Below are 60948 nucleotides of genomic sequence, written 5' to 3'. Positions count from 1 at the left end.
CATCTTTTTAAGTGAGAGAACTTGCACAATTGGTGGCTGACTAAATACTTTTTTGCCCCACACACACACACACATATATATATATATATATATAGTATATATAGTTTTTTGCAAATGTATTAAAAACAATCTGAAATATCACATATACATAAGTATTCAGACCCTTTACTCAGTAACTTATTGAAGTGTAAAAAAAGGAGGGGGTGGTCAATACAAAATAGTCTGGGTAGCCATTTGATGAACTGTTCAACAGTTTTATGGATTGGGGTAGAAGCTGTTAAGGAGTCTTTTGGACCTATACTTGTGGTCTGGTACAGCTTGCCGTGTGGTAGCAGAGAGAACAGACTATGTCTGGGATGGATGGAGTCTTAGAATTTTTAGGGCCTTCCTCTGACACCGTCTGGTATATCAGTCCTGGATGGGAGAAAGCTTGGGCCCAGTGATGTATTGGTCCGTATCCTCTGAAGCGCCTTGCGGTCGTATGCTGAGCAGTAGTCATACCAGTAGGTGATGCTAACATGGAGATGCCTTGAAGCCTAGGAAATGAGAATTGATCATACAACCTTCCCTCATCAACAGGATAAGAGAGAACATTTATAACATCTGAAGGTGTAACCTTGTCAACCCAAAACCACCGACCAATCAAACAATACCAAGTTTACAGTGTAACCTGACCACCAGTGACCAATCTCAACAGGGTGTCACAGCATCGAAGACCAATCTAAGACCAATGTAAATAAGACAGAATTTCTGAGAAGACCACACAACTCTATGCATGGGGGCGGCAGGGTAGCCTAGTGGTTAGAGCGTTGGACTAGTAACCAGAAGGTTTGAAGTTCAAATCCCCGAGCTGACAAGGTACAAATCTGTCATTCTGCCCCCTTTAACAAGGCAAGTCAGTTAAGAACAAATTCTTATTTTCAATGACGGCCTAGGAACAGTGGGTTCACTGTACCAGACCACTGTTCCTAGGCCGTCATTGTAAATAAGAATTTGTTCTTAACCCTGTACAGATACAAGTTACCACAGAGAACATACAGCCACATAGATAACATGAAAGTTATCCTCAGTGAAGAAGTTTTAGATAGATACTATGGAATTATTCTAATCACACATTCAATAGTCAGTCCTCTGGATACTGTAACAGAGATACATGTTGGACCCTCAAAGGGGGAAGGGCTGACGAGTCCTTGGAAATGGTCCTTTCCTTGTGTTCATGGACCATTTGCAATGCAGCTCCAAGTGACAGAGAACACATAAATTAGGGCCGAGCCTACACGTCTAAGACTGGCATTTGCTCTCAGCCTGTCTGGCGACTTCTTCAAGCTAACACAATAGACCTATACATTTTTTTAGGGGAATAATATTTCAAATGTGTTTTCAAAAAGAAAGAATAAAAGGATATGTACCCTACCTTATGATACTTCTTCCTTATCTGCCCTCTTGGTTTACATCTCAGCTTCCTCTTCCTCAACCTTGTCATTAGACATTTTAACAGAATTGTTACAGAGCAAAAAGTGGCTGAGAAAGGTTAGTCACACAACAATGGTGGCCTGTAACATAGTCACATACCTGTGATTGTGCCTCGAACTGGTGATCGCCCATGACTGAACTCCTGGGATATTATCCAGAAAAAGAGAACATGGATTTGAAAGCAAAATCAATGTATGATAATTCAATATAAATACATTTTTCACAAAATTTAGTGCTTGATTTTGAGAAGCTGATATTACCAAAGACATTTTCCATTTTTCCACCGGTACCATACGAGTCCAGCAGCAGCAGCAGCAACAATCAGAAATATAATGACAAGTAGAACCCAACAGGCAGCAGAGGTATCTGTGAGGAGAGGGGGGGGGGGGATACAGTTAATACAAACAGCCTGCATTTACAACTACAATACATGCCCTAGCAATCATCGTAGCGCTAATGCAAACACTTTCCAGTAAGCAAAGAGATAATGCTAGAAGGTTATATGTGTACATATGCAATAAGCTAAAAGTGTGTACCATGACTAGGGCTGTGGCGGTCATGAAATTTCTTTAGCCTGTGATTGTCAAGCAAATAACTGCCGGTCTCATGATAATTGACGTTAATTGGCATTAACACATTTAGCATCTCCTGGCTTCCACGCATAGCCTACAAGCCACTGATGCAGACCTTTGGAACATCTACCTTTTAAGAAGTCTAATAAATCCATGTAATATAGCCTATACCGTCACAACAATCAAATCAAATGTTATTGGTCACACACACATTGTTAGCAGATTTTAATGTGAGTGTAGTGAAATGCTTGCGCATCTAGTTCCGATTGTGCAGTAATATCTAACAAGTAATCTAACAATTCCCCAACAACTACCTAATACACACAAATCTAAAGGGGTGAATGAGAATATGTACATATAAGTATAGGGATGAGCGATGGCCGAGAGGCATAGGCAAGGTGCAATAGATGGTATAAAATACAATATATTCACTACCATTCAAAAGTTTGGAGTCACTTAGAAGTGTCCTTATTTTTTATCCATTAAAATAACATAAAATTGATCAGAAATACAGTATAGACATTGTTAATGTTGTAAATGACTATTGTAGCTGGAAACGGCCCATTATTAGCAACCCTCACTCCTGTGTTCCAATGGCACGTTGTGTTGGCTAATCCAAGTTTATCATTTTAAAAAGCTAATTGATAATTAGAAAACCCTTTTCCTATTATGTTAGCACAGCTGAAAACGGTTGTTCTGATTGAAGAAGCAATAAAACTGTCGTTCTCTAAACTAGCTGAGTATCTGGAGCATCAGCATTTGTGGGTTTGATCAAATCAAATCACATTTATTTGTCACATACACATGGTTAGCAGATGTTAATGCGAGTGTAGCGAAATGCTTGTGCTTCTAGTTCCGACAATGCAATAATAACCAATGAGTAATCTAACTTAACAATTCCAAAACTACTACCTTATACACACAAGTGTAATGGGATAAAGAATATGTATATACAGATATATGAATGAGTGATGGTACAACACGGCATAGGCAAGATGCAGTAGATGGTATCGAGTACAATATATACACATATGAGATGAGTAATGTAGGGTATGTAAACAAAGTGGCATAGTTTAAAGTGGCTAGTGAAACATGTATTACATAAAGATGCAGTAGATGATATAGGGTACAGTATATACATATACATATGAGATGAGTAATGTAGGGTATGTAAACATTATATTAAGTAGCATTGTTTAAAATGGCTAGTGATATATTTTTACATCAATTTCCATCAATTCCCATTATTAAAGTGGCTCGTGTTGAGTCAGTGTGTTGGCAGCAGCCACTCAATGTTAGTGGTGGCTGTTTAACAGTCTGCTGGCCTTGAGATAGAAGCTGTTTTTCAGTCTCTCGGTCCCTACTTTGATGCACCTGTACTGACCTCGCCTTCTGGATGATAGCGGAGTGAACAGGCAGTGGCTCTGGTGGTTGTTGTCCTTGATGATCTTATTCCTGTGACATCGGGTGGTGTAGGTGTCCTGGAGGGCAGGTAGTTTGGTGTTGCGTTGTGCAGAATTCACTACCCTCTGGAGAGTCTTACGGTTGTGGGCGGAGCAGTTGCCGTACCAGGCGGTGATACAGCCCGACAGGATGCTCTCAATTGTGCATCTGTAGAAGTTTGTGAGTGCTTTTGGTGACAAGCCAAATTTCTTCAGCCTCCTGAGGTTGAAGAGGCGCTGCTGCACCTTATTCACGACGCTGTCTGTGTGGGTGGAACAATTCAGTTTGTCCGTGATGTGTACGCCAAGGAACTTAAAGCTTACTATCCTCTCCACTACTGTCCCGTCGATGTGGATAGGGGGGTGCTCCCTCTGCTGTTTCCTGAAGTCCACAATCATCTCCTTTGTTTTGTTGACATTGAGTGTGAGGTTATTTTCCTGACACCACACTCCGAGGGCCCTCAGCTCCTCCCTGTAGGCCGCATCATTGTTGTTGGTAATCAAGCCTACCACTGTAGTGTCGTCTGCAAACTTGATGATTGAGTTGGAGGCGTGCATGGCCACGCAGTCATGGGTGAACAGGGAGTACAGGAGAGAGCTCAGAACGCACCCTTGTGGGGCCCCAGTGTTGAGGATCAGCGGGGTGGAGATGTTGTTACCTACCCTCACCACCTGGGGGCGGCCCGTCAGGAAGTCCAGTACCCAGTTGCACAGGGCGGGGTCGAGACCCAGGGTCTCGAGCTTGATGACGAGTTTGGAGGGTACTATGGTGTTAAATGCTGAGCTGTAGTCGATGAACAGCATTCTCACATAGGTATTCCTCTTGTCCAGATAGGTTATGGCAGTGTGCAGTGTGGTTGAGATTGCATCGTCTGTGGACTTATTTGGGCGCTAAGCAAATTGGAGTGGGTCTAGGGTGTCAGGTAGGGTGGAGGTGATATGGTCCTTGACTAGTCTCTCAAAGCACTTCATGATGACGGAAGTGAGTGCTACCGGGCGGTAGACGTTTAGCTCAGTTACCTTAGCTCTCTTGGGAACAGGGACAATGGTGGCCCTCTTGAAGCATGTGGGAACAGCAGACTGGGATAAGGATTGATTGAATATGTCCGTAAACACACCAGCCAGCTGGTCTGCGCATGCTCTGAGGACGCGGCTGGGGATGCCGTCTGGGCCTGCAGTTTTGCGAGGGTTAACACGTTTAAATGTTTTCCTCACGTCGGCTGCAGTGAAGGAGAGTCCGCAGGTTTTGGTTGCGGGCCGTGTCAGTGGCACTGTATTGTCCTCAAAGCGGGCAAAAAAGTTATTTAGTCTGCCTAGGAGCAAGACATTATGGTCCGTGACGGGGCTGGTTTTCTTTTTGTAATCCGTGATTGACTGTAGACCCTGCCACATACCTTTCGTGTCTGAGCCGTTGAATTGTGACTCTACTTTGTCTCCATACTGACGCTTAGCTTGTTTGATTGCCTTGCGGAGGGAATAGCTACACTGTTTGTATTCTGTCATGTTTCCGGTCACCTTTCCCTGGTTAAAAGCAGTGGTTCGCGCTTTCGGTTTCATGCGAATGCTGCTATCAATCCGCGGTTTCTGGTTTGGGAATGTTTTAATCGTTGCTATGGGAACGACATCATCAATGCACTTTCTATTGAACTCGCTCGCCGAATCAGCGTATTCGTCAATGTTGTTGTTGGACGCAATGCAGAACATATCCCAGTCCGCGTGATCGAAGCAGTCTTGAAGCGTGGAATCAGATTGGTCGGACCAGCTTTGAACAGACCTGAGCGCGGGAGCTTCTTGTTTTAGTTTCTGTCTGTAGGCAGGAAGCAACAAAATGGAGTCGTGGTCAGCTTTTCCGAAAGGAGGGCGGGGGAGGGCCTTATATTCGTCACGGAAGTTAGAATAGCAATGATCCAGGGTTTTACCAGCCCTGGTAGCACAATCGATATGCTGATACAATTTAGGGAGTCTTGTTTTCAGATTAGCCTTGTTAAAATCCTCAGCTACAATGAATGCAGCCTCAGGATATGTGGTTTCCAGTTTGCAAAGAGTCAAAAAAAGTTCGTTCAGGGCCATCAATGTGTCTGCTTGGGGGGGAATATATACGGCTGTGATTATAATCGAAGAGAATTCCCTTGGTAGATAATGCGGACGACATTTGATTGTGAGGAATTCTAAGTCAGGTGAACAGAGGGACTTGAGTTCCTGTATGTTGTTGTGGTCACACCACATCTTGTTAATCATAAGGCACACCCCTCTTCTTGCCAGAAAGATGTTTGTTTCTGTCGGTGCGATGCGTGAAGAAACCAGCTGGCTGCACCGATTCCGTTAGCGTCTGTCGAGTGAGCCATGTTTCCGTGAAGCATAGAACGTTACAGTCTCTGATGTCCCTCTGGAATGCTACCCTTGCTCAGATTTCATCAACCTTGTTGTCAAGAGACTGGACATTGGTGAGTAGTATGCTAGGGAGTGGTGTGCGATGTGCCCGTCTCCGGAGCCTGACCAGAAGACCGCTACGTTTCCCTCTTTTACGACGTCTTTGTTTTGAGTCGCAGGCTGGGATCCATTCCGTTGTCCTGGGTGGAAGGCAGAACACAGGATCCGCTTCGGGAAAGTCATTGTCCTGGTCGTACTGATGGTGAGTTGAAGTTGCTCTTATATTCAGTAGTTCTTCCCGACTGTACGTAATGAAACCTAAGATTACCTGGGATACCAATGTAAGGAATAACATGTAAAAAAACTGCATAGTTTCCCAGTAACGCGAAGCGAGGTGGCCATCTCTTTGAAAGGCTGGTAATGGCTCACATCAACACCATTATCCCAGAAACCCTAGACCCACTCCAATTTGCATACCACCCAAACAGATCCACAGATGATGCAATCTCTATTGTACTCCACACTGCCCTTTCCCACCTGGACAAAAGGAACACCTACGTGAGAATGCTATTCATTGATTACAGTTCACCGTTCAAAACCATAGTACTCTCAAAGCTCATCACTAAGCTAAGGATCCTGGGACTAAACACCTCCCTCTGCAACTGGATCCTGCACTTCTTGACGGGCCGCCCCCAGGTGGTGAGGGTAGGTATCAACACATCCGCCACGCTGATCCTCAACACTGGAGCACCTCAGGGGTGCGTGCTCAGTCCCCTCCTGTACTCCCTGTTCAACTGTGACTGCCTGGCCAGGCACGACTCCAACACCATCATTACGTTTGCTGACGACACAACAGTGTTAGGCCTGATCTCCGACAATGAAGAGACAGCCTACAGGGAGGTCAGAGACCTCGCCGGGTGGTGCCAGAATAACAACCTCTCCCTCAATGTAACTAAGACTAAGGAGATGATTATGGACTACAGGAAAAGGAGGACCGAGCACGCCCCCATTCTCATTGACAGGGCTGTAGTGGAGCAAGTTGAGAGCTTCAAGTTCTTTGGTGTCCACATCACCAACAAACTAGAATGGTCCAAACACACCAAGACAGTCGTGAAAAGGGCACGACAAAGCCACCCCAGTCATAGACTGTTCTCTCTACTACCACATGGCAAGCGGTACCAAAAGGCTTCTTAACAGCTTTTACCCCCACGCCATAAGACTCCTGAAAAGGTAATCAAATGGCTACCTGCACTATTTGCATTGTGTTCACCCCCAACAACCTCTCTTTTTACACTGCTGCTGTCTGTTTATCATATATGCATAGTCACTTTTACTATACATTAATGTACATACTACCTTAATTAGCCTGACTAACCGGTGCCTGTATATAGCCTCACTACTGTTAAAGCCTCGCTAATGTATATAGCCTCGCTACTGTTATTTTTCACTGTCGTTTTTTATTTCTTTACTTACTGTTCAACTAATACCTATTTTTTTACTTAAAAATTGCACTGTTGGTTAGGGCCTGTAAGTAAGCATTTCACTGTAAGTTCTACACCTGTTGTATTCGGCGCACGTGACAAATAAACTTTGATTTGATTACAGGCTCAAAACAGCCAGAAACTAAGTGCTTTCTTCTGAAACTCGTCAGTCTATTCTTGTTCTGAGAAATGAAGGCTATTCCATGAAAGGAATTGCCAAGAAACTGAAGATCTCTTACAATGCTGTGTACTACTTACTTCACAGAACAGGGCAAACTGGCTATAACCAGTATAGAAAGAGGAGCGGGAGGCCCCGGTGAAGAACTGAGCAAGAGGACAAATACATTAGAGTGTCTAGTTTGAGAAACAGACGCCTCACAAGTCCTCAACTGGCAGCTTCATTAAATAGTACCCACAAAACACCAGTCTCAATGTCAACAGTGAAGAGGAGACTCTGGGATGCTGGCCCTCTAGGCAGAGTTCCTCTGTCCAGTGTCTGTGTTCCTTTGCACATCTTAATCTTTAATTGTCAGTCTGAGATATGGCTTTTTCTTTGCAACTTTGCCTAGAAGGCCAGCATCCCGGAGTCGCCTCTTCACTGTTGACGTTGAGACTGGTGTTTTGTGGGTACTATTTAATGAAGCTGCCAGTTGATGACTTGTAAGTTGACCTATTCTGTGCAATAAATAAATATTCCAAAACATAGTCTAGGACAGTTGTGGGATGGGATGAATACAACCACTAGCATCAAAAAAACTTTTTTAAGCAATGAGGCTGACACAACAGATCTGAACATTTAGCTTAAAATGTTGATAAACTATTAGGCTATTTCTTCACATTATAAGCGGCGCAATGCGCACATGGCAGTAGGCTATAAGCGTGAATGTTCCATTAGCGGGAAAACACCATTCTTAAGTGACCACAAATGCGATTTATGCATGTAATGCTACTATAATTATTAGGGCGGCAGGTAGTCTAGTGGTTAGAGTGTTGGAATAGTAACCGAAAAGTTGCAAGATCCAATCCCTGAGCTGACAAGGTAAAAATCTGTCGTTCTGCCCCTGAACATGGCAGTTAACCCACTGTTCCTAGGCCGTCATTGAAAATAAGAATTTGTTCTTTAACTGACTTGCCTATTTAAATGTAGGTGAAATAAAAAAATAAAACAAATTATAAGGTGCATTTTTATGGTGAAAATCTGTATGCCAGTTAGGTTCTACACCAGTTGTAAAGCAGATTAATGTGCTTAATTTTACGAAGTTATTTTGCCACTTTGTGATACAAACCTTATCAAAACATATAGGCCTATGGGCTAGGCTACATGAGGTGTGCAACTATGATTTGATAGGCTAATATTGTCACCCATCAGACAATTCTTGATTTAATCTCATCTTTACATATACTAAATCATCTATGAAATTTGTTTTGATTTAGAATGGACCATTATCATGCACCTGTATCGAAACAGGGGCAGGGGGAAAAAAACAGGAAATCTATGCACTTAAATAGTGAATGCGAATGGAGGGCGCTTTTCCCGTGATTCATTTTCATGCCAGCCAGGTAGGCTATACTCCTGTAGTAAAGATACGCAATGTGCTTAATATTAGGAAAGTTGATACATAAAGAAATATAGTAGGCCTAGCCTATAGAAAGCTGATGGGATCCTCTTTTTAATACAGGCCATCACTGTTTTCTCACGCAATCGCATAGCCAATAGAAATATCTTGCAACATGAGCTCAAGGGCTCTCATGAAGTGTTTGATTCGATTTTTAATTACAATTGCATTGATGTTTGAGTGATTAGAGGGACAATAGTGCTGAGTACCAGGCAGTTAGCAAGTTTGGTAGGCTAAGAATGTCCATCAGCAGCATCAGAGCTTGGAGAAGCCTAACAACCGTGACTAAACGGTCACATGGAATTTGACTGCCATCATGACTCGTGACCGCCGTTGTGCCGGTAATACGGTCACCATAACAGTCTTAGTTTTTAAATCTCCCGGTAGAAAAAGATTTGAGGCCATACGTCTGATACTAACACACGCAGTGAAATATAAGTGAGCATCTTGCTCAACTTTGGTATACATACATGCTACATCACATTTCACATAATTGTCCCTAATATAACAATTCAAGTATAAGCAGCCAGTAAAGCAACCATCATGAATTGTGTGTGTGTGCCTGCATGTGTGTGTGTATATTTGTATTTTTTCTCTCTCAGGTATTCTTACAGGAGGCGACATGCACATATTGAGAGCCAGTCGCTCTTCCGTAAGGATTGGAGACCTCACAGCTGTAGAGGCCATTCAGCTCAGAGCTGAGGCTGATGAGGTGCAGTGTGTTTCCCTCTGCTCTCACTGCAGACTGAGGCCATGGCTGGCCCACTCTGAGGGAGAGAGAGAGAGAGAGGGTGAGGAGAAGGCCTGACCCTGCTGAAAAAGACAAGCATAGGCTGGTGAGCAGCCTTCGTTGTGTTTTAGCTAGTAAAAAGCCTTTGTTTTCACTGGTGACATTCACATTTTAGCCATTTAGCAGACGCTCTTATCCAGAGCAACTTAGTGTATTTATCCTAAAATAGCTAGGTGGGACAACCACATATCACAGTGAAAGTAAGCACATTTTTCCTCAATAAAGTAGCTATCAGTAAACACAGAGCTAGTAAGGGGGTGCTGTGTCTTTGGCATCATTAAACTGAAGATTAATCTTTATCAAATACAGTGCCTTGCGAAAGTATTCGGCCCCCTTGAACTTTGCGACCTTTTGCCACATTTCAGGCTTCAAACATAAAGATATACATCTGTATTTTTTTGTGAAGAATCAACAACAAGTGGGACACAATCATGAAGTGGAACGACATTTATTGGATATTTCTAACTTTTTTAACAAATCAAAAACTGAAAAATTGGGCGTGCAAAATTATTCAGCCCCCTTAAGTTAATACTTTGTAGCGCCACCTTTTGCTGCGATTACAGCTGTAAGTCGCTTGGGGTATGTCTCTATCAGTTTTGCACATCGAGAGACTGAAATTTTTTCCCATTCCTCCTTGCAAAACAGCTCGAGCTCAGTGAGGTTGGATGGAGAGCATTTGTGAACAGCAGTTTTCAGTTCTTTCCACAGATTCTCGATTGGATTCAGGTCTGGACATTGACTTGGCCATTCTAACACCTGGATATGTTTATTTTTGAACCATTCCATTGTAGATTTTGCTTTATGTTTTGGATCATTGTCTTGTTGAAAGACAAATCTCCGTCCCAGTCTCAGGTCTTTTGCAGACTCCATCAGGTTTTCTTCCAGAATGGTCCTGTATTTGGCTCCATCCATCTTCCCATCAATTTTAACGATCTTCCCTGTCCCTGCTGAAGAAAAGCAGGCCCAAACCATGATGCTGCCACCACCATGTTTGACAGTGGGGATGGTGTGTTGCTTTTACGCCAAACATAACGTTTTGCATTGTTGCCAAAAAGTTCAATTTTGGTTTCATCTGACCAGAGCACCTTCTTCCACATGTTTGGTGTGTCTCCCAGGTGGCTTGTGGCAAACTTTAAACAACACTTTTTATGGATATCTTTAAGAAATGGCTTTCTTCTTGCCACTCTTCCATAAAGGCCAGATTTGTGCAATATACGACTGATTGTTGTCCTATGGACAGAGTCTCCCACCTCAGCTGTAGATCTCTGCAGTTCATCCAGAGTGATCATGGGCCTCTTGGCTGCATATCTGATCAGTCTTCTCCTTGTATGAGCTGAAAGTTTAGAGGGACGGCCAGGTCTTGGTAGATTTGCAGTGGTCTGATACTCCTTCCATTTCAATATTATCGCTTGCACAGTGCTCCTTGGGATGTTTAAAGCTTGGGAAATCTTTTTGTATCCAAATCCGGCTTTAAACTTCTTCACAACAGTATCTCGGACCTGCCTGGTGTGTTCCTTGTTCTTCATGATGCTCTCTGCGCTTTTAACGGACCTCTGAGACTATCACAGTGCAGGTGCATTTATACGGAGACTTGATTTAGTTAAACTCCAAAGGGAATTGGAGTTTCCTTCATTAAACAGTCCAAATACACATTACACAATTTCACAAACAGTATCATCCTCACTCATTCATCTTATACAACAATTAGATGTAAAGCCTCATAACTGAGGCTATTATATAAACAGCGTTATGGTAAGGGGGCCGTATTGTTTTCCATGAGTTTCACAAAATTGTACCAAACGGACCAGTTCGTAGCTGGATTCTTCACTAATCTTTTATATCTTCTCCAGAACATAAATGTTGTTCGGACCTCAAGTTCTGTGAGGTGGAAGAAATTCCTTTGTTCTCTCTATGAAAACTCACTCTCTCTCTATACTGTGGCCACGAGGAGATAATCTCCTCCAGGAATTTACAACCTTTCTGACCAGCAGCCTGGTTGTAGGAGACAGAGAGAGGGGGAAAGTGCTCGCTGTACACAAAGAGGGCAATGTCATGATAGGGGGAAAAGAAAGTCAAGTGCAAGTGTTAGTTCACCAAACACATTTTTTGGAAGAAATGGGAGGTGGGGTGGGGGTGCTGTGGGATTATTTAGAATACTTTTTGAAGAGGTAGGGCTTCAGATGTTTTTGGAAGATGGGCTTCAGAGGGAAGCTGGTTCCATCACTGGGGTGCCATGACAGAGAAGAGCTTGGACTGGGATGAACGGGAGCTGCCCTCATGTAGGGGTGCGAGGGCCAAAATAACAGATGTGGAAGAATGGAGTAGTATGGTTGGGGTATAGGGTTTGAAGGTAGGGAGGGGCAGTTCCTGTTGCTGCTCCATAGACAAGTACCATGGTCTTGTAGTGGATGCGAACTTGGACTGGAAGCCAGTGAAGTGTGCGGAGGAGCGGGTTGAACACCAGGTGGGTTGCAGCCTTCTGGATAAATTGCAGGGGTTTGATGGCACAAGCAGGGAGGCCAGCCAACAGCGAGTTGCTGTAGTCCAGACGGGCGATGACAAGTGCCTGGATTAGGATGTTCTACGGACGTTGTAGAGCATGAACCTGCAGGTGCGAGTCACTGCTTTGATATTCGCAGAGAACGATGTTGTGTTTGTGTTCTCCAGGATCATGCCAATGTTCTTGGTACTCTGTGATTGGGACACCGTGGAGTTGTCAATCGTGATGGAGAGGTCCTGGAGCGGGCAGGCCTTTCCCTGGAGGAAGATCAGCTCTGTCTTGTCGAGGCGGTGGGACGAAATTCCAAGCTGAGATATCTGCCAAATGCGTGTTGCCACCTGGGTGTCAGAAGGGGAAGGGGAAAAGTATGTGTCATGTCATCCGCATAGCAATGACAGGAGAGACCATGTTAGGATATGACGGAGATGAGTGATTTGGTGTATAGAGAGAAGAGGGCTTAGAACCGAGCCCTGGGGGACACTAGTAGTGAGAGTATGTGGTGCAGACACAGATCATCTCTACGCCACCTGGTAGAAGCGGCCAGCCAGGTAGGATGCAATCCAAATGTATGCAGAGCCCTATAGTAACCCAGCCCTAAGAGGGTGTCAAAGGCAGTCGAAAGATCAATGAGGATGAGAACAGAGGAGAGAGTCAGCTTTGGCAGTGCGGAAAGCCTCCTTGACACAGAGAAGAGCAGTTTTTGTTTAGTGACCAGTATGGAATCCTTTATTTTCCTTTTCCTTTTTTTCTCTCCTTTTATTATATATATATTTTGTTATCCCTTTTCTCCCCAATTTCATGATATCCAATTGGTAGTTACAGTCTTGTCTCATCGCTGCAACTCTCCCATACGGACTCGGGAGAGGCGAAGGTCGAGAGCTGTACGTCCTCCGAAACACAACCCAACCAAGCCGCACTGCTTCTTAACAATGCCCACTTAACCCGGAAGACAGACGCACCAATGTGTTGGAAGAAAAACAGTACATCTGGCAACCGTTTCAGCGTGTACTACGCCCGGCCCGCCGCAGGAGTCGCTAGTGCGCGATGGGACAAGGACATCCCTGCCGGCCAAACCCCCCCCTAACCTGTACGACGCTGGTCCAACGGTGCACCGCCCCATTTGTCTCATGGTCGCGGCCGACTGCGACAGAGCCTGGACTCAAACCCAGAATTTGTAGTGGCACAGCTAGCACTGCGATGCAGTGCCTTAGACCACTGCGCCATTCGGGAGGCGAAGTATTGAATTATGGTTATGGTCAAGAAGATTGTTCTGAGAGCGATAGCGAGAGAGTTGGTAAGAGACATTGTGCTCAAGTTTTGGAAAGAAAATAAAGGGGATTGAGGAGGGTTCAAGGGATTGGTTTCTTGAGGAGGGAGTGACTTGGGACATATGGAATTCAGAGGGGACGCAGCTAGTGGTCAGGAATGGGAGAAGGTGTCCAGAGATGGTCTGGAGAAGGTAGAAGATGGGGTCGAGCGGGCAGGTTGTCATACCTCATTAGTCGCAAGATTTCCTCTGGAGAGAGGGGAAAAAGAGGTCAAGGGTATTTGGTATTTGTCAAGGGTGGGACCAGTGGACTCAATAGTGAATGAGGAACGGATGTCGTCAACTATCTTTTCAAAATGGTTTTAAAAGTTGTTGATAAAGTCGTCCACAGAGGGGGTGGAGGAATAAGAGGTTTGAAATTGAGAGTGATAGAAAGTGGCTTAACCTTTCTAGGGCAGGCGGAACCCCGCAAAAACATTCCGCAGAAAAGGCAGCGTGCGAAATTCCAAAATATATGTTTTTAAATATGTAACTTTCACACAATAACATCTCGTTAATCTACCCATCGTGTCCGATTTCAAAAACGCTTTACAGCGAAAGCACATGATTAAGTTGAAAAAACACACAGCCATTTTTCCAGCCAAAGATAGGAGTCACAAAAAGCTGAAATATAGATAAAATGAATCCCTTACCTTTGATGATCTTCATCAGATGACACTCATAGGAGATCATGTTACACAATACATGTATGTTTTGTTCGATAATGTGCATATTTATATCCCAAAATCTCATTTTACATTGGCGCCTTACGTGCAGTAAGGTTTTGATTCCAAAACATCCAGTGATTTTGCAGAAATACTCATAAAAATTGATAAAAGATACAAGTGTTATTCACAGAATAAAAGATAGACTTCTTCTTAATGCAACCGCTGTGTCAGATTTTAAAAAACTTCATCAGAAGGCTCTCCCAGGAATCCCAGTTCGGCAATAAATGACTGATTTATTCCTGAAAGTCCACCATTTATGTCCAAATAGCCACTTGTTGTTAGCGTGCTCAGCCCAGTAATCCATCTTCATGAGGCGCAAGCACTTTGTCCAGACTAAAACTCGAAAAGTTCCGTTACAGTCCTTTAGAAACATGTCGTCAAACGATGTATGGAATCAATCTTTAGGATGTTTTTAACATTAAACATCAATAATGTTCCAACCGGAGAATTCCTTTGTCTGAAGAAAAAGCACTGGAACGAGAGATAACTCTCGGGAGCGCGTGTCATGAGACCAAGGCACTCTGCCAGACCACTGACTCAGAGGTCTCATGAGCCCCTCCTTTATAGTAGAATCCTCATTCAAGTTTCTAAAGACGGTTGACATCTAGTGGAAGCCATAGGATGTGCAACTTTATCCATATCGCAATGTGTATTCGGTAAGCCAAGCTTTGAAAAACTACAAACCTCAGATGTCCCACTTCCTGGTTGGATTTTTCTCAGGTTTTTGCCTGCCATATGAGTTCTGTTATATTCACAGACATCATTCAAACAGTTTTAGAAACTTCAGAGTGTTTTCTATCCAATACTGATTATAATATGCATATATAAGCATCTGGGACAGAGTAGGAGGCAGTTCACTCTGGGCACGCTATTCATCCAAAAGTGAAAATGCTGCCCCCTATCCCAAAAAGGTTATTAAGCAACGAAAAGGTAGAGAGGAGGGAGTGAAAGGATGATCGGTCCCATGGAAATGTAGTTTTCTTTCCATTTTCGCACAGCTGCCAACAGCCCTGTTCTGTAAGCTCACAATGAGTCACTCAGCCACGGAGCAGGAGTGGAGGGCCGAGCCAGCCGGGAGGAAAGGAGACAGTGTGAGTCAATAGGATGCGGATTGGGAGGAGAGTAGGGTCGAATAGGCAGAATCAGGGGACAGGAGGGAGAATGATTTAGCAGAAGGAGAGATGATAGGATAGAAGATGAGAGAGAGAGAGCGAAGATTGCATTTGGCGCATGACCAGCCTTGGTAGTATTTTTACTGGTGACCTGCCTTGGTTGTGTTTTCAATACTGGTCAGCAGTGTACCAGCATATACTGGTCATCTGCAAAACCAGCATCAAATCACATTCTAGTATGGAGCTACTATTCAAAAAAGAGGGACTGTTGTATTCTAGCTTGAAATATACTTATTCATGTTATCATACTAAAACTTATTGATTACTTTACATGTATAAGGAATGTATATGTCGGGGTCAATGAATAACAACTTTAATATGTCCATACATATTACAGCAGCTCCTTGCTGTATTCGTTGAGTCTCTCTCTAGTCATGGGTTTAAAAGTTTTCAAATCTCACATGATCAATTTTGCTGTGCGTTCGAGGCTTCTTTTTACAGTCTAAGGCGTGAGAAAACTGCAGACACGGTGATCTGAATGGTCAGCGGTACGCCTATAGGTGCACTTGATTTGCTCTCTGGACTTGCTTGGTAGGCAGAGTTTTACCTTCAAACATATGAAATAGTTCAAAATGGGAACACTTTGGCTTCTCAACGCTAGGGCCACTAAATCAAATGCACTTACCACCAACAGCATGAAATGAAAAAATAAACATTGGATTGCAAGAGTGTGCAAAGCTGTCACCAAGGCAAAGGGTGGCTACTTTGAAGAACCTCAAATCTAAAATATATTTTGATTTGTTTAACACTTCTTTGGTTACTACACAGCTCCATATGTGTTTTTTCATAGTTTTGATATCTTCACTATTATTCGACAATGCAGAACATAGTAAAAATAAAGAAAAACCCTGGAATGAGTATGTGTCCAAACTTTTGACTGACACAGTATGTACAGTATATATGTATATACACATACAAAAATATATATATATGGGGGATTGAAAATTATTTAGACAATTATATTGATGGAAGCTTCAATTTAACTTCAATATTAAAGCTGATCTACCCCCCCCGCCATTTATTAATATATTTTTTTAAAGATACAGGTGTCTTTCCTAACTTCGTTGCTGGAGAGTGAGGAAACCGCTCAGGGATTTCATCATAAGGACAATGGGGACTTTACAACAGTTACATAGCTTAATGTCTGTGATAGGAGATGGATGGATGGATCAACAACATTGTAGTTACTCCACAATACAAACCTAATTGACAGAGTGAAAAGAAGGAAGTCTATACAGAATACAAATATTCCAAAACATGCATCCTGTTTGCAATAAGACACTAAAGTAATACCTAAAAAAATGTGGCAAAGCAATTCACTTGTTGTCCTGTATACAAAGTGTTATTGGATTTGCCCCAAACATACAGCACATTACTGAGTACCACTCTCCGTATTTTTAAGCAGAGTTGTGGCTGCATCATGTTATGAGTATGCTTGTAATCGTTAAGGACTGGATAAAAAAGAAACCGAATGGAGCTAAGCACAGGCTAAATCATAGAGGTAAAAACCTGGTTCAGTCTGCTTTCTACCAAACACTGGGAGATGAATTAATCTTTCAGCAGCACAATTACCTCAAACACAAGGCAAATCTACACTAGAGTTACTTACCAAGAAGACAAGCCAAGTTAAAGTTTTGACTTAAATCTACTTGAAAATCTATGGCCAGAATGTGAAAATAGTTGTCTAGCAATGATAAATAACCAATTTGAGCTTAAACAATTTATTAACAATAATGGGCAAATGCTGCAAGATCCAGTTGTGAAAAGCTCTTAGATACTTAACCCAGAAAGACTCACAGCTTTAATTACTGCCGAGGTGATTCTAACATGTACTGACTAAGGGGTGGAAAAACTTAAATAAGATATTTATGCATTTCATTTTCAATAAATTTGCAAAAATTACTAAATACATGTTTTCACTTTATCATTATGGGGTATTGTGTGCAGAAGAACATAAATCAATTTAATCCATTTTGAATTCATGCTGTAACAACAAGATGTGGAATAGTTCAAGGCTTCTGAATACCTTCTAAAGGCACTGTAGGTGTGTAAAAGCATAGGCTACCTGGTCCAGGTGTAGAAGGCTTTTGGGTTGCTGTCTGCTACACATAGGAAAACTGTGGCTGGGGAGGCCTCACTAAGAGTAATGTTCACTGTCTGAGGTGGATCTATGGAGAGGGAGAGAGAGAGGCATGAGTGGATGGAAAGTGGTGTTGGGGGAAAAAACATACAACATTACAAAACCCATGTACACAAACAAGTGTGCACAAACAAGTGTGCATTTAAAATTGGCAACACACACATTTCTTTCCACAGGGACGTGGGGTGAGACAGGGATGCCTTATTTACAGTTGAAAGTTTACATACACCTTAGACAAATACATTTAAACTCAGTTTTTCACAATTCCTGACATTTAATCCTAGTAAAAATTCCCTGTCTTAGGTCAATTAGGATCACCACATTATTTTAAGAATGTGAAATGTCAGAATAATAGTAGAGAGAAAGATTTATTTCATCACATTCCCAATGGGTCAGACGTTTACATACACTCAATTAGTATTTGGTAGCATTGCCTTTAAATTGTTTAACTTCTCCCTCATGATGCCATCTATTGTGTGCAGTGCACCAGTCCCTCCTGCAGCAAAGCCCCCCCACAACATGATGCAGCCACCCATGTGCTTCATGGTTGGGATGGTGTTCTTCGGCTTGCAAGCATCCCCCTTTATCTTACCAACATTACGATGGTCATTATGGCCAAACAGTTCTATTTTGTTTCATCAGACGAGAGGACATTACCCCAAAAAGTACCATCTTTGGCCCCATGTGCAGTTGCAAACCGTAGTCTGGCTTTTTAATGGCGGTTTTGGAGCAGTGGCTTCTTCCTTGCTAAGCGGCCTTTCAGGTTATGTCAATATAGGACTCGTTTTACTGTGGATATAGATACTTTTGTACCTGTTTCCTCCAGCATCTTCACAGTTCCCTCACCAAAGTGCGTTCATCTCTAGGAGACAGAACACGTCTCCTTCCTGAGCGGTATGACGGCTGCGTGGTCCAATGGTGTTTATACTTGCGTACTACTGTTTGTACAGATGAACGTGGTACCTTCAGGCATTTGGAAATTGCTCCCAAGGATGAACCAGACTTGTGGAGGTCTACAATTATTTTTCTGAGGTCTTGGAAGATTTCTTTTGATTTTCCCATGATGTCAAGCAAAGAGGCACTGAGTTTGAAGGTAGGCCTTGAAATACATCCACAGGTACACCTCCAAATGACTCAAATTATGTTGTAAACTTCCAATTTCAACTGTACATAAGTATTCAGACCCTTTGCTATGAGACTCGAAATTGAGTTCAGGAGCATCCTTGTTCCATTGATCATCCTTAAGATATTTCTACAACTTGATTGGAGTCCACCTGTGGTAAATCCAATTGATTGGACATGATTTGTTAAGGCACATACCTGTCTATATATGGTCCCACAGTTGACAGTGCAAGTCAGAGCAAAAACCAAGCCATGAGGTCGAAGGAATTATCCGTAGAGCTCCGAGACAGGACCGTGTCGAGGCACAGATCTGGGGAGGGGCAAAGAAAATGCCTGCTGTATTGAAGGTCTGCAAGAACACAGTGGTCTCCATCACTCTTAAATAGAAAGAATTTGAAACCACCAAGACTATTTGTAGAGCTGGCCACCCAGCCAAACTGAGCAATTGGGGGAGAAGGGCCTTGGTCAGGGAGGTCACTCTTACAGAGCTCTAGAGTTCCTCTGTGGAGATGTTAGAACCTTCCAGAAGGACAACCATCAGCACTCCACCAATCAGGCCTTTATGGTAGAGTGGCAAAACAGAAGCCACTCATCAGTGAAAGGCACATGACAGCCCACTTGGAGTTTTCCAAAAGACACCTAAAGGACTCTCAGACCATGAGAAACAAGATTATCTGGTCTGATGAAACCAAGATTGAACTATTTGGCCTGAATGTCAAGCATCACGTCTGGAGGAACCTGGCACCATCCCTATGGTTAAGCATGGTGGTGGCAGCATTATGATGGGGGGATGACTTGTCAGGATCGGGGGAAAGATGAAGGGAGCAAAGTAGAGGGATCCTTGATGAAAACCTGCTCCAGAGCGCTCGGGACCTCAGATTGGGGCGAAGGTTCACCTTCCTACAGGACAACGACCCTAAGAAAACAGCCAAAACAACGCAGGAGTGGCTTTGGGACAAGTCTCTGAATGTCCTTGAGTGGCCAAGCCAGAGCCCGGACTTGAACCCGATCTAACATCTCTGGAGACACCTGAAAATAGCTGTGCAGTGACTCTTCCCCATCCAACCTGACAGCTTGAGAGGGTCTGCAGAGAAGAATGGGAGTAACTCCAAAATACACGTGTCCCAAGGTTGTATGATCATATGCAAGAATACTTAACAGCTGTAATCAATACCAAAGGTACTTCAAGAAAGTACTGAGTAAAGGATCTGAATACTTAAGTAAATGTGATATTTAATTATTTTTGTAAATTTGCAAACATTTCTAAAAACCTGTTTTTCCTTTTTCATTATGGGGTATTGTGTATAGATTGATTAGGGGAAAAATGTATACATTTTAGAATAAGGCTGTAACGTAACAAAATGTGGAAAAAGTAACAGGGTCTGAATACTTTCCGAATGCACTGTGTATATCAAGGAATTGGTGAGGACACTAGAACAGTCTGCAGCACCCGGGCTCACCCTACTAGAATCTGAAGTTAAATGTCTACTGATGATCTGGTGCTTTTGTCCACAACCAAGGATGGCCTAGAGCATCACCTATATGTTCTGCACAGATTCTGTCAGACCTGGGCCCTGACAGTGAATCTCAGTAAGACAAAAATAATGTTCCAGTTGCCAGGACCACAAATACAGACACCACAATCTATACACAATCTATACACACACCTAAAAAACTATACATATCTCGGTTAAACATTACCGCCACAAGTAACTTCCACAAAGCTGTGAACGATCTGAGAGACAAGGCAAGAAGGGCCATCTATGCCATTAAAAGGAACATAAAATTCGACATCCCAATTAGGAACTGGCTAAAAATACTTGAATCAGTTGTAGAACCCATTGCCCTTCATGGTTGTGAGATCTGTGGTCCGCTCATCAACCAAGAATTCACAAAATGGGACAAACACCAAATTGAGAATCTGCATGCAGAATCCTGCAAAAATATCCTCAGTGTACAACATAAAACACCAAATAATGCAGGTACAGCAGAATTAGGCCGATATCTGCTAAATATCTAAATCCAGAAAAGCCGTTCAATTCTACAACTACCTAAAAGGAAGCGATTCCCAAACCTTCCATAACAAAGCAATCACCTACAGAGAGATGAAGCTGGAGAAGAATCCCCTAAGCTAGCTGGTCATGGGGCTCGGTTCACAAACACAAACAGACCCCACAGAGCCCCAAGAAAGCAACACAATTAAATCATGAGAAAACTAAAAGAAAACTACTTGACACATTGGAAAGAACTAACAAAATAACAGAGCAAACTAGAATACTATTTGGCCCTAAACAAGAAGTACACAGTGACAGAATACCTGACCCCTGTGACTGACCCCAAATTAGCGAAAGCCTTGACTATGTACAGACTCAGTGAGCATAGCCTTGCTATTGAAAAAGGCCACCGTAGGCAGACATGGCTCTCAAGAGAAGACACTGCCCACAAAAAGAAGTAGAAACTGAGTTGCACTTCCTAACCTCCTGCCAAATGTGTCAGGTCAGAAGCCACAGAACAGGCTCCATGGGTAGAGTAGAGGCCTACCACCCACACCCACACGTTAGAGGTGCTACTAGGCCCACAGCCAGTGAAGGCAGAGTTCATACTTACAGTTGATGTTGATTGTGTAGGCCAGGGTCCTCTCTGTTGCCAGTGCAGACTGGTTGACCACACACTGAACCTGCTGCTGATTGGCTGCTCTGGTTGGCACCCCGAGCAGGTGGCTGACAACCGTGGTGGTGCCGTTGGCGTGCTGGGTGGAGTTGGTCACAGTCCTCACCAAACTGCCGAATGCATTCGTGTTCCACCTCACTTCTGCCTGTGGCTTGGCACCAGCAGCCAAACAGGATGCCAAGACATCCTCATTCTCTCCAATGACAGGAGGGACATCGACTGTAACACTCATCACTGGAGGTACTATGACCAGCAAACAAACAAATAGAGAACAGAAAATATGAACTAGTTGTAAATTTCAGTGAAAAAACAAACACACAGCCAGTCACGTGAAACGTATTCAAATGCTCATGTTGCAATAAGCATCATTAGTATCTACACATTTACTGCAAGAGGACAAGTACATTAGAGTGTCTAGTTTGAGGAACAGACGCCTCACAAGTCCTCAACAGGAAGCTTCATTAAATAGTACCCATAAAACACCAGTCCAAACGTCAACAGTGAAGAGGCGACTCTGGGATGCTGGGGTTCTAATTTACTTATCCTCTTGCTCAGTTCTGCACCGGGGCCTCCCACTCCTCTTTCTATTCTGGTTAGCTTCTGATAGGCTTATTGACATCATTTGAGTCAATTGATTTCAAGGCCTACCTTCAAACTCAGTGCCTCTTTGCTTGACATTATGAGAAAATCAAAATAAATTAGCCAAGACCGCAGATTTTTTTTGTGGACCTCCACAAGTCTGGTTCATCCTTGGGAGCAATTTCCAAGGTACCACGTTCATCTGTACAAACAATAGTATGCAAGTATACACACCATGGGACCACGCAGCCATCATACCGCTCAGGAAGGAGACGATGCTGGCACAATTGTGCGCCGCCCTATGGGACTCCCAATCACAGCCGGATGGGATTCAGCCTGGAATCGAACCAGGGACTGTGGTGTCGCCTCTTGCACTGAGATGCAGTGCCTTAGACCGCTGCGCCACTCGGGAGTAAAAGGTCTTAATACTTATGTAAATGTGAAATTTCAGTTGTGTGTAAATTGATGAGGGGGAAAAAACTATTGAATCCATTTTAGAATAAGGCTGTAACTTAACAAAATGTGGAAAAATTAAAGGGGTCTGAATACTTTCCAAATGCACTTTATATGTACATATCGGTATCAATGACCTCATACTCCTGCACATCAACTCGGTACTGGGGCCCCGTGAATATAGCCAAGTTATTGTTACTCATTGTGCATTTATCATTATTACGTGTTACCACTTTTCTATTATTTATCTATTTTATTTCTCTCTGTATTGTTGGGAAGGGCCCGGAAGTAAGCATTTCACTGTTACTTCGTAACCAACAGGTGTAGACTGTGTCAAATAAAATAGGATTTTATCTAAAAGTATAGAATTCTACTGTATTCAGCAATTCTATACCTAAACTGACCTTTCTACAATTTTGATTCAGTAGGTATCAGTTTTGAACTGATGGATTCAGTCATAGTTAAATGTCAAGTCATTTCAAAAGTAAGTGAGTATTGCATTGTGAAAGCAGATACTTATACTTGAAAATGTATTCTAAGTGAAAGAGTGATTTGGTGCAGTGAACAAATTATTTTGTGTATTTGTTTGTCAATTAAAAATAGACTTTTGCAACATAAGCCTTGATGATCTGTTTGGATTTTTTTGCTAATAGTTTATACCTGAAAATTGCACCAAAGTGATAGAAAGAAATTGGTATGATAAAATTCGGTTTTGGATGACAGGTTAGTCAAATACTGTATTGAAATTTATATTTACTATCTACTATTCAGCACTTCAAAAATAACAGTTTTGTAATGTGTATCTTGTATCTTTTGCAGTGAGCTTGTTGTATTGGTGACAAAACAAAATGTTCCCATGGTATTTCTTAGAAAACTTAAGATTTTGCATGAATGACTCGGGGGTAAAAGTTGTGTTCAATAAAAATAAATAAAAAGGTTCTGAACATAAGATAGGGAGCATTACAAGTGTCATCACCTTACAGTTTTGAACTTAAGACTTTTGAAGAAATACTACTTACATCTGAAAATTGTATATTAATATATGCTGTTTAGTAGACACTTTTATCCAAAGTGACTGACAGTCAAGCAAAAATGGTTTGCTCCTAAGATTAAGTTAACGTGGCCGTGGCTTGCTATATAAACGCAGGCAGACAGGCGTCGAGGCATTCAGTCAATGTTCGATTGAAAGTTAGAATGGGCAAACCGAGTGACCTAAGCAACTTTGAGGGTGGCATGATCGGCGGTGCCAGGAACGCCGGTTCCAATATCTCAGAAACTGCTGGCCTCCTGGGCTTGTCACGCAAGACGGTGTCTAGGGTTTACCGAGAATGGTGCGACCAACAAAAAACATCCAGCCCATAGCAGTCCAGTGGGAGAAAACAGCTCGTTGATGAGAGGTCGAAGGAGAATGGCAAGAATCCTACAAGCTAACAGGCGGGCCACAAACAGGCAAATAACGGCGCAGTACAACGGTGTGCACGCACCACTCATCGGTCCTCGTAACGGATGGGGTACTGTAGCAGACGACCACACCCGATTACAAAGTGTGTGACAGCGGCCACGCGATCACCAACACTTGACAATTGAGGAGTGGAAAAACATCACCTGGTCTGACGAATCCCGGTTCCTGTTGCGTCATGCTGATGGCAGAGTCAGAATTTGATGTAAGCAGCATGAGTCCATGGCCCCATCCTGCCTGGTTTCAACGGTACAGGCTGGTGTCGGTGGTGTAATGGTGTGGGGCATTTTTTGCTGGCACACGTTAGATCCCTTGATACCAATTGTGAAACGTTTCCATTCCCCGAAGACTTCAGGCTGTTTTGGAGGCAAAGGGTGGTTCGACCAGGTACTAGATGGATGTACCTAATAAACTGACCACTGAGTATATTGAGAGTTGATGTGCTCTCGTTACAACGTCGGTGGTAAGTAAGAGGATATTGGTTAAAAAAAACAAATAACAGAAATGTGTAGATGAGGTCTCTGCTCTTACTTTACTTTAATAATGAACCCCTACCCACTTTCTGGTATTGATATTTCACACTCTTTCTACAATGTCAAAAGTAGAAACAGTGAGGCAAAGAAGGAAGTGTTCTTACCTAGCACAGTAAGAGGTATCTCTATACTGTATATTCCACTTGGGAAAACACTGAAGACGCATGTGAAGGTGCCTTCATCCAACAGTCTGGCAGCAGTTATTCGAATAGAACCAATGTTTTCTGCCGGGTTCCCAAAAAACTGGACTCTATTTTCCAATCCATTCGATGAAATAAAGTCAGTAACCCCACTGGGATAAATAATCAAGAAATTATGGTTCTCTGGTTCTTCCAGAGTCCTTTTCTGCCATGTTATCTGTTCAAGCTCCTCATCTGTCTCTAGCAGTCTGCAGGATAAGTCCACGTCCTTTCCCTGTACCACAGTCCTGCTTCCTCCAATCACCCGTATACCTTGAGAAAACATAGGCTCAAAAAACATTCAAAAATGTACCTGTAGAATAGATGCTTAAACTAAAAAAAATCTATAATAATTTACAGAAATGGTACCTAAACATACACAAATAAGAATTGTTTGTATATAGCTGTGCTTGTGAAATATGATCTCCTATTGATGCAGACATTTGTGTACGACTATTGCAAAAACGTATTGGACCTTAATCCCATTTGGGCAGCCATAGTCAGAGATGGCCAAAGCATATTCAGATCTGTGCCCAGTCCAGGCTGAAGCTACGTAGTGAATATAGTATTAGAATAATAAGCTAAAAACATTGACTCTGTTCATACCGTTATTCAAGAGTAAGATATTCAAGACATTCCAGATGCTTGTGCATGTTCATCACGTCTCAAAACATAGTGAACATACTGAGCTGATGTGTGTGCCTTGTTGTTTCCTAAAAGGACAAGGTCTAGAATGATGGGAGTGTGTGTTTGGTGTGTGTTATTGCCTGCCCTGTGTCAAAAATAAAAAAACTTGAGCTCAATAGTATGAGATTTTATGACATAAATTGGAAACCTACTTTCTGAACTCCTTTGGATGACGAGTAGAATCACACAGCATAGAACAGCTTCCGTGACATGCTTTGCTCTTCTCATTGCAAGGGTCACTAGGAAAAATGGAATTATAGAATTATATTACATTCTGATGTAATGTTGTTGCAATTGTTGATAACTAACTGTTGTGCTCTACACCCCCTTGCACTTTTCACATTTTGCTGCCTTCCATTTTTTTCCAACATTTGAGGGAAAGAATTATCCTACAGATCTACACAACCTACTCCACATTTTGAAAGTGAAAGAAAGTATAGAAAATGTCCCCCACCCCCCCCAAAAAATGAAATATCATACATGGATACATCATTTTCATTAAGATTTTAATAACTTTGCACAACTCTAAGGACAACATACCGTATAAAAGTGCCTTCAGAAATGATTCACAACCCTTGACTTTTTCCACATTTTGTTGTGTTACCACCTGAATTTAAAATTGATAAAATTTATATTTTTGTTGTCACTAGCATACAAACAATAACCCATAATGTCAAAGTGGAATTATATTTAGACAATTTTACAAATTAATTAAAAATGAAAAGCTGAAATGTCTGAAGTCAATAAGTATTGTTATGGCAAGCCTAAATAAATTCAGGAGTAAAAATGTGCTTAACAAGTTACATACAGTGCATTTGTTAAGTATTCAGACCCCTTCACTTTTTCAAAATTTTGTTACAGCCTTATCCTAAAATGTAATAAATATCTCCCCAATCTACACACAATACCGAATAATGACAAAGGGAAAGCAGGTTGAGAAATGTTTGCTAATTTATTAAAAATAAAAAACAGAATAATTTTACATTAGTATTCAGACCCTTTGCTATGAGACTCAAAAATAAGCTCAGGTGCATCCAGTTTCCATTGATCATCCTTGAGATGGTTCTACAACTGTAGAAACATGTTCTACAACATCCTTGAGATGAGTCCACCTGTGGTAAATTCAATTGATTGAACAGGATTGGGAAAGGCACACACCTGTCTATGTAAGGTGCCACAGTTGACAGTGCATGTCAGACCAAAAACCAAGCCCTGAGGTCAAAGGAATTGTCCGTAGAGCTCCAAGATAAGATTGTGTCATGGCACAGATCTGGGGAGGGTACCAAAACGTTTCTGCTACACTGAAGGTCCCCAAGAACACAGTGGCCTCCATCGTTCTTAAATGGAAGGAATTTGGAATCACCAAGACTCTTCCAAGATCTCGCCCACCGACCATACTGAGCAATCGGGGGAGAAGGGTCTTGGTCAAGGAGGTGACCAAGAACCCGATGGTCACTCTGACAGAGCTCCAGAGTTCCTCTGTGGAGATAGGAGAACCTTCCAGAGGACAACCATCTCTGCAGCACTCCACCAATCAGGACTTTATGGTAGAGAGCCAGATAGAAGCCACTCCTCAGTAAAAGGCAAATAACAACCTGCTTGCAGTTTGCTAAAAGGCAAACCATCAGACCATGAGAAACAAGATTCTCTGGTATAATGAAAACAAGATTAATACCTATGTGAGAATGCTGTTCATCGACTACAGCTCAGCATTTAACACCATAGTACCCTCCAAACTCCTCATCAAGCTCGAGACCCTGGGTCTCGACCCCGCCCTGTGCAACTGGGTACTGGACTTCCTGACGGGCCGCCCCCAGGTGGTGAGGGTAGGTAACAACATCTCCACCCCGCTGATCCTCAACACTGGGGCCCCACAAGGGTGCGTTCTGAGCCCTCCTTGTTCACCCACGACTGCGTGGTCATGCACGCCTCCAACTCAATCATCAAGTTTGCGGACGACACTACAGCGGTAGGCTTGATTACCAACAACAACAACGGCCTACAGGGAGGAGGTGAGGGCCCTCGGAGTGTGGTGTCAGGAAAATAACCTCACACTCAACGTCAACCAAACAAAGGAGATGATTGTGGACTTCAGGAAACAGCAGAGGGAGCACCCCCCTATCCACATGGAAGGTACAGTGGTGGAGAAGGTGGAAAGTTTTAAGTTCCTCGGCGTACACATCACGGACAAACTGAAATGGTCCACCCACACAGACAGCGTGATGAAGAAGGCGCAGCAGCGCCTCTTCAACCTCAGGAGGCTAAAGAAATTCGGTTTGTCACCAAAAACACTCACAAATCTTTACAGATGAACAATCGAGAGCATCCTGTCGGGCTGTATCACCGCCTGGTACGTCGGCTGCTCCACCCATAACCGTAAGGCTCTCCAGAGGGTAGTGAGGTCTGCACAACGCATCACCGGATGCAAACTACCTGCCCTCCAGGACACCTACACCACCCGATGTCACAGGAAGGTCAGAAAGATCAAAGACAACAACAACCCGAGCCACTGCCTGTTCACCACGCTATCATCTAGAAGGCGAGGTCAGTACAGGTGCATCAAAGCGGGGACCGAGAGACTGAAAAACAGCTCCTATCTCAAGGCCATCAGACTGTTAAACAGCCATCACTAACATTGAGTGGCTGCCTCCAACATACTGACTCAGCTCCAGCAACTTTAATAATGGAAATTGATTTAATCAATTTATCACTAGCCACTTGATATACTGTTTAAATACCCTACATTACTCATCTCATATGTATATACTGTACACTATACCATCTACTGCATCTTGCCATCTTGATGTAATTAAATGTATCACTAGCCACTTTAAACAATGCCACTTTATATAATGTTATCATACCCTACATTACTCATCTCATATGTATATACTGTACTCTATACCATCTACTGCATCTTGCCTATGCTGTTCGGCCATCGCTCATTTATATATTTTTATGTACATATTCGTATTCATTTCTTTACACTTGTTGTTGTGGAATTGTTAGGTTATATTACTTCTTAGATATTACTGCATGGTCGGAACTAGAATCACAAGCATTTCACTACACTCCCATTAACATCTGCTAACCATGTGTATGTGACAAATACATTTGATTTGATCCGATTGGACGTGGCACACAGGTTGCTGACTCAGGACTCAGGTCTCTCGGTAGAAGTGGTGCGGACAGGGCCGTATTGAACAACATTTCTTTAGCCGGTTAGAGGGGGTTTGAGGTAAAAGCACTGTTCGGTCCAACTTTCTCTTTCATGCATTAAGACAGATATGTCACCTTTCATGATAACCTCAGGAAAGAACAAATCAGAACAGTTTAGTTCAGTTCAGTTTTAATTCAGGAAATCCAGACAAGCATTGACTATATGATAAATTATTACTTTTACCAATTATTCGTAATAACAATGTCTATAACATGGTAAAGACAATAACACATTCTATTGAAACAATTTTTTCAAATTGGCTTATACTCCCCATCACACTGTCAACTTCACCGCAGAGCCACAGGTTCAGGAAGTCAGACCTATAACCCATCGGGAGAAATCCCAACAATCCAGCAGACCTAATCTGGTTAGATTTGTATAAAAAAAAAACACAACAATACACTCCTTCACATATCACTCCAGGCATGTAAACTTCAATCCAAAACCTCAGGACTGTTACCTGCCCCATTTTGACACAACTTCCCATGTGAGTAATGTGTAAAAAAAAAAATATATATATATATATATATATATATATATATATATATATATATATATATTATACACTACTACTTTCTACTACAATAGAAACACTACTCATAACTCCATAAAGAAAAAAGTATACCCATATGGTCATAGGAAAATAGACATAAGACTAGAGGTCGACCGATTATGATTTTTCAACGCCGATACCGATTATTGGAGGACCAAAAAAAGACGATACCGATTAATCGGACGATTTTTATATATTCTAATAATGACAATTACAACAATACTGAATGAACAATGAACACTTATTTTAACTTAATATAACACATAAAAAAAATCTATTTAGCCTCAAATAAATAATGAAACATGTCCAATTTGGTTTAAATAATGCAAAAACAAAGTGTTGGAGAAGAAAGTAAAAGTGCAATATGTGCCATGTAAAAAAGCTAACGTTTAAGTTCCTTGCTCAGACCATGAGAACATATGAAAGCTGGTGGTTCCTTTTAACATGAGTCTTCAATATTCCCAGGTAATACGTTTTAGGTTGTAGTTATTATAGGACTATTTCTCTCTATACCATTTGTATTTTATATACCTTTGACTATTGGATGTTCTAATAGGTGCTTGAAGCATTGCGAAGAGCTGCTGGCAAATGCAGTAAAGTGCTGTTTGAATGAATGCTTACGAGCCTGCTGCTGCCTACCACCGCTCAGTCAGACTGCTCTATCAAATCATAGACTTCATTATAACATAATAACACACAGAAATACGAGCCTTTGGTCATTTATATGGTCAAATCCGGAAACTATCATTTGGAAAACAAAACGTTTATTCTTTCAGTGAAATACGGAACCTTTCCGTATTATATCTAACGGGTGACATCCATAAGTCTAAATATTGCTGTTACATTGCACAACCTTCCATGTTATGTCATAATTACGTAAAATTCAGGCAAATTAGTTCGCAACAAGCCAGGCGTCCCAAACTGTTGCATATACCCTGACTCTGCGTGCAATGAATGCAAGAGAAGTGACACAATTTCCCTAGTTTAATATATTGCCTGCTAACATGAATCTCTTTTAACTAAATATGCAGGTTTAAAAAATCTATACTTCTGTGTATTGATTTTAAGAAAGGCATTGATGTTTATGGTTAGGTACATTTGTGCAACGATTGTACTTTTTTTGCAAATGCGCTTTTGTTAAATCATCCCCCGTTTGGCAAAGTTGGCTGTCTTTGTTAGGAAGAAATAGTCTTCACACAGTTCGCAACGAGCCAGGCGGCCCAAACTGCTGCATATACCCTGACTCTGTCGCACAGAACAGAGATTTCAAAATGTAAGTATACATTTCACCTTCAGAGGTGAATTTATCAAACCTATCGTGGTGAAAAAAAAGTGTTTAGTTGTTAGGAGCTCTCCTCAAACAATAGCATTTTTTCACAGTAATAGCTACTGTAAATTGGCCAGTGCAGTTATATTAACAAGAATTTAAGCTTTCAGCCGACATAAGACAGTTATATGTACCGACATTTGTTGTTTCTCTAAAATCGGCGATCTTGACATAACGCGTTGCATGATTTACGATAAACGTATGTTTTTTTTTTCCATTGTTTTATCTAAACCAGATCTATTGTGTTATATTCTCCTAAATTCAATTCACATTTACACAAACTTCAGTGTTTTCTTTCAAATGGTACCAAGAATATGCATATCCTTGGTTCTGTGCCTGAGCTACAGGCTGTTAGATTTGGGTGTCTTCAGGCGGAAATTGAAAAAACAAGGGGGGTAGCTCATGTTTCCCGGGGCTCTGGTCTTGGGGAGAGCAATGAGTGAGATTGAGGCCATAAACTACCAAATTAAAAGGCCTGGCTATTTTTGTTTGTTTTTAGCTTGTTTCACATGTATTCTTATAACAAGACATGGGCTACTTGTCAAACACAGAATGTAATGAGACTGACGCATTACCTACATCTCTATGTTAATGCAACTGGTATCTTAGTGAAAGACACACAAAGGATGCAGTTTCAACAATTTAGCAATTTTGTTGCTAGATTTAGCAACTTTTCAGACTACCCTGGTAACTTTTTTTTTTCAAACAGCACCTAGCAACAAATGTAGCTACTTTTAAAATGTATTTGGAACTTTTAGCAACATTTGAAAAGTGACTCAAACGCTAAAATGCAGCATCTTCCCTCTAAATGACACAAAAATGATTTTCTCGGTCACAACATACGCGCCTGGCTGCAAAAGTGCATTGCGAGTGACGTCAGCAGCAGGCGCTCAGCTCGTGCACAGGCAGCAGCAGGCCAGCAGCAATTTCAGCAAATTGCAAATCATTGTTGGCTGCTGCAGCTGCAGCACGTTTTCGACGAGCCAGAATGTTTGATCTTGAACATAACTTACAACATGTCTCAATCAAAAGTGTACAGTCAGAAATACACAAAAGAGTGGGAATCTGTACCTGAACAAATGTCAAATCATATTTTTCGCCGAGATGGCCAGTCAATTTGAGTAACGTTATTGTGTATTCTACGTAATGAGGCAGTTTTACTTTATCACGCAATGACATCACAACGTAATTTAGCAACTTTTAGCAACAAATCAACCTGCCTAACAACTTACCCTGAAAATTAGTTGGCAACGAGAGGGGCTATATGGTACTTTCAGATAGCTAACCAAACCATGGTAACGTTGAATTACAAATACACACAAAAAAATAGTTTAGTCATTATGTCTAGCCTATGCCTATTGAAAGGAAAAGTCAATCTCGCAAATATGCCATTTATAACGGTTTGTAGTCTTAACATCTGCCACATAACGGCACAATTGCCAATTTAGCCTAACGTTTTTTATGTTTAATAATGGCGTATTTTTTTCTCTTGCAACATATAAACATTCCTTTGAGTCACATTAGCTCACAATAATTATTATTTTGATGGGAAATTGTACGTCTTAGGCCGTTAGAAGTTATGGCGATATTCCTTCCTAAATCGCCCGACAACGTTATAGAAAAATAGTTTATTGGCTAAATGTGGCAACTCTATTGCTGCGACAAAATCAAATGGCGTTATCAGACATTTTGTTGGTCATGGCATTTAAATATGATGATGATGTTGTTGGACGACAGATCGCAGCACGATCTATTCACCTAACTAGAAGCCGAATAGGCATCAACTTACCACGAAGTTTATTTGTAATGTTTGTCCATAGCAAAAACAATTATTCTTCTTCAAGGTGCGGTCTGTCTCGTAAATGTTGTTTTGGGTGGGTATAATTTGTGGAACGTTCCAACAGGAATCCGTTCCAAAAACTTCGTAAATAACAAGGTTGCCAACAAACAACGCACACAGAGTCGTATAACAGTAGAATGAGATACCGAGTGAGCTATGTAATTACGTTTTTCACTATTCGGAAAAAATGTCTCTTCGTTCTGGTAGCCTCCACCATTTCTCGTTCGTAGGTTTAGTTATTATTTCCGGGGTTCCTGCATTTGCGGGTGAACTCTGTTGCCCCTCAACTGGGGAATCGCTGTGGTTGAAATGTAACTAATGACCGCAAGCCCCGGTATTTTATTAACTAGGTGGCTTGTACACAATTGTTACCGATGATACTGTATATACCTACTCGTATTACAGAAGCATGCATTGTATTTTGCCAAGTTCTCTCTGTGTTAATCCTTTTTCCCAAATATAGCAGGTAACTTGTGTCTATGTCGATGTTGTTAAGTTCATCTTGCCTAGTTAAATAAAGATTAAATAAATGAGAACATTTAAAATATATACTTTTACCTATTTCAGGTAACCCCAAGATGTTTGATTCACTACAGCTGCTTTTGAATAACTTTCCAGTCGTTGTGGCTTTACATTCCGACTTTTGAACGTCTGTTTATTGGACATATATATTAGTGTCTAATAAAAAAGAGCAACTTATGTAAAGCATCCCATCTGTTTTAAGGTTAAAGTGTGTGTGTATATATATGTGTGTAGTGTAGGTCTTCTTGATGTCCACTAGGTATCGGCACAGCTTCAAAAATGTCACACCAGGTTCACAACATGTTTTCATGTGTAACAAATCAAATTGTATTTGTCACATGCGCCGAATACTACTATGTGTAGACCTTACAGTGACATTCTGAAATGAAGCCCTTAACCAACAACTTAGTTGTAAGAAAAATGTGTTAAGTAAAAAATAAGAAATAAAAGTAACACATAATTAAAGATCAGCAGTAAAATAAAAATAGCAAGGCTATATACATGGGGTACCAGTGTTCCTTTCAAGTCCAGTGGTGTAAACAAAAATGTATTTAAACTACTCCACAACATTCTGTTTATATCTTTTTTTTTGTATCTGTACTTTTACTCTTTCCGTTTCTTTACAACATTACATTTTACTTCGCCACATTTTTGAAGAAAATAATATATTTTTTACTCCATACAGTTTCCCTGGCACCCAAAAGTACTTTTTGCATTTTGAATGCTAAGCCAGACAGGAAAATGGTCCAATTCACACACTTATCAAGAGAACATCCCTACTGCCTCTGATCTAGCGGACTCACTAAATACATGCTTCGTTTGTAAATTATGTCTGAGTGTTCCCATGGCTATTTCTTAAATAAAAATACAAGAGAATTGTGCTGTCTGGTTTGCTTAATATATGGAAGGTCAAATCATTTATACTTTTACCACTGATACTTAAGTATCTTTTTAGCAATGATGTTTACTTAGTATTTTACTGGGTGACTTTCACTTTTACTTGAGACATTTTCTATTAACATATCTTTACTTTTACTCAAGTATGACAATTGGGTACTTTTTCAACTACTGTTCAAGACATTTAGCACCCAATATCCAACATTCACTTGGTGGCTTGAAGTAGGAGTGCTGAACTAGGATCTGTTTAGCATTTGTGAGTAGAATGAATAACATTACTTTGAAGCATGAGACATTTATAAATGCGTACAGAGGAGCACTTTTCTACGATCAGCTTTGCCTAGATCATACTGAATCAGTTGTCTCTGGAATAAGATTATATGGACAGGGGTGGGTTTGTTCGTAGATCAGCACTCCTTCTCAACACCAGTTGCTGTACCCTAACATTTTATAATCCAATTTCCATTGCTGTCTAATGTCCTTCCGGAACCCCACCTCAACATTGTTCTGTCAAGGCAACAAAAGCAAGTTGGCATGCTCTTGAAAGGAATTTAACTCACAACCTCTCCTTTGGGAAGTCACCACCATAACTACTACTACAACTATTTTTTAAACTATCTTAACATGTGGCTTTCTTCAGGGGGACCAAGACTAGGAACACCTTTGAATGGTCGACAAAGAATGGCCCCAGGTAAAAGTTGGTTTTTGCAGAGTATGGTTGTATTGTTACTCCACAGCAGAGTATGCTATCACAACTCTATTGAAATGACATTTGAAACAAGGTGTCACTTCATTCTTGCTATTTGATGGGAACTAGCCCCTTTTCCCCTACATACCTCTTGTTTGCTCTTTCAGGCCCACCAAGGCAACAAGAAAGAAGTTGCTACATTAACTGTTTCTCTGGGATTTGAACTAGGGGGTACATACCTCAAGTTAGCTCTTTCATGCCAACAAAAGGCAACATCAAAAATGGCTTTCCTCAGATTTGAACTCTCAAACTCTGGTTTGGGGAGCAGTCACCATAACCACTACTCTACCAGACAGACAGAGACAAAATACTAAAGGGTACTTGAAAATGTACACATCAAAGACAACACTTCAGAGGTTGGAGAATGGTGTGGGGGCTTGTACTTTTTGGATCCACCAACCGTTCCTCAATCTTCTTTTGATGACTACAAACATAGATTATGAATCTTCAAAACCTACACTATAGGATGGAGAGACTCCATATAAAAAAACAAAAGAACAGATAGACTTCACTTTTTCACCACACGATTCATCTGACGTGCATCAATCACTGCAGGAATATTTTTCAATTCTTCAAAATAGACTTTCCACGAGACGCCAGATATAACCCACTTGAGTGGTACCCTGTTCCGAAGAGACACACACGACACTTCAAATTTATCACATTGGGTAAGAGGCAACGCACGCTCCTTCTGATCCGCGGAAGCACAACAAAATCTAAACAAGCCCGCCACTCATGATCCTCACAGCCTTTACTTTTCCCAGCACTCTCTCCACCAGTTTGGATATTTCAAAATGTTTCTTAAAGATTGGTAATCTGCTCAGCTGCTCCTTATTAACAAACCATACTCCTACTAGATACGAAGGGACATTCTCATCACTGTACACTACTATTCTCAGTTTTCCATTATTTTGGACAATACTCCAATTCTCCTTGATTCTATCAACATTAGATTCAGAATCCACTTCATTGTCCGCTTCTGCCATCTTTACAGCCGTAGGCCTGTGTTTTCCGAGATTACACTTTTTCAATGAGTTAATGAATTGCCTGGCTGCGGGATAATTTCAATGGAACTCACAACAGGCATTATGTGGGAATTATTATGAATAACTGCTATCAACCAGTATCCAAACAACCCTTTTTTATGCAGTGTAATTATGTTAGAAGAACACTGGTGGGAAAAGTACCCAATTGTCATACTTGAGTAAAAGTAAAGATACTGTACCTTCATAGGAAATGACTAAAGTAAAAGTGAAAGTCACCCAGTAAAATTCTACTTGAGTAAAAGTCAAAAAGTATTGTTTAAAATATGAATAAGTATCAAAAGTAAACATGTAAATCATTTATATTTCGTTATATTAGGCACACCAGACATCACCATTTCTTATTTTTCTTATTTATTTAGGGATAGCCAGGGGCACACCAACATTTACAAACGAAGCATGTGTGTTTAATAAGTCCGCCAGATCAAAGGCAGTAGGGATGACCAGGGATGTTCTGTTGATAAGTACGTGAATTGGACCATTTTCCTGTCCTGCTAACCATTCAAAATGTAACAAGTAATGTTGGGTGTCAAGGAAAATGTATGAAGTAAAAAGTACTACATTTTCTTAATGAATGAAGTGAAGTAAATGTACATACTTACCTTAGGCCTACGTTAGGGATTGTGAAATGGCATATGCTTGTGTGTTAGCTTTCTATATCAGGTTAAAATTATTATTTAGAGCATCAAACTCATGTGTCAGAGTGGATTTTTGGGAAGTAGCCTATGGTTTAAGTTAACTAAAGAATGTCCCCTTCCACACACTTTTTTCAGGTGCCCTATGATGCCAGATCATCACTGCACTCAGCTGCTATAGAACCGTCATCTTTGCATGTACATTATTGTATAGCCTAGGCCTAATCCACCTAGAAATGAATGGGTCAGACATTGGAATGCATATCATCATTTCTCACGATGAAGCACTTTGCTCATTTTAGGCATATCTGTAAAATGGGAAAGGAATTGCCTATGTCTTCAGACTATGTTTTCATTATGTTAGTAGCGGTGCTGGTGCTGTTTTTTTGTCCACTGGGTGTTATCAGTGTTAATACTGTATTTTTGTTGGAAACAGTGTGTTTGTTAAGCCAAGTATATGCCTGATATTTCTACTTTATTTGAAAAAATATATTGAAAAATAAACATTGTTGAATATATTGAAAAATAAACATTGTTGATTATAGCCTACTGTTTACGGATGACCACCTCATCTAAATCAATTTTCAATTCCATAATTACAGTGCTTTCGAAAAGTATTCAGCCTTATTCTAAAATGGATTATATTAGCTGTTTTTCTCATCAATAATATGATTTTGGTAATCTGAATATTTTAATCTGGATATTTTTATAAATGAGCAAAAATGTCTGAAAACCTGTTTGTACATTGTCATTATGGGGTATTGTGTGTAGATTGCTGAGGATTTTCTTTTTGTTCATCCATTTTAAAATAAGGCTGTAACGTAACAAATGTGAAAAAAGACAAAGGGTCTGAGTACTTTCCGAATGCACTGTATTTACATAAGTATTCAGACCATTTGCTATGAGAGTAGAAATTCAGCTCAGGTGCATCCTGTTTCCATTGATCATCCTTGAGATGTTTCTACAACTTGGAGTCCACCTGTGGTAAATTCAATTGATTGGACATGATTTGGAAAGGCACACGCCTGTCTATATAAGGTCCCACAGTTGACAGTGCATGTCGGAGTGTTGACCTTCCAAATCATGTGTTCTTGGGGACCTTCAATGCTGCCGACATTTTTTTGTTACCCTTCCCCAGATCTGTGCCTCGACACAATCCTGTCTCGGAACTCTACAGACAGTTCCCTCGACGTCATGGCTTGGTTTTTGCTCTGACATGCACTGTCAACTGTTGTAGAAACATGTCAAGGATGATCAATGGAAACATGATGCACCTGTGCTCAATTTCGGGTCTGAATAGTTATATAAATAAGGTATCTGTTTTTTATATTTAATACATTTGCAAAAATGTCTAAACCTGTTTTCGCTTTGTCACTGTGGGGTATTGTGTATATATGGATGAGTTAAATAAATTATTTAATCCATTTTAGAATAAGGCTGTAACATAACAAAATGTGGAAGAAGTCAAGAGGCCTGAATACTTACCGAATGCACTGTATATCTTGAATAGCAACTCTGTAGTCTATTACACGTCTTAACAACCTCTTAAGGATCTTACCTTTTTTTTAAAAATGTTCACCTAAAATGACATACCCAAATCTAACTGCCTGTAGCTCAGGACCTGAAGTAAGGATATGCTTATTCTTGATAGCATTTTAAAATAAACACTTTGAAGTTTGTGGAAATGTGAAATTAATGCAGGAGAATAACACATATCTGGTAAAAGATAATACAAAGAAAAAACATGAGTTTTCTATTTTTTTTTTGTTACATCTTTGAAATGCAAGAGAAAGCCATTTTATGACTTAGGAGTCTAGGCGCAATTCAGACTATGGTCACTAGATGGCAGCAGTGTATGTGCAAAGTTTTATACTAACCCAATGAACCATTGCATTACTGTACAAAATGTTGTATCAAGTCTGCCCAAATGTGCCTAATTTTTTTATTTATACATTTCCAAGTACATAACTGTGCACTCTCCCCAAACAATAGCATGGCATTTTTTCACTGTAATAGCTACTGTCAATTGGACAGTGCAGTTAGATTAACACAAATGTATGCTTTCTGCCAATATAAGACATGTCTATGTCCTGGAAAGTCTGCTGTTATTTACAACTGTCATGTAAATCACATTAGCTCAACCGTTCCGGTATAGGGACACCCATCCTGTAGATTATTAAACCTACTTAGGTTGAGTGTAGCATAGGCATGATAGTCAGAGGTGGACTGGGACAAAAATTCCGCCCTGGAATTTTGGCCACACCAGACCTTATCTTGTAATTTTTGTGTGTATTTATTTTTATATACACAAATATTTATGTTATTTGTTGTCGGAAAGTCAATTTCGACCAACCAACCACAATAAAAGATGGTCCTTCTGGCATTTGCCAGAATTGCCAGACGGCCAATCTGCCCACAATGATCGTCACAGCAATTAAATTCTCAGAAGTCATGCAAGTAGCCTAAGTGATGTTTTCTTTATTTTTTTAAATGTTACCCCGTTTTCTCCCCAATTTTGTGGTATCCAATAGGTTTTTTTAGTAGCTACTATTGTGTCTCCCATACGGGCTCGGGAGAGACGAAGGTTGAAAGTCATGCGTCCTCCAGCCGCACCAATGTGTCAGAGGAAACACCGTGCACCTGGCAACCTTGATTAGCGCGCACTGCGCCCGGCCCGCCACAGGAGTCACTGGTGTGCGATGAGACAAGGATATCTCTTCCGGCCAACACCTCCATAACCCGGACGATGCTAGGCCAATTGTGCGTCGCCCCACAGACCTCCCGGCCGCGGCCGGTTACGACAGAGCCTGGGCGCAAACCCAGAGTTTCTGGTGGCACAGCTGGCGCTGCAGTACAGCGTCCTTAACCACTGCGCCACCCGGGAGGCCTTAAGTGATGTTTTCTATTGGGAACGTTATGTTAAGTAGCCTAAATGTGGTAGATAAGCCTACAGGCTGCTAACGTGACTGACTGGTCTAATGTATGAATGAAGCCAAAGAGTTGATATGTCCGTTTCATTCAGCTATTTTCAGGTCTCTTCAGAGATGTTTGATCGGGTTCAATTCCGGGCTCTGGCTGGGCCATTCAAGGGCATTCAGAGATTGGTCCCAAAACCACTCCTGCATTGTCTTGGCTGTGTGCTTAGAGTCGATGTCCTGTTGGAAGGTGAACCTTCGCCCCAGTCTGAGGTCCTGAGTGCTATGGATCAGGTTTTCATCACGGATCTCTCTACTTTGCTCCGTTCATCTTTCCCTCGATCCTGACTAGTCTCCTAGTCCCTGCCGTTGAAAAACAACCCCTCATCATGATGCTGCCCGTAGGGATGGTTCCAGGTTTCCTCCAGATGCTTGGTATTCAGGCCAAAGAGTACAATCTTGGTTTCATCAGACCAGAGAATCTTGTATCTCATTGTCTGAGAGTCCTTTAGGGGCCTTTTGGTAAACTCCAAGCGGGCTGTCACATGCCTTTTACTGAGGAGTGGCTTCCGTCTGGCCAGTCTACCTTAAAGGCCTGATTTGTGATGTGCTGCAGAGATGGTTGTCCTTCTGGAAGGTTCTCCCATTTCCACAGAGAACCATCAGGTTCTTGGTCACCTCCCCGACCAAGGCCCTTTTCCCCAGATTGCTCAGTTTGGCCGGACGGCCATCTCTAAGAAGAGTCTTGGCGGTTCCAAACTTCTTCCATTTAAGAATGATGTCACTGTGTTGTTGGGGACCTTCAATGCTGCAGAAATGTTTTGGTACCCTTCCCCAGATATGTTCCTCGACAAAATCATGTCTCAGAGCTATACAGACAATTCCTTCGACCTCATGGTTTGGTTTTTGCTCTGACATGCACTGTCAGCTGTGGGACCTAGCTAACGTTAATGTTATGAGTAAAATATCCATGATAATGAACTCATCCATGCTTCAAAAGCAATTGAAGCATGTTTGAAGCATGGCAAAAGTGTATATGCCATATATTTATAATCCTTTTGTAATACGTAAACATTTTAAAAAGGAGCTGGTGGCCTGCATCTTCATCTGAAGATACTAATTCTTGAAGAGCCAAAGAAACATTCATTACGTATTTGGTGGATTTTAAGCAGCTCGGACCATTCTCTCTTAGCTGGGCACAAATGTAATATGTAAACCCAGGGGTCCAGACAAACATTTTCCTCTGGTGTCACTGATGCCACTAACTTTTCCAGACCATAATTTGGTCTCACCCACCAAAAGTTGCATCACGCAATAGAACACATTTGTAATACTTGTATAACGTCAGCCCTAGTGCTTTATTACGGTAGATACATTTCCATCTCACATTAACTCTCCAAACTACAGTAGCTGTACAGCATTGGCAGAAGCTCAAAATGTTTGTTAACAAAACAGCTGATACACTGGGTCCAAAATAGACATTTGCAACATTGCCCCATGATGCTACACTACAAATACCTCAGTGGCCTGGTCTGACGTGCACTTCTCTGGCGCCGTTAGGGGATGGGTGAAGTGAGCTGCATGAAGTGACAAGGACAGTAACTACCATGGGCAGTGGACATTCTCAAATGTCATTTAAAACCTCCCCTTCTGCTATAGAAGTATGAATAGGCATAGTTAAACATAGCCTATAATAGTTTCCTTACATCCCTATATTTAATTACAAGTTTCGCACTTTATTCAATACTAAAAAACAAGTTTAAGCACATGGACTTTGTGTCAATGAGGCATTCACCATAGGCTTTAAAAAGTAAACATGGTTGAACTAAACAGAAAATATATTTACTATGTCATTTGAGTTACAGAAGCCAACAACAATTAGCCTAGGTGCAGTTTGACATACTGAATGCTTAAACCATATGGTTGAGATGGTAAGAGGACTAATACAGTCAGGATAGTATAACTTATCATAATCATACCCAAGACATTTAGCACTGTCTTCCAATACGTTAGATTCATCAAGAGTCAATTACTTTATATCATTATGGTGGGCTTGACAGGCAAATGGGAATTTGACCTGGTGTCACGTCTGCTCCCGCTGCCCTCCGGTGCTTGAGGGCGCCAGAATGCCCTGTATCACGCACTCCTGCTATCCATTAAGCACACCCATGCCTTCCCTCGTCACTCGCATCAGCGATATTGGACTCACTCATCACCTGTTTATTTCCTTCCCTATATTTGTCAGTTCCCCAGCTCTGTTCCCCGCTTCTGCATTGATTTGTCTTTTGTCTTTGTTTCCCGTATTTTTGACGCTGTACCTGTCTCGTTCCATGTCCGTTATTTATTAAATGTTTTACTCCCCGTACCTGCTTCATCTCTCCAGTGTCATTCCATGTGACAGAAGGCAGAAGCCATTATACGAAGCATTGGGGAGTACTGGCGTTCCGTTTGGATTGGTGGCATCGGCTCTGGGTCACCATCGATGGAACCGGGGGTGCCTAGCCAGCTCGTCAGGCTTCCACTACCTGGCTAGGCTCGAGAGGTTTCCTTGCCTCGGTTGGCTCGGCGGCTTCCCATCCCACGTCACACTACACCGGATCATCGGGCTCCCTCTCTGCAGCGGGATCGACAGGCGTCTTGCCTCAGCCGGATCGTCAGGCTCCCATGCCTCAGCCGGCTCGCCAGGCTCTCACGCTCCTGCCAGTTCGTCGTGCTTCCACGCCCCAACCGGCTTGCCCAGAGCCCATGTCTCGGCCGGTTCACCCAGGTGGGATGCCGGGTGGTGCCCCAAGAGGGGGGGTGCTGTAGCATCTGCTCCCACTCTTCCCCCCCTGGCGCTCGAGGGCGTCAGGTTGTCCTGAATCACGCCTCCCTCGCTGCAGCGAGATTGACAAGCGTCTTGCCCCAGCCGGCTCACCAGGCTCTCATGCTCCTGCCGATTCGTTGGGCCCCCAATTCCCAACCAGCTTGCCCAGCGCCCATGTCTCGATCGGTTCACCCAGGTGGGACGTCGAGTGGCGCCCCAAGAGGAGGAGGCTACTGTCACTTTGTCTCTCCAGCGTCATTCCATGTGACACCTGGACTTCAATTTCAACAGTCAGACAACCTACAACAACAGAAACCCCAACAAAACATAAGTCTACTGAAATCCACTGTCCTTCACTTATGCCTGCTCCTACAGCTCTTCAACCATAGTAACTTTCTATACAGTCGAGTATTACAATATTATTTGATATTATCGGGGTGCAAAGAGTACTGAAATACCCTAAGTTATTTTAATGACATTTTACTTAAGTGGTAAAATGACTGGTGTAAAAAATAAAGTACAAGTAAAAAGTAGCCATTTTAAAGTACTCGGAGTAAAAGTAATGAAGTTATTTAAACAATCTAACATTGACCTTGACATTTTTCTATGGTTACCTGAAATGTCACACATGATCTTTTCCATACATAAAATGTAAGGGAGATGTAACAAATGTACTGTAGGAACTAAGTTAATTTTACTTTCTGTGTGTCCAAAAAACCCACAGGATTTGTCCAATAAACTATTAACATTTGAAAAGAAATTAAACATACAAAGCAATTGATAAAAGCTATACAAATTAAATTGCATTATCAAAGTTTCCAGACTATAAATAAATATTTATAATTGGTAAAAGCTACTTAATAACAGTACCGAGAGTAGTTGGTGGGACTTGCCACAGCAAAAGTCCCATTCTAAATCTTTGTCATACTTCAGCATGCAATTTGTAGTACACAGTTTAAGCGGGAAATGTCATTCAAACTTTAAATTGTACAGACCAGTCTGGAATATGTTGCTTGTATACAACTTTTTGATATCTTTTATACTTTTTAAACTATTGTGCTTGCCCTTTTTGTTCCTCTTCATCTAATAATGGGATTTCTTCAACATTCTAAAGTTCCCATGACTTCCAACACTCTATGCACTGTAAAATCTGCTACTTTTCACCACTTTCCCAAAGTCATAGACAATAACTGAGATTGCATGAAAACTTAGTCGACATCTCTGCTATTCATATCTGAAACCAGAACAGAAATAACTTCTACCAATCAAATGATACAGCCATTTTATTAACTGCAGCAACTACATTTTCTGTCCATTTTTTTACAAATAACTGATATTGACTACTTTCCAAAAAAGTTTGACAAACTTAGAGCGTAAAAAATCTGTATCTACTTCTCTGATATTTAAATCAGAACACTTCCTCCACTACCACAAACATACTTTAAGAGTTAAAACAAGTCCCACAGTTTAACTTAATGTAAAATTACCATCTAGTTGTAATTAGTTACTTTAGAACTCTGGACATTATATCGATTCCACACAATAGTCAAATCCACGATTGCTAATTGTTTTGTTTAACTAGCCACTGCCTTTAAATTCCAGGTGAAATCGTTCACTGACAATTTATGCAAGAGATGATTTGGACATGAATGTGACAAAGACAGTTTGTTCAAGAAAATGATAATAAGCATTTGTTGGTCGTGGACAGTTAAAAAAAAATCTGAAAATGTAAAAACCTGAAGGTTGAAGTCACTACCTGCTTTAAAGCTAGACTCAGTTAGTGCAATATAAAATATAGCATTTTAAATTTTGGTTTATATCCCAAAAATAAGAGATTTGAAGTCTTCATTTTACTTGTTCAGTGCCACAGCACTGGAAATACCAGAGTTTTTTTCTCCATTTCCCCCTTCAGGTTTGTTTACATTTTGCAGCTGATTTCTCAGCCAGGTGACATGATGATGTAGGGCTCGTGTAGCCAAAACGTCATCTTGCTCATGTGCTGAGTGACGTTTAGTGACGTTTACTACTCAACTGTCGCTGCCATAGTGCTAGTTAATCTTGCAGTCAATCCAGTCAAATTATAACCAAAGATACTGGTAAGAGTACTTTTTGGAATAAAACATTCAATTATTTTATGTAATTAGCATTCACCCGGTTATATTGTACAATTTTTTATTAGCCATCATCCATTATATTGTACTTTGTTGTGTTTTGAAAAATAGCTTGTTTCTGCCAACCTGTTCTCCATGTTCTGTAGTGTTTAGCTGTGTTCTGCCTGTTGTTGGCTACACTAGGCAGCTACTAGTAGCTAGCTAGCCAAATAACTGTTATTTAACCTTAAGCTTGTCAAAATCAAAAATCCTTGTTTTCATTTAATGTATTAGCAAAACATGTTTGTCTTCCACAACATAAAAATCCAAAGAGCTAACGTTATCAGAAATGTCAGATCACGTCGAGGTAATATAGATAATATCTAATGACCATATGAATGTATCAATAGTTGTAGCTAAGTTAGCTATCAGTCTATGAAATATTTACAGCGAATAATAATTACCATCTAATTGCTATTCTTACATAGAGTATATTTTCTGTAAATTGTTGCAGCATCATTTCACCAGGTCAAATTTCTGACACAGGTCAAATGTACTTGGCAGTTAAAGGTGATCCTTATTCTTGAAATGTGTGCTTTTAGGAGAGTCAGCTGCCTGAACATGGCACACATAGAGCCAGGGGCAGAGGTGCAAGGGTCCGCGGAGGACTGCTGAGGCCCAGTGTAAAGACGGGCCCATGTAGAGGGCAGGGCAAGAGGATCAAACAGGGCCAAGAGAGGGAACAGGGGGAGAGGCAGAATCTGGGAAATATCCATGGCTGACAGGGAGAGAGTTGATCATCATCCTCAAGATAGACTTGCACAGGTGAAGGTTTGTACACCACATTACACCATGTCTGAGTAGTCTAAACAAAATCTAGACCAGATTGTCAACTTTGGTTCTCATGTCAACCAGGAAATATATATATATTTTTTTAATTCACTTTAGGTGTATCTTAAACAGCTGTTCGAGAGAAAGAGGCGTGGTGTCTTGATGATGCTGGAGAGGACACCAGAAGCAGTTTGATGTGGTTCATCTCATCCTGGGAGGTGGTGGAGGTGCAGAAGGAGGCCCTTTTTGGTGCATCTGTGGCAGGTGTTGAGAAAAGCCAACTGACATGGAAAAGTGCTGTGGTGGGGTGCCAAATACCTGCATCAGTACAACGCTGCACATACACTTACTGCCTGGAGGCTGGAAACATCAGGGTTGATAGTAATGATCTGTTAGCCCTGGATGAGAGCACAAAACAGGGAGAAGACCATGCAGTGTACAGGCATACTGCCTACCAGCAGTTAATCTGTTGGCAGCATGGCACACTTTCGGCAGGGCCACAGAATTGTTATTCCAAGCTGCTGCGCATCAGAAGCACTTTCCCTGACCCTAATGGCCAGTATAAAGGATTCACTCCTTGCAGACTGACCTAAAGAATTGTCCATGTATTTTGAACGGTTTTGTTTGGTTATTTTTGTATATGTGTTAGCTAAAGCACTGTTTAATAAAAACAACTTATGTTAGACAAAGGTTGAATATAGTGTAAGTGCACTTTGAAACAATCATAGAACAAATAAGACTAACTACATTTATTTCGACATAAGACAACATTAATAAGTGACAAAGTATTCATAAGGTATATTTATAGGTGGATTGAGTAGAGGGGACTGCATAAAATATGATCAATAACATGAGGAAAATTTGGTATATTTACTTGAGTAGATGAGACTGTACAATAACATAATGGTTATTTGTAATTGTTATTTACAAGAAACTATAGGAACTAATAGTTAGCTATTGGTATTCAGTGTGTATGGACATGGGGTTTCCTGTCATTGTAGCTGTTCAGATCCTTGGGAGAGGGAGGAAAAGATACATCTAGAAACACTCCGTTTGACCGTACTTTTTAAAAACACTATCGTATCACTCATACGTAGCCCTCAGCTGACATGTGCCTGAACCTGCTCCTGGATGGGTGGTGGTGTAATGTCAGGGAGAAGGCCGAGATGACTTGGGTCACTGGCTACACGAGGGATGATCCTTGGCATTCCTACGCTGGATGCTAACCTCAGGGATGTAACTGTTGAGTTTTACTGGCCTGCAAAAGAAACATCTGTAGTAGCTGAGGGTATAGAACACAGAACGGCAAAGAAAGAGTAATTACTATTACAATATCAAGATATAACCAATAGGCAGTCAAATGTGCTGCTGCACTGAACAAGTTTGGGCAGGTTTTGGTTCTGACCGGAGATGTACATAATGTAAAATTATTTTTATTTTTCCAGAACATTAACCATGTGTGTTCTCTTGTTTTGACTGTTCTGTAGTTTCGACCCAATGATTCGTCTGACAAAAATAACTTTGCGTACCCCAGGCCCAGGCATGGATCAAAGCTGGCGAGACATTCGATGACATCATCAAGAGATATGCTGGACCCTATGTCAGAGAGGTGTTTTTGGGACCACATCGTGTCTATTGTCCTGCTAATAGCCCTTGTGAAAACAAGTGTTTGCGTCTTGGTAGGCCGTAATTGTAAACAAGAATTTGTTCTTAATTGACTTGCCTAGTTAAAATGCAATAAAAAAATATTATATAATATCTCAGGAATTTACCTGGAGTAGGAGTGATGCAGTTGTCGCTGACGTGGATGAGGCAGAGGCTCAAGTGTTTCCACTGTACAATATATCTGTGGAATAGTTACAGACAGTATACAGGTCAGAGGTCAAAAGTCTTACATGCAAATAACAGGATTGGGTTGTGCAACTGAAAGTGGCTCGGACAATCTTTACATACGTCCCTCCTTTCTCCCTCCCTAGAAGTAATCACTTATTAGAAATGACTAGACAGGTAAAAGCCATGTATTGGAGCCCTTGGCTTCACCTGCCCAATCCTGTCTAAGCAGCGATTACTTTAAGGAGGGAGGAAGGAGTTGCTCAGTAATTCATACCAAACATCTCAGTTCTTCCAAAGTGCATCTGTTCTCTGCATGAACATGTAATATGGTGGAAACTCCTTTTAGGCCATGCATACCCCAATCTAATGCTTTTACATTTGTGGGGAATAGTGCATGTGTGTCCTTCAGGAGAAATTAGAGTTTGATGGAATCACATGTTATAACACATCCTACCAAATGATCTTAAAATAATATGTAGTCATGATACCGTCCTCTATACTCATGTATAGTCATGTTACCATAAGAATGACTTAAAATGAAATAATTCACTCACATATTATACTTATCCAAATTATGTCTACATGAACATGTATAGTGAATGATATGTAGAATATATGAGACATTTAAATTGTCAGTGATTGACATTTCCCTTCATCCCAATTCACATTTCATGCCTACATCATGTAGAACCTTTCCATTTAACTGCATAGTAGGCCAGCCAACATGGGTGACACGAGCCTACCAGACGAGCTAAATCACTTCTATGCTCGCTTCGAGGCAAGCAACACTGAGGCATGCATGAGAGCATCAGCTGTCCCGGACGACTGTGTGATCACGCTCTCCATAGCCCACGTGAGTAAGACCTTTAAACAGGTCAACATACACAAGGCTGCAGGGCCTGACGGATTACCAGGACTTGTGCTCTGGGCATGTGCTGACCAACTAGCAGGTGTCTTCACTGACATTTTCAACATGTCCCTGATTGAGTCTGTAATACCAACATGTTTAAAGCAGACCACCATAGTCCCTGTGCCCAAGAACACAAAGGAAACCTGCCTAAATGACTATAGAGACGTCCGTAGCCATGAAGTGCTTTGAAACTTTGGTAAAGGCTCACATCAACACCATTATCCCAGAAACCCTAGACCCACTCCAATTTGCATACCGCCTAAACAATCTCTATTGCACTCCACACTGCCCTTTCCCACCTGAACAAAAGGAACACCTATGTGAGAATGCTATTCATTGACTACATCTCAGCGTTCAACACCACAGTACCCTCAAAGCTCATAACCAAGCTAAGGATCCTGGGACTAAACACCTCCCTCTGCAACTGTATCCTGGACTTCCTGATGGGCCGCCCCCAGGTGGTGAGTGTAGGTAGCAACACATCTGCCACGCTGATCCTCAACACTGGAGCTCCCCTCCTGTACTCGCTGTTCACCCACGAATGCATGGCCAGGCACGACTCCAACACCATCATTAAGTTTGTAGATGACACAAGTGATCACCGACAACGACGAGACAGCCTATAGGGAGGAGGTCAGAGACCTGGCCGGGTGGTGCCAGAATAACAACCTATCCCTTAATGTAACCAAGACTAAGGAGATGATTGTGGACTACAGGAAAAGGAGGACCGAGCACGCCCCCATTCTCATCGACGGGGCTGTAGTGGAGCAGGTTGAGAGCTTCAAATTCCTTGGTGTCCACATCAACAACAAACTAGAATGGTCCAAACACACCAAGACAGTCGTGAAGAGGGTACGACAAAGCCTATTATCACTGCCTGGTACAGCAATTGCTCAGCCTCTGACCGCAAGGCACTACAGAGGGTAGTGCGTACGGACCAGTACATCATTGGGGCTAAGCTGCCTGCCATCCAGGACCTCTACACCAGGCGGTGTCAGAGGAAGGCCCTAAAAATTGTCAAAGACCCAGCCAGCCCCAGTCATAGAGTGTTCTCTCTACTACCGCATGGCAAGCGGTACCAGAGTGCCAAGTCTAGGACAAAAAGGCTTCTCAACAGTTTTTACCCCAAGCCATAATACTCCTGAACAGGTAAATAAATGGCTTCCCGGTATATAAATGGCTACCCGGACTATTTGCATTGTGTGCCCCCCCAACCCCACCCCCTATTTTTACACTGCTGCTACTCTGTTTATCTTATATGCATAGTCACTTTAAATATACATTCATGTACATACTTCCTCATTTGGACCGACCAACCAGTGCTCCCGCACATTGGCTAACCGGGCATCAGCCACCAACTCCTCTTTTACGCTACTGCTACTCTCTGTTCATCATATATGCATGCATGGTGATGACTAACCGGTGTCTGTATGTAGCCTCGCTACTTTTATAGCCTCGCTACTGTATATAGCATGTCTTTTTACTGTTGTTTTATTTCTTTACTTACCTATTGAGCACTATCAGTTAGAGCCTGTAAATAAGCATTTCACTGTAAGGTCTACCTGTTGAATTCGGCGCATGTGACAAATAAACTTTGATTGATTGATTGAATGTAAATTGCTGGCCGATGGGTTTTAAGTCTGCAGAAGGGACAATGATACTTGATGTGTATGGCATGTGCATGTTAAATCTTTGTATACAATATATATTTTTTTGTATATACTGTGGAAAATGTGAGGCTATAACAAATAAAGCTTACCAGTCACAACTGTGTCCATAAAGGGTTGGGCACAGTTCTTCTATGGTATATTGGCGATCACACAATTTAATGTGCATTCTGCCGCCTACTGTGCGGGATTGTTACGGTTTTCTTCCGTTGAAAGAGAGGAGGACCAAAATGCAGCGTGGTTATCTTTATATATCTTTAATGAAGATGATAAATGAACAATATACAAAAAAACAAGAACCGTGAAAAGCCGGTGTCAGAGACAGGAACAATCACCCACGAAACACTCAAAGAATATGGCTGCCTAAATATGGTTCCCAATCAGAGACAACGAAAAACACATGCCTCTGATTGAGAACCACTCTAGGCAACCATAGACTTACCTAGACAACTATACTACACCACAATCCCATAACCTACAAAAACTCCAAGACAAAACACACCACAATAAATAACCCATGTCACACCCTGGCCTAACCAAAATAATAAAGAAAACACAAAATACTTAGACCAGGGCGTGACAGAACCTCCCCCCAAGGTGCGGACTCCCGGCCGCACACCTAAACCCATAGGGGAGGGTCCGGGTGGGAGTCTGTCCACGGTGGCGGCTCCGGCGCGGGACGTGGACCCCACTCCAACAAAGTCTTAGTCCACTTAATACACGTCCTAGATATGCGACCCTCGCCGCCAACCTTGGCCTAGTAACCCTAACCAAGGGCCCCACAGGACTGAGGGGCAGCTCGGGACTGAGGGGCAGCACGGGACTGAGGGGCAGCTCAGGCAGGTAGATGGCTCTGGCAGATCCTGGCTGGCTGGTGGTTCTGGCAGATCCTGGCTGACTGGAGGTTCCGGCAGATCCTGGCTGACTGGCATCTCTGGCAGATCCTGGCTGACTGGCGGATCCTGGCTGACTGGCGGATCTGGAAGATCCTGGCTGACTGGCGGCTCTGGCTGCTCCATGCTGACTGGCGGCTCTGGCTGCTCCATGCTGACTGGCGGCTCTGGCTGCTCCATGCTGACTGGCGGCTCTGGCTGCTCCATGCTGACTGGCGGCTCTGGCTGCTCCATGCTGACTGGCGGCTCTGGCTGCTCCATGCTGACTGGCGGCTCTGGCTGCTCCATGCTGACTGGCGGCTCTGGCTGCTCCATGCTGACTGGCTGCTCTGGCTGCTCCATGCTGACTGGCGGCTCTGGCGACTCCTTGCAGACTGGCGGCTCTGGCGGCTCTTTGCAGACTGGCGGCTCTGGTTGCTCCTTGCAGACTGGCAGCTCTAGCGGCTCCTTGCAGACTGGCAGCTCTGGCGGCTCCTTGCAGACTGGCAGCTCTGGCTGCTCCTTGCAGACTGGCAGCTCTGGCGGCTCCTTGCAGACTGGCAGCTCTGACAGCTCCTTGCAGACTGACAGCTCCTTGCAGACTGACAGCTCCTTGCAGACTGACAGCTCTGGCGGCTCCTTGCAGACTGACAGCTCTGGCGGCTCCTTGCAGACTGACAGCTCTGGCAGCGCTGAACTGGCGGGAGACTCCGGCCAGCGCTGGAGAGGAGGAAGGCTCTGGCAGCGCTGGACAGGCGAGGCGCACTGTAGGCCTGATGCGTGGTGCTGGCACTGGTGGTACTGGGCCGAGGACACGCACAGGAAGCCTGGTGCGGGGAGCTGCCACCGGAGGGCTGGTGCGTGGAGGTGGTACTGGATAGACCGGACCGTGCAGGCGCACTGGAGCTCTTGAGCACCGAGCCTGCCCAACCTTACCTGTTGAATGCTCCCGGTCGCCCTGCCAGTGCGGCGAGGTGGAATAGCCCGCACTGGGCTATGCAGGCGAAACGGGGACACCGTGCGCAAGGCTGGTGCCATGTAAGCCGGCCCAAGGAGATGCACTGGAGACCAGATGCGTAGAGCCGGCTTCATGACACTTGGCTCGATCCAAATGAACTTTTAACAAGGCACACCTGTTAATTGAAATGCATTCCAGGTGACTAACTCATGAAGCTGGTTGAGAGAATGCTAAGAGTGTGCAAAGCTGTCATCAAGGCAAAGGGTGGCTACTTTCAAGAATCTCAAATATAAAATAGATTTTGATTTGTTTAACACTTTTTTGGTTACTAAATGGTTCCATATTTGTTATTTCATAGTTTTAATGTCTTCACTATTATTCTACAATGTAGAAAATAGTAAAGATAAAGAAAAACCCTTGAATGAGTAGGTGTGTCCAAACCTTTGACTGGTACTGAATATTAAATTGACCTGCTATATTTGGTCAACAGGATTAAAAGAGAGAACTTTTATATGCAATGTATGTTTCTGTAGTACGAGTAGGCTGGTAACATCGGTAACAATTGTGTACAAGCCACCTAGCTAGCTAATAAAATATTGGATCTAGCAGTAATTAGTACTGACATTACCTCATTTTTAAGCATAGCGATAGCCTAATTGAGGCACAATAGAGTTCACTGGCGAGTGGCAACAAGCCGGAAATAATAACTACTTTTTGGAACAGATTCCTGTTGGAAGGTTCCACAAATTATACCCTACGGTCATAGCAAAATGATTACACCCTAGATCATACAGCATTTACCTTGCCAGCTACATCAGTCAAATAAAGAGTAGCCAGTTTCTGCTCTGCTTGCTTTTACAACTTGGGGATAAGCACAACACACACAGTTTGCACGCTCTGTGGTGTCCGGGCAGTCCTAAATCCAGCTGGCTGACACTGCCAAACAGCAATACCCGACCGCTCTGAGGTGTCTGAATGGTCTGCATGATCCTAATGTCAACAAAATTACATGATGTCTACACTTTTATTCCAATAGTGTATGTATGTCCTTCCATATAAAACAGCATACCAGTATCATGTATCATGACAGGTAATAGGTAAATTACCTAATAGTAAATGCTAACTCTAAAATATTGTCATGTCTAGCATGGCATGCATACAAATGTACAGTTATTACAGTTATTATATTAATGCCACTTTGACATTTATGTTCCCATCATTCCAAGATATGTCTTTGTCACGCTCGTGGTAATGAGTGGGCCAAGATGCAGCGTGGTATGGTTCCATCCTTTTTATTAGGTAGTGAAACTCAAAGAAAACAATAAATGCAAAACTAAACGTGAAGCTGCTATAGTGCTCACAGACAACTATACATAGTCAAGATCCCACAAAGCACAATGGGGAAACGGCTGCCTAAATATGATCCCCAATCAGAGACAACGATAAACAGCTGCCTCTGGTTGGGAACCATACCAGGCCAACATAGATATATATATATATTCACCTAGATAACCCTTAGTCACTCCCCAACCTAACCAACATAGAAAATAAAAAGCTCTCTATGGTCAGGGTGTGACCGTCTTAAATGGCAATCAGCAGTAGAAACAATAACAAAGCGGTCTCCACACCCCTGGTATGGTGAAGGCTGTGGGATGGGCCTGGAGAAATGTAACCACTCTCAAATTCATATGACAGAGCTATGGATGCAAGGACTGACCATCCATGATATCAACATCATAGTTTTAACCATGTTTTGAGGCTATAGTGCCTTCGGAATGTATTCAGACCCAGTGACTTTATCCACATTTTGTTAGGTTACAGTCTTATTCTACAATTGAATAAATCGTTTTTTCCCCCTCATCAATCACACACAATACCCTATAATGACAAATCAAAAACAGGTTTTTAGAAATGTCATATTTACATAAGTATTCAGACCTTTTACTCTGTACTTTGTTGAAGCACCTTTGTCAGCGATTACAGCCATGAGTCTTCTTGGGTATGACGCTACAAGCTTTGCACACCTGTATTTGGGGAGTTTCTCCCATTCTCCTCTGCAGATCCTCTCAGGCTCTCTCAGCTATTTTCAGGTCTCTCCAGAGATGTTTGATCGGGTTCAAGTCCAGGCTCTGGCTGGGCCACTCAAGGACATTCAGAGACTTGTCCCGAAGCCACTCCCGCGTTGTCTTGACTGTGTGTTTTGGGTCGTTGTCCTGTTGGAAGGTGAACCTTTGCCCCAGTCTGAGGTCCTGAGCTCTCTGGATCAGGTTTTTATCAAGGATCTCTCTGTAATTTGCTCTGTTCATCTTTCCCTCGATCCTGACTAGTCGCCTAGTCCCTGCCACTGAAAAACATCCCCACAGCACGCTGCTGCAACCACCATGCTTCATCGTAGGGATGGTGCCAGGTTTTCTCCAGACGTGACACTTGGCATTGAGGCCAAAGAGTTCAATCTTGGATTCATCAGACCAGAGAATCTTTTTTCTCATATTCTGATAGTCTTTAGGTGCCTTTTGGCAAACTCCAAGCCGGCTGTCATGTACCTTTTACTGAGGAGTGGCTTCCGTCTGGCTACTCTACCATACAGGCCTGATTGGTGGAGTGCTGCAGAGATGGTTGTCCTTCTGGAAGGTTCTCCCATCTCCACAGAGGAACTGGAGCTCTGTCAAAGTGACCATCGGGTTCCCCCGATTACTCAGTTTGGCTGGGTGGCTAGCTCTAGGAAGAGTCTTGGTGGTTCAAAACTTCTTCCATTTAAGAATGATGGAGGCCACTGTGTTCTTGGGGACCTTCATTGCTGCAAAATGTTTTTGGTACCCTTCCCCAGATCTGTGCCTCGACACAATCTTGTCTCGGAGCTCTACTGACAATTCCTTCGACCTCATGGCTTGGTTTTTGCTCTGACATGCCCTGTCAACTGTGGGACCTTATATAGACAGGTGTAAATTTCCAAATCATGTCAAATCAATTTAATTTACCACACTCCAATCAAGTTGTAGAAACATCTCAAGGATGATAAATGGAAACAGGAGGCACCTGAGCTCAATTTCGAGTCTCGTAGCAAAGGTTCTGAATACTTATGTAAATAAGGTATTCCTGATTTTTTTTATATTTAATATATTTGCAAAAATGTATAAAAACCTGTTTTCACTTTGTCATGATGATATGATATTGTGTGTAGATTGCTGAGGTTTATAAATATATATATCTTAGAGTAACAAAATGTGGAAAAAGTCAAGGGGTCTGTATACTTTCCGAAGGCACTGTATATAGTGTTTGTTGAGATGTTCTTTGTTTACAAACGTTGGAGTAAAACAAGCTTATATTTTGGGTTCTATTGAGGTACAACAGTTGAACTAAGGCCATGAGGCATTTATAACTTATATTCTTCAAAAATGGATATAACAACTGCTGATTGCCCCTTTAAAGTCTGCATATTGGACAAACTATCTATTAATGCCACTGGAAGAAGAGGTCAACCACCTCAGGTGTCAACTGCCTGTCTCTGTCTCCTCAGAAAAAGCAGTGCCTTGCCCACACTAAGGTAGTGACAAGGGAGAGGGAGGCAAAAGCAACAGTCAAGATCTCGGTGGAAAACTGCTGGAAGACCACAACAGAGAACTTAGAAACATAGGCCTATCTTAAAATACTACGCAATAAAAATTTAGCTTAAGCTATGATATTGGATAGCCTATTCTTATCAAGTATCTATTTATATAGTGTGAATGAGTTACAATTGTTATCAAATTATTAATAGGCCTCTGGAAGGTACCTGTAATGACTGTATTTATGCTCTGCAACTACATTCTCTGTGTCCACATTCATAGGTCATGGTTAGGGCACACCAGACAGGGCCCACCGGACCTAGAGCCATCTTGGGTGGTGTACACCCCAGACTGGCAAACCTGGATAAGGTGTTGTTTGTCCTTAATGTGATGTTCCCCAAGGTGACATTCTGGGGAAATCCACCCTACTACCTGGTAATTTATTATGTCAGCATATTATCAGTCTACCATAATTATATCTACAGTATAACTGCATAATATCCTACTAAAGCAAATTTGATGGGTAGCCAGGCTGGGACTCCCTGTGACAATCAGCCAAACAGCTTTGTCCAGGGGTGCAAACAAAATTTCTGGAGAGCCCCGTGTCTATTGGGTTATTTCCTTTGAATTTGTGTTAAATTAAGACCTAGAAAACCAGGTGAGAGGAGTTCCAAACTAATAAACCAACAGACACTCACCCCTCCAGGAACTGAGTTGACACCCCAGTCCTTAAACCAAAAGGTCTGAGCTTTACAATACATTTTAAATGTCCGAATTCAGAATCAATTGGGCTTCAGAAAATAATATGGTGGCTGGGATAGGTTTATTTTGATTGCAGATTTTCAGAAAAAAAGAAGTTATACATCTGAACAGCAGCTGTGCACCGATTTTAAGTCCCAATGAGGGGATTCAATTAAGCTGGCCCAGGTGCCCAGGGGGGCGGGGGGATGGAGATTTCACTGGGTGAAAAGTGATTTCATTCGTTTTGAAACCAGGATGCCTCCTGGGTGAGAGCTGGGTGACACGATGAAGTCGGCTCAAAACAAAGTGACATATGTCAAGCCCTTGGAGTAATGACTACAACATGTGCAAAGTGTTTGCTCTGGATAAAAATGCATATGTACTTTATCTGCCTTAAACTAGTCTGAAAATGTTAACATTTATTTATGGAAAATACATGTTGTATGCTCCTGAACTATGCATCATGCTGCCTTGTTGACGTAGATTAAAGTTCTATTTGAGCAGGGCGCTCCTCCCTTTCGCCCATTCACGTTATGAGCCATAGCACGATGCACACCGATTCAGCTTAATCAAACTCCCTCATTCAAATCAAGTCAAACTTTATTCCCCACATGCGCCGAATACAACAAGTGTAGACTTTACCGTGAAATGCTTACTTACAAGCCCTTAACCAACAGTGCAGTTCAAGAAGAAGAAAATATTTACCAAGTAGGCTAAAATAAAAAGTCATAATAAAAAGTAACACAATAAGAATAACATCAACGAGGCTATATACAGGGGGCACTGGTACCGAGTCAGTGTGCAGGTACAGGCTAGGTGAGTTGAGGTAATCTGTACATGTAGGTGGGGGCGAAGTGCCTAACAAACCAACAGCGAGTAGCAGCAGTGTACAGGGGAGGGGGTGTCAATGTCCGGTGGAGATGTTTAGGAATTGTTCAGCAGTCTTAAGGCTTGGGGGTCGAAGCTGTTGAGGAGCCTTTTGGTCCTAGACCTGGCACTCCGGTACCACTTGCCGTGCGGTAGCAAAGAAAACAGTCTATAACTTGGGTGACTGGAGTCTCTGACAATTTTATGGGCCTTCCTCTGACACCGCCTATTATATAGGTCCTGGATGGGAGAAAGCTTGGCCCCAGTGATGTACTGGGCCGTTCGCACTACACTCTGTAGTTCCTTAAGGTCAGATGCAGAGCAGTTGCCATACCAGGCGGTAAATCATCCGGTCAGGATGCTCTCGATTGTGCAGCTGTAGAACTTTTGAGGATCTGGGGACCCATGCCAAATCTTTTCAGTCTCCTGAGGGGGAAAAGGTTTTGTCGTGCTCTCTTCACTCCTGTCTCGGTATGTTAGGACCATGATAGTTCATTAGTGATGTGGACACCAAGGAACTTGAAACTCTCGACCCGCTCCACTACAGCCCCGTTGATGTTAATGGGGGCCTGTTCGGCACGCCTTTTCCTGTAGTCCACGATCAGCACCTTTGTCTTGCTCACATTGAGGGAGAGGTTGTTGTAATGGCATCACACTGCCAGTTCTCTGACCTCCTCTGACCTCCTCCTCCAATCACTTTCCCCCTGTCTTCAATGTTATCCTATCCTGTTATTCCTAAATCCTTGGTGGTAATCCAATGCAAAATATATGTCCTCTGAAGAAATGTCTTATTTATTACCCTAAACTTCATAATTGTCTTACACATTTATTAGGTCAAACACATCAATTTAATCATAATCTTATTTTACCTGCAGGACGTGGAACCAGCACAGAAGAACATGAGCATTTGGAAATACTCCCTTTATGACCCCCACCTCCTTCGTATCCTTCGTATGAGCTGCCCCGTGTGTCTACCCCTCAGAAGTGCACTTGTTGTGAGGCTTGTTTGAGAAAAAACTGACCCGTCATTACAATGGACTTTTGGTTGATAGACAAGTCTGAGAGCACCTGATTTGAGGTACTTCACTTCAGCAGTCTGAAGTAATTCACCTCAGAGAGAGCGCTCTCAATAGGCCTACCTGCAAGGGACATAGTGATTTGGGGCCCCATTTAAAAAAATGCAGTTGAGGGGCCCGACAAACCCCAAATTGGACAAGAGCTCAGTGACTTTCAACGTGGCACTGTCATAGGGTGCCACCTTTCCAACAAGTCAGTTCGTCAAATTTCTGCCCTGCTAGAGCTGCCCCGGTCAACTGTAAGTGCTGTTATTGTGAAGTGGAAATGTCTATGAGCAACAACGGTTTAGCTTCAAAGTGGTAGGCCGCACAAGCTCACAGATCAGGACCACTGAGTGCTGAAGCGTGTTCAAATAGTCTGTCCTCGGTTGCAACACTCACTACCAAGTTCCAAACGGCCTTTGGAAGCAACTTCACCAAAATAATTGTTAGTCGGGAGCTTTATGAAATGGGTTTCCATTAGCCACAAAAAAAACTAAGATCACCATGCGCAATGCCAAGCGTCAGCTGGACTGGTGTAAAGCTTTCCCCCATTGGACTCTGCAGCAGCGGAAACACATTCTTTGGAGTGATGAATCACACTTCACCATCTGACAGTCTGATGGACAAATCTGGGTTTGGTGGATGCCAGTATAACGCTACCTGCCCCAATGCATAGTGCCAACTGTAAAGTTTGGTGGAGGAGGAATATTGGTCTGGGGCTGTTTTTCATGGTTCGGGCTAGGCCTTTTAGTTCCAGTGAAGGGAAATCTTAACGCTACAGCATACACTTCTAGACAATTCAGTGATTCCAACTTTGTGGCAACAGTTTGGGGAAGGCCCTTTCCTGTTTCCGCATGACAATGCTCCTGTGCACAAAGCGAGGTCCATACAGAGATGGTTTGTCGAGATCGGTGTGGAAGAACTTGACTGGAATGCACAGAGCCCTGACCTCAAACCTCATTGAACATAATTGTGATAAATTGGAACACTGACTGTGAGCCAGGCATAATCACCCAACATAACGTGCCCAACCTCAGTAATGCTTGTGTGGCTGAATGGAAGCAGGTCATAGCAGCAAAGGTGGACCAACTCCGTATTAATGCCCATGATTTTGGAATGAGATGTTCGACGAGCAGGTGTCCACATACTTTTGGTCATGTAGTGTATGTCTGCAAAAGTCAGAATACACAACCCCTTCATGTTTACTGTGAATGACACAACAAGGCAAGAGGAAAGCCGACACAGCAGCCACAGGACACCAGGGGAAATGTGTCCTAAGCATCAACGATATGCCCACAGGAGATTCTTCCCATCTCTCAAGGACATCATGTACCTAAAGAATCAAATGAAGACCCTGGACAGGCATCATGAAAACAACTCCTGGAGTGTTGAACACAACTATCTGACTATCACAACTATTTTTCTATAGATTTTCCATGACTAAATTTAACATGTTATACCTCTTCTGTCTTATTGTTTCCTTTCGGGACTTCATGATTAACAAAAAAAGAGCTTGTCAAGCAGGAGTGAAGGGCACTGTGTCCCAGTGTTGCCATTAATGCCCTCCCCATTGAGTATTAGACTGTATATAGGCAGTTATCAATATTAGTTATTTATTGTGTAGGCTGCTATACTATTTGAAATAAAATCATATGAGAGAAAAAAAATTGCCACGTTAGCTACCCCCAGAGACACGACCGTGATACTCAGTAGCTTCAAATCGGCAGGCAGGCCAGTGCACTGGTCGCTGGCTTATTGACTCGTCATGCAGCCCAATCAGTCATGCAAACAGTTCTTGAGTGGCAACAAATCTGCCCAATTAGCCGATTCGTTTTCCATACTCCCACTCCTTCCGACACACCCACTCGCCTATACTCCGGTCACCATATTGGGCTGCAGCTACCCATACTTGTTCTTCGATTCCTAGCTGTTTTCAAAATGCGACCTCTACTGGACACCGAACTTACAACTATAGTTAGGATTTTGTACAAAAAGTTTCAATTAACCAGTAGGTTAGCAGGTAGATTAGGGAACTATGGATCAGGGATGTGAGGGTATGAGATTGAATAGCATTAAAGGAACAATATTTAGAAAATAGTTTTACCTGAAACCACACCTTCTGTACTGTTATTCAAATAATTTGTTTTATTTAGTATAGTATAAGCTTCTGTCTTAAGCATCCTAAATAATGCCATAGATTCAGTTTGAGAAAAATAGTTAACTTGAAGGCAAAAAAGGGAAGCATTATGTAATGTGGCAGACACATGGGGTTTGGTCAAGACATTTACACAGATAAGACACGAACAGAGTATGATTAGCTCGGTATCAAGGGTGTTTATTAAATAATAAATCAAAAGAAAAGGATAGGTCTCCCCCATGAGACCCTCTCCGGGATACCGTCTTCTGGGCTCAGGGTCTTGCTGTATCCTGTCGGGCACAGTCTCCAACTACACGGAAGTCACCTTACTTCCCCCAGTCCTCTCCTGTGTGCTGCCCTTCTGGCAGCTTTATGGGGCTTGTACAGCTGGTGAGCAATCAGCCCTTGATTACTCACAAACTCCCCAATCAGCCCCAACTAGTCCTGGGCGGCGAGCCAGTCGAGACCTGGCACATCCAGCAGATGGAGCCATCGCCTCGTGATGTATACTCCGTCTGTCACCAGGCCTCGACGAGTCTCCCCCTGGTGGCTGACCTGCTGTACGCCACAGTAAGACGCAAACCTGGATGGTATTCTAAAGCCAACGACTTACTGCTGCGCCAGAGTTTTGCTGAAAACAGTGGAGAGAGAAAAAAAGTAACATGATGCTATTTATTGCTGACCAGCAGATGTCATGTGCATTGTGAACAGATAATGAAGCTTTGAGTAAATAATCGTTTGTCAGCACAATTTGGTGAAAGCGCTGAAGCCTTCAGAAAGCCTCGTTGTCCCATCACTACTTATTAGATTTCATCAGGGGTGCGGAAATTTACCCCAGAGTGATAATGGAGCTAGAGAGGAGGATCTGCCATTTTATGGGCTCTTAACCAACTGTGCTATTTTGTTAGTTTTTTTTGCATTGTTTGTAACTTATTTTGTACATAATGTTGCTGCTACCATCTCTTATGACCGAAAAGAGCTTCTGGACATCAGAAAGCGATTACTCACCGTGAACTGGACGAATAATTTTTCTTTAATGAGTCGGTAGAGAGGGATTTACTCCAGACACCCGACGAGGCCCTCATCCCTGTCAATCGCCGGAGAAAAAGACGGAGATATCGCGGAAGGTGATCAGGGTGCCTTGTGAGGATCTGGCGACAAGTGGCTAACCTGCCTTTGCCATCAGTACTATCGGCCAACTTACAATCGCTGGATAATAAAGTGCACGAACTACAAGCACGTATATCCTACCAACGGGACATTAAAAACTGTAATATCTTATGTTACACCGAGTCGAGGCTGAACGACGACATGAATAACATACTGCTGGTGGGTTACACACTGTATCGGCAGGATAGAACAGCAGCCTTTGGTAAGACAAGGGGTGAGGGTCTACGTATATTTGTAAACAACAGCTGGTGCACGATATCCAAGGAAGTCTCAAGGTTTTGCTCGCCTGAGGTAGAGTATCTCATGATAAGCTGTAGACCACACTATCTACCAAAAGAGTTTTCATCTATATTTGTCAAGGCTCAGGAGAAGACCCAGATGCAGACAGTTTCGAAGTAACAAAAGTTTATTACTCAAACGGGGGCAGGCAAACGGCAGGTCAAGGGCAGGCAGAGGTCAGTAGTCCAGAACAGAGTCCAAAAGGTACAGAA

The 60948-nt window shown here is 42.3% G+C and overlaps 1 protein-coding gene across 2 annotated transcripts; it reads right to left on the bottom strand.

Moving 5' to 3' along the window:
• Positions 1–242: 242 nt before the first annotated feature.
• On the bottom strand, positions 243–32600 carry LOC139380637 (nectin-3-like). 2 transcript variants are annotated; one of them, XM_071123528.1, is made up of 12 exons: positions 32162–32600; positions 28385–28812; positions 25425–25511; positions 24511–24858; positions 21320–21625; positions 17516–17618; positions 9567–9721; positions 3430–3750; positions 1734–1839; positions 1573–1615; positions 1415–1475; positions 243–536 (listed from the first exon to the last, which is right to left on the bottom strand). In XM_071123528.1, exons 3-11 carry the CDS (start codon positions 25498–25500, stop codon positions 1449–1451), a joined length of 1485 nt encoding a protein of 494 aa, XP_070979629.1. In that variant the 5' UTR covers positions 25501–25511; positions 28385–28812; positions 32162–32600; the 3' UTR covers positions 243–536; positions 1415–1448. The 2 variants fall into 2 exon arrangements, with proteins under 2 accessions (XP_070979629.1, XP_070979628.1); XM_071123527.1 differs by lacking the exon at positions 28385–28812.
• Between the last annotated feature and the right edge of the window lie 28348 nt (positions 32601–60948).

This window comes from Oncorhynchus clarkii, chromosome 22, assembly GCF_045791955.1.
Source record: "Oncorhynchus clarkii lewisi isolate Uvic-CL-2024 chromosome 22, UVic_Ocla_1.0, whole genome shotgun sequence".
Taxonomy (NCBI): domain Eukaryota; kingdom Metazoa; phylum Chordata; class Actinopteri; order Salmoniformes; family Salmonidae; genus Oncorhynchus; species Oncorhynchus clarkii.
This window is presented reverse-complemented; position numbering and strand designations above follow the sequence as displayed.

Bases quoted from the DNA above. Each gene is read 5' to 3' on its own strand.
- LOC139380637 (XM_071123528.1), bottom strand. From the start codon at position 25,500: ATGAGAAGAGCAAAGCATGTCACGGAAGCTGTTCTATGCTGTGTGATT. The intron at 17,619-21,319 runs GTAAGTATGAAC...CCCTCTCCATAG, and splicing joins CTACACAATCAACATCAACT to ATCCACCTCAGACAGTGAAC. The intron at 1,616-1,733 runs GTAATATCAGCT...ATAATATCCCAG, and splicing joins AAAAATGGAAAATGTCTTTG to GAGTTCAGTCATGGGCGATC.